Source organism: Bos indicus, chromosome 20, assembly GCF_029378745.1.
Source record: "Bos indicus isolate NIAB-ARS_2022 breed Sahiwal x Tharparkar chromosome 20, NIAB-ARS_B.indTharparkar_mat_pri_1.0, whole genome shotgun sequence".
Taxonomy (NCBI): Eukaryota; Metazoa; Chordata; class Mammalia; order Artiodactyla; family Bovidae; genus Bos; species Bos indicus.
Window position 1 is genome coordinate 33,520,440 of NC_091779.1, and position 67,247 is coordinate 33,587,686.

Genomic DNA, 67,247 nt, shown 5'->3' on the forward strand with positions numbered 1-67,247 from the left:
GACCCCATAGACGGCAGCCCACCAGGCTCCCACAGTCCCTGGGATTCTCCAGGCAAGAATACTGGAGTGGGTGCCATTTCCTTCTCCAATGCATGAAGGTGAAAAGTGAAAGTGGAGTCGCTCAGTCGTGTCCAACTCTGAGCAACCCCATGGACTGCAGCCTACCGGGCTCCTCGGTCCATAGGATTTTCCAGGCAAAGTACTGGAGTGGGGTGCCATTGCCTTAGGCTGAAAGAATCCAAGAATTCTTCCACTGAAAGACTTATGGATATTTCATCCTTACTTTCACCCTCATACTTATCTCACATCTGTTCTTAATCAATGGCCTCCTTATTTCATTGAAAAAAAAAAAAAAAACCATTTAAAAGGACTTCTACACACTCCCACTGTGCATCCACATACTTACCAGCATCCATGCCCAAATAGTCTCGAGATCCTTTGTTACCACAGGTGAGCTCTGCAAGCTTCTAACCAAGCCACCTCCACCAACTGTCAACCACACTCCAACTTGTTCACTCGCAGCTAGAACCTGAGGAGCCAACCTTCATTAGTCTTAAAAACTCTGCTTAGAAAAAATCCTGCAATCCGTGAAAGCGCATCCCCACTCCCTCTACAATAAAGTGCTGCATAGTGGAGTGATTATGTGGCCCTTGTTCCAGCAGAGATATTTACATGGGCCCCAAACAAGTACATTTTCAGGACCCAGCAATGCTTTGCATTTGGGCCCATGGAAGGTGCTCAGAGAATTTTGCAGAATAAATAGCATTCATAGACACAACCCCAGATCCCAGGGTTCAGCTCCAACCAGAGAGTTTCTAACTCTCTCAGGAAAAGTTTTGCCTAGTGTTTGATTCATTATTGATGAATGACCCCAATAAAGTATAATAAAGTAGATTGATAAAGCCTATTTCAAGAAGAAAGCTTACTATCCTTTCTAATCCAAAAGTTCCCCACACCTCATGCTGGAGGAACTTTTTTTCAATCTCATAACAACTAAGCGCTCTGCTGAGTGATGTGCACTTTTGGTTAAAAAAAAAAAAAATGATGAACTCGACCCTCCATTTACCCTAAGTTTCTTCAGCAAGAGTATAGAAAATATGACGCTGCTCATAAATAAAATTGAATTTCTAAACCATTTTATATTCCATATGAGAGCATCTTTCAAAAATATATGGAAAAAAATGCCACTGATGACGTAAGCTCCCAGGCATTGAAAGGAGCTATTAAGCCTGATTCTTCAAAGATAGATTCAATGCATTAAAGCAGTGTTTTTGTGAATTAGTGGCAACAGCAGGTCACTGCCTAGACTTTTCCATGTGCCCCAGCCTCTGTCTTCTGCCTTTTTGTTTTTCACTTCTCTTTCAACAAAAAAAAATTCCCCCGTGTCAATTTTCAGGCATATTTTCCATATACCCTTAATCCCAATATTCATCTCTCATGATACCTGAAATTATGGCTTTAACAACCCATTCTTTGCTTCAAACCATCCACCCTTAATCTGGGCAATTTAAAAGTCCTACTTGAAAAGAATACTGACTATATGAAAGGCAAGAGAAAAGAAGGGAAAGAAAAAGATATGGAAAAGAAATGAAGCAGCATATTAGCCTTTCAGTTTGTGCCAGGATTGAGCCAGTGATACCAACAATCCTGTGTCTCAAAGCTCCCACTATGGCCTTACCTCCTCCTCCATCCCACCATGATGCCATGATTAAACAGGTCATTCACTATCTTCCTATAGTGACAGTTGGACAGATGGGAATTAAACTTGTCATGGTATTGGTTTTGAAATGTATAGAATATCAGATCACGTGCTGTACACCAGGAACTAACAAAGGTAAATTACACTTCAAGAACGAACAACAAGAGAACTCATAGAAAAAGAGATCAAATTTGTAGTTACCAGAGTTAGGGGATGGAGAAGGCAATGGCACCCCACTCCAGTACTCTTGCCTGGAAAATCCCATGGACAGAGGAGCCTGGTAGGCTGCAGTCCATGGGGTCGCTAGAGTCGGACACGACTGAGCGACTTCCCTTTCACTTTTCACTTTCATGCATTGGAGAAGGAAATGGCAACCCGCTCCAGTGTTCTTGCCTGGAGAATCCCAGGGACGGGGGAGCCTGGTGGGCTGCCGTCTATGGGGTCGCACAGAGTTGGACACGACTGAAGCGACTTAGCAGCAGTAGCAGCAGTATATTATATATGAAGGTTGTTAAAAGAGTAAATTTTAAGAGTTTTGGTTACAAGAAGAAAATGTTTTTTCTTATTATTTTATTTTGTATCTGTAGGAGATGATGGTGTTCACTATATTTTTTGTGATAATCATTTCATAATGGGTATAAGTCAAACAATTATGCTTCACATCTTAAATTTATACAGTAACTTATATCAATTATGTCTGAATAAAAACGGTTAAAAATTGGAACTTCCCTGGCAGTCCAGTGGTTAAGACTTCAAGCTTCCACTGCAGGGGGTGAGGGTTCAATCCCTGGTGGGGGAAATAAGATCATGCATGATGTGTGGTGTGGCAAAAAAAAAAAAAAAAAGATTAAGACTCCATGTTTCCAATGCAGGGGGCCTGGGTTGAATCCCTAGTCAGGGAACTAGACCTCACATGCTCAAAGATCCTGCATGCCCTAACAGAGATCTAAGATCCCACATGCTATTAACTAAGACCTGGTGCAGCCAAATAAATGAATAAATATTTTAAAACAAACAAACCAGGACTTTCTTGACTGCAGCATCACATCTGATCTTCAAGACTGCAGTGTGGTTCAATCAAGTGAATGAAGCTACAACACACGAGCAGACAGATTACTGCTGACTCCTTGTACAAAGGCAGAGGGGATTTTATATTCTATCTTCTCAAGGAGATACGTTCCTTCTGCAAGGACAGCATGACAAGTGTCAACAGATATTTCCATGCTTGAGCCCTTTACCTTGCCTAGGGATAACTGCAAGCAGGGGTTTTCTTAGCAGGAACACAAGTACACACAGCACCAGAGGCATTTTGCTAGCAAAGTGGTCCTTGGTGAAACAGCTGTAGCCACTTCACTCTTCATCCACTCATCAGGTTTTCCCAGAGCACACTGCAGCCCAATTGAGAATGCTGCTGCTGCTAAGTCACTTCAGTCGTGTCCGACTCTGTGCGACCCCATAGACAGCAGCCCACCAGGCTTCTCCGTCCCTGGGACTCTCCAGGCAAGAACACTGGAGTGGGTTGCCATTTCCTTCTCCAGTGCATGAAAGTGAAAAGTGAAAGTGAAGTCGCTTAGTCCTGTCTGACTCTTAGCGACCCTATGGACTATAGCCTACCAGGCTCCTCCATTCATGGGGTTCTCCAGGCAAGAGTTCTGGAGTGGGTTGCCTTTGCCGTCTCCGCCAACTGAGAATATTTGGACTCAATTCCTGATTTGACCAAGTGCTTAACTTAACTCACTTAACTTTCTTCACTCTGGATTTCATTAAATAGAAATATTATCTGTATACTGTCTTTCCAGAGTCATGAAGAAAATAAACTGACTTCTCACATGGTAACATTTAGGACACTTAGCACATAGAAGAGACTTGATAAATCCCAGTCATGAGTACTATGCTTAGAGAATATTTTATTATTAAATAATAAAGATAAGTAAAAAGACATTACCCTGTAAACTTAGCTTCACGGTATGGACTTCACAGAGCACTAAGTTTTCCTTTCTGTTGCTTTAAATTTTGGGGTAGAAACCACAAAAGTATAACTTACACTCAAATTATCTTTATCTTATTTATTGTACCCTAGATTATGAAACTAATATTGAGGACTTTATTGCTTCATGTTCCATTTTTAAAAAGGTGAGTGTATCACTCTTCTAGGGTCAGAAATCCAAACGTAATTTTTGGTTTGGTTTGCTACATAAACATCTGTTTAAAAAAAGAGTACTAAATTTGCATTGAATCTTCCAGTTCTAGGCCAAAATATTTTTTACAAGCCTCTTATAATATCAGTTATTATAACTGGTATATTTAGAACGACACCATTGTTTATTCTTTAGTTTTTGCTTTTTGGCCACACCACGCAGCACATGGGAACTTAGTTCTCCCATCAGGGATCAAACTCACATCCCCTGCATTGGCAACAAAGAGTCTTAATCACTGAACCACCAGGAAAGTCCTGCTACCCCATTATTTTTAAACACTTTCATAGAACCACACTGCCTAGGTGTAGTAGAATCATTTAAAGACTATTTTTTTTTAGTACTTTATAAACAAGATTTTATACATCTGATGTATACAGGGGCGGCGACGAGAGGAGTTACCCCGCGTCGGAGGTCAGGGGCGGCGGCTGGGAGGAGCTACCCCACGCCCCCACGCCCGAGGCCAGGGGCGGCGGCCGGGAGGAGCAACCCACGCCCCTAAGCCGGAGGCCCAGGGCGGCGGCGGGGAGGAGCAACCGCAGACCGAGGCCAGGGAGCCGTCCAAGGAGCCGTGGCCGAGCGGGCACAGGAGGGCCTTATATCCCACATTTAAGGTCAGGAAGGGCGGCGGTGAGGAGAGAACCCTCGTCCAAGGTAAGGAGCAATGGCTGCGCTTTGCTGGAGCAGCCCTGAAGAGATACTCCACACCCAAAGTAAGAGAAACCCAAGTAAGACGGTAGGTGTTGCAAGAGGGCAGCAGAGGGCAAACGCACTGAAACCATACTCACAGAAAACTAGTCAATCTAATCACACTAGGACCACAGCCTTGTCTAACTCAGTGAAACTAAGCCATGTCTGTGGGGCAACCCAAGACGGGCGGGTCATGGTGGAGAGATTTGACAGAATGTGGTCCACTGGAGAAGGGAATGGCAAACCACTTCAGTATTCTTGCCTTGAGAACCCCATGAACAGTATGAAAAGGCAAAATGATAGGATACTGAAAGAGAAACTCCCTAGGTCAGTAGGTGCCCAGAGATCAGTGGAGAAATAACTCCAGAAGGAATGAAGGGATGGAACCAAAGCAAAAAGAATACCCAGCTGTGGATGTGACTGGTGATAGAAGCAAGGTCCGATGCTGTAAAGAGCAATATTGCATAGGAACCTGGAATGTTGGATCCATGAATCAAGGCAAATTGGAAGTGGTCAAACAAGAGATGGCAGAGTGAATGTCGACATTCTAGGAATCAGTGAACTGAAATGGACTGGAATGGGTGAATTTAACTCAGATGACCATTATATCTACTACTGTGGGCAGGAATCCCTCAGAAGAAATGGAGTGGCCATCATGGTCAACAAAAGAATCCGAAATGCAGTACTTGGATGCAATCTCAAAAACGACAGAATGATCTCTGTTTGTTTCCAAGGCAAACCATTCAGTATCACAGTAATCCAAGTCTATGCCCCAACCAGTAACGCTGAAGAAGCTGAAGTTGAACGGTTCTATGAAGACCTACAAGACCTTTTAGAACTAACACCCAAAAAAGATGTCCTTTTCATTATAGGGGACTGGAATGCAAAAGTAGGAAGTCAAGAAACACCTGGAGTAACAGGCAAATTTGGCCTTGGAATACGGAATGAAGCAGGGCAAAGACTAATAGAGTTTTGCCAAGAAAATGCACTGGTCATAACACACACCCTCTTCCCACAACACAAGAGAAGACTCTATACATGGACATCACCAGATGGTCAACACCAAAATCAGATTGATTATATTCTTTGCAGCCAAAGATGGAGAAGCTCTATACAGTCAGCAAAAACAAGACCAGGAGCTGACTGTGGCTCAGACCATGAACTCCTTATTGCCAAATTCAGACTTAAATTGAAGAAAGTAGGGAAAACCACTAGACCATTCGGGTATGACCTAAATCAAATCCCTTATGATTATACAGTGGAAGTGAGAAATAGATTTAAGGGCCTAGATCTGATAGATAGAGTGCCTGATGAACTATGGAATGAGGTTCGTGACATTGTACAGGAGACAGGGATCAAGACCATTCCCATGGAAAAGAAATGCAAAAAAGCAAAATGGCTGTCTGGGGAGGCCTTACAAATAGCTGTGAAAAGAAGAGAAGCGAAAAGCAAAGGAGAAAAGGAAAGATATAAACATCTGAATGCAGAGTTCCAAAGAATAGCAAGAAGAGATAAGAAAGCTTTCTTCAGCGATCAATGCAAAGAAATAGAGGAAAACAAGAAAATGGGAAAGACTAGGGATCTCTTCGAGAAAATGAGAGATACCAAAGGAACATTTCATGCAAAGATGAGCTCGATAAAGGACAGAAATGGTATGGACCTAACAGAAGCAGAAGATATTAAGAAGAGATGGCAAGAATACACAGAAGAACTGTACAAAAAAGATCTTCATGACCCAGATAATCACAATGGTGTGATCACTGACCTAGAGCCAGACATCCTGGAATGTGAAGTCAAGTGGGCCTTAGAAAGCATCACTAACAAAGCTAGTGGAGGTGATGGAATTCCAGTTGAGCTATTCCAAATCCTGAAAGATGATGCTGTTAAAGTGCTGCACTCAATATGCCAGCAAATTTGGAAAACTCAGCAGTGGCCACAAGACTGGAAAAGATCAGTTTTCATTCCAATCCCAAAGAAAGGCAATGCCAAAGAATGCTCAAACTACCGCACAATTGTACTCATCTCACACGCTAGTAAAGTAATGCTCAAAATTCTCCAAGCCAGGCTTCAGCAATATGTGAACCGTGAACTTCCTGATGTTCAAGCTGGTTTTAGAAAAGGCAGAGGAACCAGAGATCAAATTGCCAACATCCGCTGGATCATGGAAAAAGCAAGAGAGTTCCAGAAAAACATCTATTTCTGTTTTATTGACTATGCCAAAGCCTTTGACTGTGTGGATCACAAGAAACTGTGGAAAATTCTGAAAGAGATGGGAATACCAGACCACCTGACCTGCCTTTTGAGAAATCTGTATGCAGGTCAGGAAGCAACAGTTAGAACTGGACATGGAACAACAGACTGGTTCCAAATAGGAAAAGGAGTTTGTCAAGGCTGTATATTGTCACCCTGTTTATTTAACTTATATTCAGAGTACATCATGAGAAATGCTGGACTGGAAGAAACACAAGCTGGAATCAAGATTGCCGGGAGAAATATCAATAACCTCAGATATGCAGATGACACCACCCTTATGGCAGAAAGTGAAGAGGAACTCAAAAGCCTCTTGATGAAAGTGAAGGTGGAGAGTGAAAAAGTTGGCTTAAAGCTCAACATTCAGAAAACGAAGATCATGGCATCTGGTCCCATCACTTCATGGGAAATAGATGGGGAAACAGTGGAAACAGTGGCAGACTTTATTTTTCTGGGCTCCAAAATCACTACAGATGGTGACTGCAGCCATAAAATTAAAAGACACTTACTCCTTGGAAGGAAAGTTATGTCCAACCTAGATAGCATATTCAAAAGCAGAGACATTACTTTGCCAACAAAGGTTCGTCTAGTCAAGGCTATGGTTTTTCCTGTGGTCATGTATGGATGTGAGAGTTGGACTGTGAAGAAGGCTGCGGGCCAAAGAATTGATGCTTTTGAACTGTGGTGTTGGAGAAGACTCTTGAGAGTCCCTTGGACTGCAAGGAGATCCAACCAGTCCATTCTGAAGATCAGCCCTCGGATTTCTTTGGAAGGAATGATGCTAAAGCTGAAACTCCAGTACTTTGGCCACCTCATGCGAAGAGTTGACTCATTGGAAAAGACTCTGATGCTGGGAGGGATTGGGGGCAAGAGGAGAAGGGGACGACAGAGGATGAGATGGCTGGATGGCATCACTGACTCGATGGATGTGAGTCTGAGTGAACTCCAGGAGTTGGTGATGGACAGGGAGGCCTGGTGTGCTGCAATTCATGGGGTCACAAAGAGTTGGACACGACTGAGCGACTGATCTGATCTGATCTGATCTGATGTATACATCTTTGCATATATTAACAAGAATATGCTTTAGGATGAATTCCCAAAGTAAATTTACTGGTTCAAAAGTTACAGATAGAGGGAGGTGGGAGAGATGTTCAAGTGGGAGGGGACATGGGTAAACCTATGGCTGATTCATGTTAATGTTTGGTAGAAACCCACACAGTACTGTAAAGCAAGTATCCTTCAATTAAAATAAATTTAATGTTGATATTTGGCATAGAACGATAAAATTCCGTAAAGAAATTATCCTTCAATTAAAAAATAAATAAAATCAAAGTCAAAGTAAATGAACAAATTTTTTTTTAAGTTATGGACATTTTTACCTATGCAATCAAATTGCCTTCCCGAAAGACTGATAATTTATACTGTCACCAGCAACAGAGTTGCTTTTCTATCCAATACCTCTATTAATGTTAATTTTAAAAACTGTTATTGGAAAAGGTTGAAATTAATGCCCAAAGGTGGAGGTCGAGTAACTTGTAAATTTTAACTATGTACTTTTGCCTCCATCCTCTACAAGCAAAAATAACTTACTTCTACTACACCTGCTTTTTAGCTTCTATATTCACTATGTATTAAGTTTTTTAAAAAAGTTTCCAATTAGCTAAAGAAATAATTTTAATAATATAAAGTTTAATACGTCAGCCCTAGAATACAAAGAGTTGGGCAGACCTGGTTTTAAGTATCTGTATTGTCGTAGATGTGTTAGCATTCAAAAGATCCAGAAGATGGCAGTATAATGATGTTTTTCTTAAATTCCAGAGAAAAATTTAAGCTGGTAAAATCTGAAGCTGCAGGTTGTTCGCATTTCTGTTTTCTTTTTTCTTAAAATGGTGCAAGATCATGAGATGTAAGGCAATAAGGAATCAGTAGAGGGGCCCTCACTCTTAGGAAAGAGAAGTTGTGGTGGATGGACAGGGAATTTGAGAACTCTTGCTTCAGATTTCAGCCCTTTGGGCCAGTATACTCTAAATCTACATTTATCTGTAGGTGAAATCATGAATAATGCCGTCCCTGCAAGACTGTTATGAAGATTAAATAAAATAAAATGTATAAATGTGTGCAGCCCTGAGAATATCATGAACATACTGGTTTTAGTTTTTAAAATCCTCCTCTGTTAGAGATATCTACTGAAATATGCATGCCTGAAATAATGTGGCATCTTAAATTTACTTTTAAATGCTTCATTTAAAAAAGAAAAACTGAGGTAGAGAGATAGATAAAGCCAAATTGACAAGTTATTGATAATTCTTGGAGTTGCTGTAAGATTAAGGGGGTTGGTGATGCTACTCTGTGCATATGTTTTAAATTGCCATGTATATACACACATGCATCACTCTGGATGAAATGCAGAGACTGGGTTGCAGGGCAGCAGCAGTAGAAGCAGAGAGGGCAGGCAGAATGATACTGCAGTAGTCCACATAGAGGTGATGGTGGCTTAGATAGGACTGGTGGGAGTGGCGATCTTAGAAAACTGGATGGGCTCAGAATACTATGGTGATGATTTGAGAGGGGAGGGGTGATTTGGGGTGGAGGGAAGATGAAGTACCACAAGTTCTAGGTTTTGGCATTATTACAATTGGGCGATGGGACTGTGGGGGCTGCAAATTTGGAAAGAGTTCTAAGTTTGAGATTTCTATCAGGCATGTTATAGAAATGTTGAATAAACAACTGGATGTAGTTCACAATATAGGTTAGGACTAGAAAGGTGGTGGGGTGTGCAGACAGAGTTGTTAGATATCATCTACTGTCAGGGGACTAAGTGATGTCAACAAAGGAGTGAAGAAATAGAGAGGTAACCTCAGGATAGATGTATAGAGACTGAACAAAGGAGAAGCCAGCAGAGTAGTGTTGGGCCCTCTGTAGAACAGGACTGGCATCAGTTTAGTTCCGTTGCTCCGTCGTGTCCGACTCTTTGCGACCCCATGAATCGCAGCACGCCAGGCCTCCCTGTCCATCACCAACTCCCGGAGTTCACTCAGACTCACGTCCATCGAGTCAGTGATGCCATCCAGCCATCTCATCCTCTGTCGTCCCCTTCTCCTCCTGCCCCCAATCCCTCCCAGCATCAGGGTCTTTTCCAATAAGTCAACTCTTCACATGAGGTGGCCAAAGTATTGGAGTTTCAGCTTTAGCATCAGTCCTTCCAAAGAACACCCAGGACTGATCTTCTTTAGAATGGACTGGTTGGATCTCCTTGCAGTCCAAGGGACTCTCAAGAGTCTTCTCCAACACCACAGTTCAAAAGCAGTAAATCTTTGGTGCTCAGCTTTCTTCACAGTTCAACTTTCACATCCATACATGACCACTGGAAAAACCAGACTTGACTAGATGGACCTTTGTTAGCAAAGTAATGTCTCTGCTTTTGAATATGCTATCTAGGTTGGTCATAACTTTCCTTCCAAGGAGTAAATGTCTTTTAATTTCATGGCTGCAATCACCATCTGCAGTGATTTTGGAGCCCAGAAAAATAAAGTCTGACACTGTTTCCCCATCTGTTTCCCATGAAGTGATGGGACGAGATGCCTGGACACGGAACAACAGGACTGGCATAGGGCAGGCTAAATATGCTTTGGTATGTAAACCACTTAGCAACTAAACCACAACAACCCCTTGTGGCACATAGCAGGGCTTCAACAGTCGTTATCCCTTTTTGCCCCATTTGTTTCTCACAGATGGCCTCTCCTCTCACTTCCCTGGGGAAAGCAGAAACAAAGGCCTCAGGAGCCAACACGTAACAACTTCGTGCTTCCCTCCCAACTCAAACCTACCGCTGCCATCCACTCCCTCTTCCTTCCAGCATCCCAAGAAGACAAACTCCCTTTTCAAAGTTCATTGTTCACCCACAGCCTGCCAATTCTCTCTCTCTGCTTCTGGGACATTGCCCTACCAATTACGACATTTTGTCTTGCACCTTCTATTCCTCCCTTGCACAGATTCTTCCTCTCAGTCTGTAAGCATGAGTTCATACCACCTTTAAAAAAAAAAGTCTTCCTTTAGTGATCTTTCTCTAAAAAGTGCTGCTCAGTTTTTATTGTGCATATGAAAGACAAATAAATGTATTTACAGAACAGAAATAGATATGCAGGCATAGAAAACAAACTTATGGTTACCAAAGGGGAAAGGGGAGGAAGGGATAAATTAGGTTGGGATTAACACATGCACACACTGCTATATATAAAATAGATAAACAACAGGGACCTTCTTACAGTACAGGGAACTATACTCAATGTTCTGTAATAACTTATAATGGAAAAGAATATATATATATATACATATATATATATATACACACACACACACACACACACACATATATATATGAATCACTTTGCTGTATACCAGAAACTGACACAACATTGTAAATAAACTATACTTCAATTTTTAAAAATTAACTATATTGTTTACATTTGACATAATGTAAAAAAAAAAAATTGTGCATGTGAAATATAAAGGGATATTGCTAGCATGTAGATTAGCATTCAGTAGGTAGAGAGGCTGCAGAGCTGAGGTTCTCCTGAATGCTGAGGCTGATGCCACAAGTTCACAGACCACACTTGTAGCAGTGGTTCTCAACCTTGAGAGTGTTACCTAGAGAGCTTTAAAGAATGCTAGTATCTGGGTGCCACTCCCAGAAATCTCGGTACCCTTGACACAGAATATGGACTCAACATTGGGCTTCCCTGGTGGCTCAATTGGTAAAGAATCCCCCGGCAATGCATGGAAAGAGGAGCCTGGCGGGCTGTAATACATGGGATCACAAAGAGTCTGACTTGACTGAGCGACTAAGCGCACACATGTACATGGGCTCAGCATTAGAAGTTTTTAAAACCTCCCCTGGTGATTCTAATGTGCAGACAATATTAAGAACTCTTACTATCCAGGGGGTGGAATTACAAGGGACTTTCTACATCATACATTTCTACATGTTTGAACTTTTTGCCAAATATTACATCGTTGCTGTTGTTTAGTCACTAAGTCTTTTGCAACCCTATGGACTGTATGTAGCTTGCCAGGCTCCTCTGTTCATGGGATTTCCCAGGCAAGAATACTGGGGTGGCTGCCACTTCCTTCTCCAGGGGATCTTCCCGACCCAAGGATCAAACCCATGTCTCCTGCTTTGGCAGACAGGTTTATTTTAACACTGAGCCATCAGGGAAGCCCAAATATTATATTACCCTGGACTTAAAAAAAAAGTGAATTAGAAGAAGAATGAGGAGGAGAAGGGAAAAGAAGGGAGAAGAGAAGAAAGGGGGGAGGGGAGAAAGAATAGAGGAAGAAAACATTTTCTTGACCTTGTAGATGCCGCACTTTCCTTATCAATCAAATTTCTTGAAGAGTCCACTTCCTCGCTTTCCATTCACATCTGACCCTCCCCAGCCTGGCTTCTGTGCCTTTTTCTCCCTAAAGCTGTACTGACAATAACCACACGATGCAAGGGGCCATGTCTCAGTTCTTACCTTACTGATCTTTGACCGATGTTGCAAGAGGTCTTGGGAAACTAAAGCAATTTTCCAGCATGCAACATATCTTTAATTTTTTTTTTCTTCTTTCTTGTTGACTACAAAGGAGAATAGTAAATTATGAACCATTCTGTTTTGTCATCAAGCTAGGAAGAGTGCTTATTGACACCTCGCAACAGATGAAACATATATGCATGCAAAGTTCTTGTTTTAAAAAATCTCTCAAAAAATAAATATTTTAAAATCTCTCCATATCCAAAATTAATGTCCAGTAAAGTCCTAAAGGAGATAAAAGAGTCAAAACATTTTTCCCTTTTGAAGCAGACTCTCAAGCACTGTAGAGAAGTTTCCCTGGGTCTGCTCCCTCACAAAAGGAGAGGGGGGAAGGAGGGGTGTCCAAGAGAGCTTGAACATTGGGGGAAAAAAGGAAATATTTTTTTACAAATATTTCATAGCTTGTGTCAGTTCAGGTCCAGGAAGCAGATGCTAAGATGAAATTCAAGTCCATGAGAAGTCTGTGACACAGAAAGGGAGAAGGGATCAGGAAGGGGCGGGGAGAGCCTCACACTTCGAGGAAAGAGAGAAGGAAGGGGGACGGAGGAGGAAGAGCATCAGACGAGAGTGCAACTGGGAGAAAGTCTCAGCCAGGCCAATTGCAGGGCAGAGGCTCCCACACATGGGAAAGACTGGCCCAGCTCTGAACCCCTAACGTGCTGAGTCCCTGGCTCCAAGCAGCCTGCCCAGAATGGGGTTTCTGGACCACTACAGTGGGTCCCCACAGAGGGCTGCTGGCCCTTGACTTTACACATATTAACAAATGGTTCTGAATTTTGGCATTTGACTGAAAACAGACTTGTGCATTATACAATAATACCCTTCAACTATATTATATGTCCTGAATGTAGACTTTCTTAAGACATCTGGAAAACCAGTATTTCATGCTGTTTACATTGCCTGCCCCTAACACTGTGTTTGACTTTGCCACCTCAACCCTGGTGCAGACTCAAAAATGAAATAGAATGCTGCCTGTAAATACACAGACATAGGAAAAGTACATGAAAATATTATTAGTGAGTTAAAGGACTGTTCTAGTAGTTATTCTGAGTCATGAGGTTACAGGTTACTTTTATGTTCCTTTCTTCTTTGTTTTTGAAGTTTCAAAATCATGTATAATGAACTTACCGTTTCACAATAGGGAGGAAACACAGATGTATGGGATTTCACAACTATAGCAGAATTCTCATTCTGTTTTCTGTCTTCTCAGCTCTGAGTCCAATGACTCACAGATAATAGATTTTTGATAAATAAATAGAAGAATGTAAACAAGAGGAAAAAAGGAAGAATGCAATGAGAAAGGTATCTTTTGAGTACCTTCTATTTGCCCCTCTGTATGCCAAAGCCTTTGACTGTGTGGATCACAATAAACTGTGGAAAATTCTGAAAGACATGGGAATACCAGACCACCCGACCTGCCTTTTGAGAAATCTGTATGCAGGTCAGGAAGCAACAGTTAGAATTAGACATGGAACAACAGACTGGTTCCAAATAGGAAAAGGAGTTTGTCAAGGCTGTATATTGTCACCCAGTTTATTTAACTTATATTCAGAGTACATCATGAGAAATGCTGGACTGGAAGAAACACAAGCTGGAATCAAGATTGCCGGGAGAAATATCAATAACCTCAGATATGAAGATGACACCACCCTTATGGCAGAAAGTGAAGAGGAACTCAAAAGCCTCTTGATGAAAGTGAAGGTGGAGAGTGAAAAAGTTGGCTTAAAGCTCAACATTCAGAAAACGAAGATCATGGCATCCGGTCCCATCACTTCATGGGAAATAGATGGGGAAACAGTGGAAACAATGTCAGACTTTATTTTTCTGGGCTCCAAAATCACTACAGATGGTGACTGCAGCCATCAAATTAATAGACGCTTACTCCTTGGAAGGAAAGTTATGACCAACCTAGATAACATTTTCAAAAGCAGAGACATTACTTTGCCGACAAAGGTTCATCTAGTCAAGGCTATGGTTTTTCCTGTGGTCATGTATGGATGTGAGAGTTGGACTGTGAAGAAGGCTGAGTGCTGAAGAATTGATGCTTTTAAACTGTGGTGTTGGAGAAGACTCTTGAGAGTCCCTTGAACTGCAAGGAGATCCAACCAGTCCATTCTGAAGGAGATCATCCCTGGCATTTCTTTGGAGGGAATGATGCTAAAGCTGAAACTCCAGTACTTTGGCCACCTCATGCAAAGAGTTGACTCATTGGAAAAGACTCTGATGCTGGGAGGGATTGGAGGCAAGAGGAGAAGGGCACAGCAGAGGATGAGATGACTGGATGGCATCACTGACTCGATGGACGTGAGTCTGAGTGAACTCCGGGAGTTGTTGATGGACAGGGAGGCCTGGCGTGCTGCGATTCATGGGGTTGCAAAGAGTCGGACACGACTGAGCGACTGATCTGATCTGATCCATCCTCCACCCTGCTCTGAACCCTAAAAGACTGACCTATATGAATAGCCTAGGTGAGCTCCTTGTTCTGTTTTTTGGTTAGGCCAGTCAAGGGGGAGAACACTGGCACATCGGAAGTAGGAATAGATACTCATCACCTGAGACACCTCCCCATGGATCACTGCAACCACCCAGACCCAAGACCCTTCCCACACAGCTCTTCTGCTGGGGAAAGCACACCCTCCCATTTCCCTTCAGACCTTGGAGTAATGACGCGTCTTGCTTTTACTAGATCCAGTCCTTTGCGCTGTTTTTACATCTGGCCTAACCCTTTATAAATAGTCCCTTTATTAAACTCTCCTCAGATTGTCCAGTTTGAATGTACCCTATACGTATCATTAACCCCAGATAGATACAGTCTGTTGGTGACAATTACCCAACAAGTTGTATTCTACAGGAATTAATCTTGAAGGATATGGAGAAAAGCTTTTAAAAACAGTACTTTTCTGCTCATTTTAGATGTTTAAACAACAAAAAATTTATTTTCAGTGAGAAACTTCACTTTTACACCAAATATTTTGTAGTTATGAACTAGTTACGCTTTTTTGCCTGCCAAAATTCATATGCACTGTCCTCTATTTCTTTCTTCACCTTTGCAGAAATCTTGAGAGAGGTTGAACACACTCTAAATGCTCCATGTTGATTATTTAATACATGTGCAAACAAATGAAGGATGCCTATTGCAGTATGAGAATGTTCTCAGGGATTATTTCTTTCAAAAGATCATTTCTCACCTGTTTGTTAGTGGGATTTCTTTGTAGGTGTCTTTGAAGACAATTTTGGGGTTTTTTTCCCCAGAAAAGACAAGAGGCTATTTTAATACTTACAACCAATATTAATTTTATAAAAGTTACAAATTCAAAAATCAGGGCTCTTAATTCAACTTATAAAACTCATTATTTTATTTCTAAGTTTAATTAAGTAGATTTAAAAATAATTTATATTTAAGTAGATTTAAAATTAAATTAAATTTAAATTAAGTTAAATTAAATTTAAAATTAAATTAAATTAAAATTAAATCAAATCCCTTATGATTATACAGTGGAAGTGAGAAATAGATTTAAGGGCCTAGATCTGATAGATAGAGTGCCTGATGAACTATGGAATGAGGTTTGTGACATTGTACAGGAGACAGGGATCAAGACCATCCCCATGGAAAAGAAATGCAAAAAAGCAAAGTGGCTGTCTGAGGAGGCCTCACAACTAGCTGTGAAAAGAAGAGAAGCGAAAAGCAAAGGAGAAAAGGAAAGATATAAGCATCTGAATGCAGAGTTCCAAAGAATAGCAAAAAGAGATAAGAAAGCTTTCTTCAGCGACCAATGCAAAGAAATAGAGGAAAACAACAGAATGGGAAAGACTAGAGATCTCTTCAAGAAAATTAGAGATACCAAGGGAACATTTCATGCAAAGATGGGCTCGATAAAGGACAGAAATGGTATGGACCTAACAGAAGCAGAAGATATCCAGAAGAGGTGGCAAGAATACACAGAAAAACTGTACAAAAAAGATCTTCACGACCCAGATAATCACAATGGTGTGATCACTGACCTAGAGCCAGACATCCTGGAATGTGAAGTCAAGTGGGCCTTAGAAAGCATCACTACGAACAAAGCTAGTGGAGGTGATGGAATTCCAGTTGAGCTATTCCAAATCCTGAAAGATAATGCTGTGAAAGTGCTGCACTCAATATGCCAGCAAATTTGGAAAACTCAGCAGTGGCCACAAGACTGGAAAAGGTCAGTTTTCATTCCAATCCCAAAGAAAGGCAATGCCAAAGAATGCTCAAACTACCACACAATTGTACTCATCTCACACGCTAGTAAAGTAATGCTCAAAATTCTCCAAGCCAGGCTTCAGCAATATATGAACCGTGAACTTCCAGATGTTCAAGCTGGATTTAGAAAAGGCAGAGGAACCAGAGATCAAATTGCCAACATCCACTGGATCGGAAAAAGCAAGAGAGTTCCAGAAAAACATCTATTTCTGTTTTATTGACTATGCCAAAGCCTTTGACTATGTGGATCACAATAAACTATGGGAAATTCTGAAAGAGATGGGAATACCAGACCACCTGACCTGCCTTTTGAGAAATCTGTATGCAGGTCAGGAAGCAACAGTTAGAACTGGACATGGAACAACAGACTGGTTCCAAATAGGAAAAGGAGTTCGTCAAGGCTGTATATTGCCACCCTGTTTATTTAACTTATATGCAGAGTACATCATGAGAAAAGCTGGACTGGAAGAAACACAAGCTGGAATCAAGATTGCCGGGAGAAATATCAATAACCTCAGATATGAAGATGACACCACCCTTATGGCAGAAAGTGAAGAGGTTAAAAAGCCTCTTGATGAAAGTGAAAGTGGAGAGTGAAAAAGTTGGCTTAAAGCTCAACATTCAGAAAATGAAGATCATGGCATCCGGTCCCACCACTTCATGGGAAATAGATGGGGAAACAGTGGAAACAGTGGCAGACTTTATTTTTCTGGGCTCCAAAATCACTACAGATGGTGACTGCAGCCATGAAATTAAAAGACGCTTACTCCTTGGAAGGAAAGTTATGTCCAACCTAGATAGCATATTGAAAAGCAGAGACATTACTTTGCTGACAAAGGTCCATCTAGTCAAGGCTATGGTTTTTCCAGTGGTCATGTATGGATGTGAGAATTGGACTGTGAAGAAGGCTGAGCACCGAAGAATTGATGCTTTTGAACTGTGGTGTTGGAGAAGACTCTTGACAGTCCCTTGGACTGCAGGAGATCCAACCAGTCCATTCTGAAGATCAGCCCTGGGATTTCTTTGGAAGGAATGATGCTAAAGCTGAAACTCCAGTACTTTGGCCACCTCATGTGAAGAGTTGACTTGTTGGAAAAGACTCTGATGCTGGGAAGGATTGGGGGCAGAAGGAGAAGGGCACAGCAGAGGATGAGATGACTGGATGGCATCACTGACTCGATGGACGTGAGTCTGGGTGAACTCCGGGAGTTGGTGATGGACAGGGAGGCCTGGCGTGCTGCGATTCATGGGGTCGCAAAGAGTCGGACACGACTGAGCGACTGAACTGAACTGAACTGAAGATTTAAAATTAATTTCCTGAATTTCAATATTTTCCTTTAACGTGGCATTTTATTAATATTTAGGGTCACTCATAAAGTTAATTAAACTTCGCTTAGATTTTATTTTTAATTAGGATATAGTTAATCCACAGTGCTGTGTTAGTTTCAGGCATGCAGCAAAGTGGATCAGTTACACATATACATATATTCACTTATTTTAGATTATTTTCCCATATAGACTATTACAGCGTATTGAGAGTTCCTTGTACTATACAACAGGTTCTTGTTAGTTATTTATTTTACACATAGTAATATGTATATGTCAATCCCAATTTCCCAATTTATTCCCCCCTCATCCCCTGATAACTAACTTTGTTTTCTACATCTGTGACTCTTACTGTTTTGTAACTAAGTTCATTTGTACTCTTTTTTTAGATTTCACATATAACAGGAATCATATATTTGTCTTTCTGTGCCCTTACTTCACTCAGTATGACAATCTCTAGGTCAATCCATGGCACTGCAATTAAATATTTTAAATTTAATATTCCTTCTACTTAATGCTTCTAACTAGTAGAACTTAACCTAATGTTTAGGTTAAGACAATGTTTAATGTTTAGACAATGATGAATCTAATAAATTAAAGTTGAAAATTCTGCAACTCTTAAGTTCTCTTATACATTTCAGTGCTTTTTACAGACTTTGTAAACCTATCTTAAGCTTTTCAATTTAATAAAATCACAACTCTAAAATTAAAAATTCAGTTTTACATTTTAAGTTGGAGTCATGAGGCTAATATATCAGATCCTCAAATTAGTCAAATTATCTTAACTATGACAGATATTAAATATTTAAAATATGAAACATACACAATCACTCCAAAAGTTTAGGCAAAATAATTAACTTTATTGGTTGTCAGTTCGTTATTTCTATACATAAGGGGCAAATAAGCTTTATCATCCAAGCAATCTGGGGCTATTACTGCAAGCAAGTTGATTTAAAAATTCCAAACAAACAGGGTTATCTGCTTAGTGACTGATATCAAACATAAAATTTTTGACCAAAACATCCCTAGAGCAGCCAACATCCAGGAAAATTTTTCCTGCAACACTGAGGCTATTTGAGCCCTATTTTATGATCACCTTGAAATTAAAGTCTTCATCCTTACTTGTGAAAACAAGTGAAATAGTTTTATAGCCTCTATGCCCTAGGTTAAGTTGTGCGTGCTTAATCGCTTAGTCATGTCTGACTCTGCAACCCCATGGACTGTAGTCTGCCAGGCTCCTCTGTCCATGGGGATTCTCCAGGCAGGAATACTGGAGTGGGTTGCCATGCTGTCCTCGAGGGGGTCTTCCCAACCCAGGGATTGAACACAGGTCTCCTGCATTGTAGGCAGATTCTTTACCGTCTAAGCCACCAGGGAAGCCCAAGAATACTAGAGTAGGTACCTATCCCTTCTCCAGGGGCTCTTCCTGACCCAGAAATTGAACCAGGGTCTGAATTCTTTACCAGCTAAGCTACCAGGGGTTCAAGTTATATATTACCAAATATTCAAGATTGTATTCAATTTATTATTTACTGCTTGATTCTATTTTTTATTCTTTTCATATTTTTCCCTTTTCTGTAGGGCCATAATTCTCACAGATATTTTTATAATATCCAGTTGTGCTGTGTATATCTTGTTTCCTGTGTCATGCTAATGATAGTACATTTTTACCATCACTGCCACTCTCCTCCAGGCTACCCTATATACAATAGGAAAGGCCTGGGCAAAGGATACATTGCATAGGTCCCTAGTGTAAACATTTTAATGCTTCCCTCCCCTCTTGGGCCCTGGTCTTGGGCAATATGCCTTAGCCTGTGAAGGACCAGTATGAGATGACTTGGGTTGAGTGGGTTTGGGCTGAAAGGGTTTAGATTGGGAGGACTGGGGCTGGCATGGCTTGGGCTGAGTGGATTTGGATGGCGAACTTTCAGCTCGGGGGGCCTGGTGCTGAGTGGGCTTGGTTTGAGTGGGTTTGGGTTGGAAGGGCACAGGTTGGGAGGGTTTGTGCTGGGACTGTTTGACCTGGGGTGACTTGTGCTGATTAGGTCTGAATTGAGAGCTGGGCAAATACATGCTGTAGGACATAGGATGGAATCCCATTTGGAAAGATGGATTTGAAGGCCCACCTTGTGTCTTCAGCTTAGCTCCTTGCTGAGGGGCAGTCCTTCTTGGTTTTTGTGTGGCTCCTGCTGCTTGAAAGGCTTGATGATGAGGATTTTCAATATGGGGTTTTGTTCTCATGGATGTTCTCACTGTCTCTGTTGGCTTTGTTCCCCTGGCACTGACTTGCCCAGGCTTCCCAACTGCTCCTCCTGGCCATGAACCCAGGGAATGGAGGTGACCTACCTGGGAGTCCTCTTTCCCAGACCTTTCAAGGGTTCCTATTGTCTGTGGTCTCTGAGGCCAGGCCGGTATATGCTGAGACATGGGTCTTGGTGGTCTCCCAAAAGTTCTACCCATGTGATGTCTCCAAGGAGTTCCTGAAAATCTCATAAATGTTTCACCTGAATAAAATCTCTGGGGCTGGAAATATTGAATTCCAAAACGTTTGCCTGGACTATGTGCCCTTGTATTCTGAAAGGGCAAAGGATGGAACCTCTTAGGCCTCTGCTGTAACCAGAAGCGGGAGCCCATAGCCCAAGGGGCTTTCAAAGAAACATGGTTAAAGTTACCTCCAATTCTGGCTGGTAAAGGATGGAAGTTTCTCAGAGGAGGCATGAATACTGGGGTGAGATGGAAATTCTGACGATTTTGGTTGATCTGACAACTAGTCTCAGACATCTTAGCAGGGCTTTCAGATGAGTTTTTTCGCTGACTGTGTCTTTGTGATCCCTCATCTTCAGCTGCTCCAGCCAAGTTTTCACTAGGGGAAACTTGAATCCCCTGAATGTTCTCAAAGTCTTGGTCTACCTGTATCCCTAACTCTCTGGCCAGGGGGGCCATGTCTTCCACAGACACACATTTGAGTGAAGAGGACATCACTTCTTGGAGGGCAGCTTGAAGACCCTCCATGTTCCCTCCTCTCTGCCCTACTTCCTCCTCCTCCCAAAACAGTAGTTGTGATGGCTTCAACTTCAGGACCCTCTGGAAAACCTGAGCCTCTTCACTCTCCCTGGCCTGGGGACTGAGCACAAAGTAGCATCTTTCAATGGCAGCTTCTCCTAAAAACATTAGCAAGTCCCATTCCTTCTCACCTAGGCAGTCAGTTAAAAAAAACACAGCTGAGGAAACCTCCATTAAGAAACCAAACTGTGTCCAAAAACTTTCTAGATCTCCACGAAGGTTGGCCACAGCAACAGGCTTCTGGGGGAAACTGGGGCTTTCACTTAAACTGCTGCTATCAGGAAAACACCATGTTATCTCAACCAGGCCATCAGAGATCTGCCGGGGAAGCACCTGAACAGGCAAGTCCTGATGAAGAAAGATTTTGTGTGACTTCAGATGGGCAGGGCTGAGCAGGGCATTGAGGATTCTGGACTTGGAAAAGCTACAGTATCCTAGACGCACAAAAGAGATGACAGGCATCTTCATGAGAGTCAGAAACTTTTCTGTATCCCCTGTAGGCCCTCCTGAAGACTGTGTTGACTGCTCCTTCACAATGTCCTTCATGGCCCCTAGCATTAAAATGCTTCTGTTGTTTTCTGCATCTGGCAGTAGCAGGGGAAGAGCAAACCGGCAATGATACATGTTTGACATGACTTCACGTTGCAAAGAGCTGTCTGAAGACAGCAAAGAGGCGCAAAGGACATCCAGGGGATTAATGGTTTCTGTTTCTTTAATTTCCAAGTTCTCTACTCCAGTCAGCAATTCCCCTTTGCTCTCTTCACCCAGAACCTTGGGTCTGAGGACTGAATCTCTGGCTGTCACATCCAGTGCTTGAACTTTCATCAGGAAGTTCCAAGCCAAGTCACTTGGCGTCTCAGGCACCCACGTACATCCTCGGTCTAAGGAGAATTGTTTCACAAAGTCTGGCAGAATCTTTCTGCTTGTGTCCAGGTTCAAACAGGACAGGACATCTTTAAACACATTTTTTCTTTCTGTAGGAAGAAAAGATATAGTCAGTGAATGTCATGCTCAGCATCTAAGCTTCCTTCACTGACTTTTAAAATTAAGTAATTGATATTTTCTTTGGAAAAAAGAAAAGATGGTCCACCATCTTTCTGTTCTTTTTGTGGTTGAGTAATATGCAAAGTACATCATGAGAAACGCTGGGCTGGAGGAAGCACAAGCTGGAATCAAGATTGCCAGGAGAAATATCAATAACCTCAAATATGAAGATGACACTACTCTAATGCCAGAAAGTGAAGAACTAAAGAGCCTCTTGATGAAAGTGAAAGAGGAGAGTGAAAAAGTTGGCTTAAAGCTCAACATTCAGAAAACTAAGATCATGGCATCTGGTCCCATCACTTCATGGGAAATAGATGGGGAAACAGTGGAAACAGTGTCAGACTTTATTTTGGGGGGCTCCAAAATCACTGCAGATGGTGATTGCAGCCATGAAATTAAAAGACGCTTACTCCTTGGAAGGAAAGTTATGACCAACCTAGATAGCATATTCAAAAGCAGAGACATTACTTTGCCAACAAAGGTCTGTCTAGTCAAGTCTGTGGTCTTTCCAATGGTCATGTGTGGATGTGAGAGTTGGACTGTGAAGAAAGCTGAGCACCAAAGAATTGATGCTTTTAAACTGTGGTGTTGGAGAAGACTCTTGAGAGTCCCTAGGACTGCAAAGAGATCTAACCAGTCCATCCTAAAGGAGATCCGTCCTGGGTGTTCATTGGAAGGACTGATGCTGAAGCTGAAACTCCAATATTTTGGCAACCTCATGCAAAGAGTTGACTCATTGGAAAAGACCCTGATGCTGGGAGTGATTGGGGGCAGGAGGAGAAGGGGATGACAGAGGATGAGATGGCTGGATGGCATCACCGACTCAATGGACATGAGTTTGGGTAAACTCCGGGAGTTGGTGATGGACAGGGAGGCCTGGCATGCTGCGATTCATGGGGTTGCAAAGAGTCAGACATGACTGAGTGACTGAACTGAACTAAACTGAATATTCCATTATATATATGTTCCACAACTTCTTTATTCATTAATCTGTTGATGGAGGAGGGATGGAATGGTGTGGGAGATGGAAGGGTGGTTCAAAAGGGAGGGGACATATGTACATGTATGGCTCATTCCTGTAGATGTATGGTAGAAACCAACACAATATGGTAAAGCAATTATCCTCCAACTTGAATTTTTTAAAAAGATGAAACAAGTAAAGTGAAAGTACTGTTTCATCACCCTGCCAAGTCTACTTTCCAAGAGATATGTCTATATGGTGTGGTATGTTTCCTTCTCTTCCTTTTTCAATACATATGCAGAAGTACATATGTAGACGTACATATGTATATGTACTTGCATATGTAGAAGTACACAGTTTGGTATAATGGATGCTATTTTATTCTATAAATGATCTTATACCAAATGATTTTTCAACTTCTTTTCACTCAGTGGTATTCCTTGCAAATTCTTCCAAGTAAGTATATACAGAGAACTACTTAATTCATTTTATGAATCCATTGTACTTAATGGTTTGGAAGAACCACTATTTATTTAACCATTGTCTACTGATGATCATTCAGGTTTTCGAATTTTTGGGCTATGTTCATATGCAGTAATGAAAAAACCTGTTAATTCTTCTTTATACATATGTATAAGGAACTCTCCAGGTAGATACTGATTTATTTATTAAATGTTAACTTTTGCTAAACTTTGGAGAAATGGAAGATTTTGTCTTCTCAGAATTTACATGTTCTATATAATTTTTCCTGATGTCCTTTTCCAATTTATATTCTAGCCGCTTATTGAGAGGACAGAGATAGTGCTAAGTAGAGAAAGAAAATCAGAGAGCATTTTCTGCTCCTGATGGATAGTAACATAGCATAAGCTTCTTGGATCCCTTGTAAAAGTAGCCTAGAAGAAACAGTAGACATGAGAGAAAGTGTAGGTTTCAAGAATTAACAAAAGGAACTCTAAGAAATCCTTCAACAGTCTGAAAGTTGCTTGAACTGGTGCATCTGATGGGTAAGAAGGTAAGGGAGGAGTTGAGGCCAGCATGAAGGATCCCCAGAGGAGGCAGAGAGAAGTAAGAAGAGGGATTGCAGAAAACATATAAGTTCTGCTCTTGCCTCTCCCCTGCCTACCCCCTGCTTTTCCTTAGGACAACCATCCTCTGTTTCTTCAGCACAGAAATTGGTACCCACACAGCCCAAGCCAGATGCCAAATGTTGACAAGGTAATATCAGGCTACTGTGGAATAGTACAGTGACATGTCTAACAAGCACAGAGATGAATGAAAAATTAAGAAGCAATAATTTCTAGAAGCCAGTACCATTTTTGCAAATTAAAAATTCATGAAAATAGCCCAGGTAAGGCAAAAAGAAATGATTGGAGATTTTAGCTGCCACCCACTGAAACGAGACAGAGTTTTTCATTTCAATCCCACAGTTGATCAATGGAGACCCACTCCAAGATGACCCAAATATTGGACATAGAAAATAAGAATTTTAAAAGTAGCTATCTTAACTATTTTCAAGAATTTACAATAATATAAACCCATAATGAATAATTTAGTAGAAATTACCAGGAAAAAAGAAGAAAGCATTTAAAAATTTAAATTCTTGAACTAAAAAGCGTAATATCTGAATTTTTTCAAAAATAAGTATATGGACTTTTAAAAAGACTGGAAATGACAGAAGAAAAATTCAGTGTACTTAGAGATATAGTAATAGAAATGATCCAATCTAAAGAATAAGGATAAAAAATACTTTTTAAAAAATGAACAGAGCCTCAGGGACCTTGGAAAAAACATCAGAAACTCTAACATACATGTACTTGGAATCTCAAAAAGAGAAGGGGAACAAGTGGGACAAAAAATATTTGGATAAATAACAGCTTAAAATTTTCCAAATTTGGGGGAGGGGAAATTCCAAATTTAGAGATTCATAAATCCTACATAAGATGAAAACAAAGAGAATCGCACCTAGACACATCAGAGTTAATCACAGAAAACATTTTAAGGAAAACGTCTTGAAATCAACCAGAAGAAAAATAGCACAACGCAAGAGGGAACAATGATAAAATGACAACAATTGCACTCATCTCACATGCTAGTAAAGTAATGCTCAAAATTCTCCAAGCCAGGCTTCAACAATATATGAACCATGAACTTCCAGATGTTCAAGCTGGTTTTAGAAAAGGCAGAGGAACCAGAGATCAAATTGCCAACATCCGCTGGATCATCGAAAAAGCAAGAGAGTTCCAGAAAAACATCTATTTCTGCTTTACTGACTATGCCAAAGCCTTTGACTGCATGCATCACAATAAACTATGGGAAATTCTGAAAGAGATGGGAATACCAGACCACCTGATCTGCCTCTTGATAAACCTGTATACAGGTCAGGAAGCAACAGAACTGGACATGGAACAACAGACTGGTTCCAAATAGGAAAAGGAGTACGTCAAGGCTGTATTTTGTCACCCTGCTTATTTAACTTATATGCAGAGTACATCATGAGAAATGCTGGGCTGGAGGAAGCACAAGCTGGAATCAAGATTGCCAGGAGAAATATCAATAACCTCAGATATGAAGATGACACTACCCTAATGGCAGAAAGTGAAGAACTAAAGAGCCTCTTGATGAAAGTGAAAGAAGAGAGTGAAAAAGTTGGCTTAAAGTTCAACGTTCAGAAAATGAAGATCATGGCATCTGGTCCCATCACTTCATGGGAAATAGATAGGGAAACAGTGGAAACAGTGTCAGACTTTATTTTTGGGAGCTCCAAAATCACTGCGGATGGTGATTGCAGCCATGAAATTAAAAGACATTTGCTCCTTGGAAGGAATGTTATGACCAATCTAGACAGCATATTAAAAAGCAGAGACATTACTTTGCCAACAAAAGTCCGTCTACTCAAGGCTATGGTTTTCCCAGTGGTCATGTACGGATGTGACAGTTGGACTATAAAGAAAGCTGAGTGCAGAATAATTGATGCTTTTGAACCGTGGTGTTGGAGAAGACTCTTGAGAGTCCCTTGGACTGCAAGGAGATCCAACCAGTCCATCCTAAAGGAGATCAGTCCTGGGTGTTCATTGGAGGGACTGATGTTGAAGCCAAAAGTCCGATACTTTGGCCACCTAATGTGGAGAGCTGACTCATTTGAAAAGACCCTGAGAAAGATTGAGGGCAGGAGGAGAAGGGGACAACAGAGGATGAGATGGTTGGATGGCATCACCAACACGATGGACATGGGTTTGGGTGGACTCCGGGAGTTGGTGACGGACAGGGAAGCCTGGCGTACTGCGGTTCATTGGGTCACAAAGATTCAGACACAACTGAGCGACTGAATTGAAGGAAACTGAGCATCAGAAAGAATGGAAGCCAAATGACAGAAATGATAATCGATCATTTCTGAAGGCAAAAAGGCACCAGTCTAAAATTCCTTACAGGAAAAATATTCTTCTGGATTGAAGGCAAAATGAAGACATGTTTCAATAAACAAAAAATAAATAAAATTCTTCAGGCTAACAGGGAATAACAGCAAACAAAAACTTGAATCTTCAGGAAGAAGAAAGAGCAGAGAAAATGATAAATTTATGGGTTCCTGGACTTCCCCTGGTGGTGCTAGTGATAAAGCACCCACCTGCCAATGCAGGAGACATAAGAGACCTGGGTTTGATCATTGACTGATCCCAAATAGTATAAACTAGAAGGGAAAGTGAAAGTGCAGTTGCTCAGTCGTGTCTGACTCTTTGCGACCCCATGGACTGTAGCCTACCAGGAAAAGAGTTGATTATATAACCTATATCCGAATTGACTCTATACATTGCAGAGTACACAGGCATTGCCTTAAGTCTTCCTAAGACTTCAATTTGAGATGCAGTGATGGGGTGGGGAGGGGTGGGAAGAAAGTGGCCTAAAATTTAACATGACAAAAAACATTACTATCCTTCTCTTTTGAATCAGATGTATTTGATTTCCACCACCCCACCCCTCCCCCACCCCGTCCAGTTCTCAGCTGCATAGACAAATGTTACAGAGGAAAGAGAGCATAGCCATAAATTTTTATTAAAAATTTTTTTTTATCCTGCAGTCAACTAGAGTGGATTGGAAACCGTTAGAATTATATACAGTCATAACTGCATTATTATTGAAACTTTTCTTGACCTGTTTTCCTAAGGCTATGTCAAATACAAATTGGCACTTGCCAAGGGCATTTTCCATCTGCCTCTTTGGAGACTGAGTCCTGTGCTGCTGCAGCTATTGACCTTCAACATGCCCTGAAGGGGGTTCAGGGTGGAGAATGTGGCATTTTGTTGCTGCAGGAAAACTGGTGGAACAGGCCTTGAGATGGTTAGATATTTTCAGGAACTGATTTCATGATCCCAATCCTAACACTTTCTCATATCCAGAAAAGCACTCAGTCCCTTCATGGTGACATCAGCTCCTGGTGGCTAGCAGAAAACCTTTTGTAAAATAAATGCTTGATTGTGTGATATCCTCCTTCACCAAAAATCATATATATTGACCTTCCCCCACTACTCCTTTGGAGCAGTTTCTCAGAGCTATCTGAAGTGCTGTCTACCCTACTGCAGTCCTCATTTTAACTCAAATAAAACTTAATTTGCAACTCTCATGTTGCACATCTTTCTTTAGTCAACAAGTGTTAGATTGGTTGCAAAACTAGCCCCAAGTAATGGCTTTCCTGGGTTTCCCTGGTGGCTCAGATGGTAAAGAATCTGCCTGCAAAGCAGGAAAACCAGGTTTGATCCCTGGGTCAGGAATACCCCCTGGAGGAGGGCACGGTAATCCAGTCCAGTATTCTTGCCTGGAGAATTCTATGGACAGAGGAGCCTGGCAGGCTACAGTCCATGGGGTTGCAACGAGTCGGACACGACTGAGCGACTAAGACACAATGACTTTCTGGTATCCACACCTTTTGTAATATTACTTTGCAAGAGATGCAGCCTATTCTTCCCCAACCCTTAAAGCTTTGAGACTTGCTTTTGCCAACAGAATGTGGCAGAAGTCAAACAGTGTTATGGATTGAATTGTATCCCCTACAAAAAGATGCTAATCCTCCCAGTACTTCAGAATGTGGCCTTACTTGTGAATAGGGTCATTACAGAGGTCATCAACTTAAAATGAGGTTATTAAGGTGGGCCCTAATGCAATTTGATCAGTGTCCTAATTAAAAGAAGAAATTTGAAAACACACACATGCACCAAAGGAAATGACTTGAAGACACCAGAGAGAAGATAGTCTTCAAGGCAGAGAATTCCAGAGGCTACTGGAAGCTGGGAGAGAGAACTGGAACAGGTCCTTCCCTAATGTCTTCAAAAAGAGTATAACCCTGCCAACACCTTGGTTTCAGTCTCCACCTCCATGTCTGTAAAACAATATATTTCCCATTGTTCTAAGCCACCTTTTTGTATTATCTTACTGTGGCGGCCCTAGGAAATCTATCATACAGATGGCATGATAGTTCTGAGTCTAAGCCTCAAAATGCCTTCAGGACTCTGTCTCTGTCTCTCTGACTCCTCTGCTCTCACTATAAGAATATGCCTGACATAGTCTGAGAGTTAGCTCAGACTAGCTTGTTAGAGGGCATGGCAATCCACTCCAATATTCTTGCCTGGAGAACCCCATGGGTAGAGGAGCCTGGTGGTCTACAGTCCATGGGGTTGCAGAAAGTCAACTGAATCAACTGACCATGCATGCACAGCTTGCTAGAAGATGAGAAATGAGCCAATAGCTTGCTGACCACCGATACAGAAGTAAACCCAGAGAAGACCAGAAGAATGCCTGCCAACTATAGACATATAAAAATTATACACTCTTACTGATTTAAGTGACCCTAATTTTGAAGTGCCTATTAATTTATTATGGCAAATAAATAATACAGAAAAAAATATGCAAAACAAAAAACAAAACAGTATCATGCAAGAAACATATAATATTGGAATGTTACCTATGGAAGAAGGTGCATAAGGAATAGAGAAAAAAGTCAAATAGATTAAAAAAAGGAGGCGGTTGCAGAATAATGCTGATGGTATGCAATGAAAAAGTAATTCAACCCTATGTAACTATTGTAATATATTTAAAAAATTAAGAATGAGGTCTAAAAGCAACTATGAATCGGGAAGGTATAGGGAGTAGGACAAGAGTTGTGTTATAGGTTGAATTATATACCCCTCAAATTCATAGGTTGAAATTCTAAGACCCAGTATCTCAGAATGTAGTGGTATTTAGAAATGGAGTCATTGTAGATATATAGTTGGTTAAGATGAGGTCATTACAGGGAGCCCTGGTCCTGTGACTGTTACCCTTATAAAATAAGAAAATTTGGGAATTCCTTGGTGTTCCAGTGGTTGGGATTCTGAGCTTCTCCTGCAGGGGGCTTGGGTTCCATCCCTGGTCAGTTCAGTTCAGTTCAGTCATTCAGTCATGTCCAACTCTTTGCGACCCCATGGACTGCAGCACAGGGAACTATTAATAGGACCCGGCAAACTGCATGCTGCGGCCAAAAAACAAAAGAAAAAGGGGAAATGTGAACACAGAGACATGAACCCAGTAAGACAACCACGTGAAGATAAAGGCAGATTGTAGGGGATGGGAGGTAGAGTGCTTCCACAAGCCAGAGAATTCTAAAGATTTCCAGCAAACTACCAGAAGCTAGGAACAGATTCTTTCTACAGCCTTCGGAAGGAACCAACACTATATACACCTCCAGACTTCCAGCCTGCAAACTGTGAGACAACATATTTCTATTGTTTTTTTTTTCTTGCAGCCATGAAATTAAAAGATGCTTGCTCCTTGGAAGAAAAGTTATGACCAACCTAGACAGCATATTAAAAAGCAGAGACATTACTTTGCCAAAAAAGGTCCATCTAGTCAAGGCTATGGTTTTTCCAGTAGTCATGTATGGATGTGACAGTTGGACCATAAAGAAAGCTGAGAGCTGAAGAACTGATGCTTTTAAACTGTGGTGTTGGAGAAGACTCTTGAGAGTCCCTTGGACTGCAAGGAAATAACAACCAGTCAATCCAAAAGGAAATCAGTCCTGAATATTCATTGGAAGGACTGATGCTGAAGCTGAAGCTCCAATACTTTGGCTACCTGATGTGAAGAACTGACTCACTGGAAAAGACCCTGATGCTGGCAAAGATTAAAGGCAGGAGGAGGAAGGGACAACAGAGGATGAGATGGTTGGATGGCATCATGGACATGAGTTTGAGCAAGCTCTGGGAGTTGGTGATGGACAGGGAAGCCTGATAGGAAGCAGTACATGGGGTTGCAAAGAGTCAGACACGACTGAATGACTGAACTGAACTGATTGTTTAAGCTACCAAGTTTGTGGTGCCACTCTGTTACAGCATCCTAGTAACCAGGTCAAGGTGTGCAGAGGAGGAAATTACTCTTTTCTGACCCATAATTGGATTATGGATTTGGGCTGAATGTGAGTTGGTAGTTACCTTCCCCTTCTATATTCAGAACTTGGTGGTGTTTATTTTCCCAGACAATATCTCTCTGAATTAAGCATTTCTCCTATTTTTAATTTTCATTAAGAAATATTCAAATTCAAGGTACTGGTATAATCTTCCTCATTGAAATGGCAATATTTGGATAGCTCAAGACAAGCATTATTTTGGGACCTTATCCATTTACCACAAATTCCTCTCCTGTTTCTGCTTTAATATTTAGGTCTATAATCCCCATATTCTATTGGTCACAAAGGTTCTAAAATAATTTAACAGACTTAATCTGAGGTACAGAAGGCAACAGCTAAAATTAGTGGTTAGCAACTTGTTATATGTGTGATGGAGGTGACTGCAGAAGCCTAAAAGTTCATAGTCAATACTTACTTTATCTATACTGTCCACTTGGAGAAGGGCATGGCAACCCACTCCAGTACTCTTACCTGGAGAATCCCCATGGATAGAGGAGCCTGGCAGGCTACAGTCCATGGGGTTGCAAAGAGCTGGACACGATTGAAGGAACTTCACACATATGCACATACTGTCCACTATTTCTAGGTCCTGGGTTTTCCTCCCTGTCAACACCCACCTCTGAGGAAACTCCAAGTTAGAGAAGTCCAAGGAATTTCTGAGGAGCTGCTTTTCTGCTTTCATGTGGTGCCCTTCCTCAGTCCCCTCCTTGTTATGATACTGCAATCAAGATTTAAGTTTTTGCCTAAGTAACTCTACACACACGATTCCCATACCTTCCATACTTTTCTCCTCTTCCTCCTCCAATGACATGCCAGTTTCTGGATCCTCATAATGCTGTTCTTCATCAGAGAACTCCGTGGTTTCAAGGTACACAGAATCCTCTCTGTCATCATAGAGGCCTCCTGGGTCACTGTAAGCCTCCTCTTCCAAGGTGATGTTTGCCTCTTCAGAGTACCCCACAGATTCTAGATAGTCCTCTTGTTCTAAGTATAAAGAATCGTCTGGATCCTCATATCTCTGTCCATCCTGTAAATACTCAATTGTTGCTGGAAATTCGTACTCAACGATCTCAACTGACTGTGGCGATGTGAATTTTGATGTGTTATCTTCCTTCTCATTTTCCTTTGAGGACCAAGCAGTTTCCTGATAACTAGTTTTCTTGTCTGTGAAAGACTCAGAGGTTTCTAAATCCATGCATTCTTTCTCTTTGAAGGACGTGGTGATCTCAGGGTTCTCAGGCTGTTTCTCTCCAGAAAGGAAAACATCTTCTTTGCTTGCGCCTATCGGTAGAGGTGGCTCTATATACTCATGTTTCAAAACTTCTGGAAAGAATAAGAAAGTTTGAGAGATATTTATTTTCTCTCTCGAAATTAACAGATGTTATATTAGGGAGTTTCCATGACCTCAAAGCATCATCTCTCTATTTCATTAGATGATAGGAATACATACATAAATGGCAATAAGTCAGCTCAGAACTTTCTTTCTCCCACTGAAAAATATCAGATCACACTCCTGCCCAGCTCAAAAGTTTGAGTCTTTCACAGCAAACTCAAAGGGTAAGTGGATGAAATAGAAAACCTGAATCCTTTGTTTACTTGTGGATTTACTGTAATCCAAAATCAGGCTTCCCTGGTAGCTCAAATGGTAAAGAATCTGCCTGCAATGCAGGAGATTTGAGCTCGAGCCTGGGTTAGAAGGTTCCTTTAGAGAAGGAAACAGCAATCCACTCCAGTATTCCTGCCTGGAAAGTCCCATGGACAGAGGAGTCTGGTGTGCTGCAGTCCATGAGGTTGCAAAGAGTTGGAAATGACTGAGTGAATAACACTTTCAACACCAGCTCAGACTTTCTAGGGTCATTGCTAATGAAATTTGACCCTAATAATTTCTAATGAAGAAGTGAGTAGCTCCTATTTAGAATAAATCCTGGAAATGCTAAGACCTATATCTCTAAGCATATGGGTCCTGTACTACATTAAAAACCATTAGCATTGATATTTTTATCTTAGCCTCTGCCTCTCTGTGCTGTGCTTAGTTGCTCAGTTGTGTCTGACTTTTTGCAACCACATGGACTGTAGCCCACCAGGCTCCTCTGTCCATGGAGGTCCTCCAGGTAAGAATACTGGAGTGGGTTGCCATACCGTCCTCCAGGGAATCTTTGCAACCCAGGGATGGAACCCAGGTCTCCTGCTCTGCAGGCAGATTCTTTATCATCTGAGTCACCAGGGAAACCCAAGAATACTGGAGTGGGTAGCCTATCCATTCTCCAGGGGATCTTTCCAACCCAGGAATCAACCAGGGTCTCCTGCATTGCAGGCGGATTCTTTACCAGCTGAGCTACCACGGAAGCCCTAAATGCTCCCTATTTGCCACTAATTATCATTGAACATTGAAAAATTAGCATTTGACTTGCTCCAGAAATTGAGGATTCTGCTGACATTCTTCTTACAGAGAAAATGAAATTGCTAATACACCACATATGTGTGTCAAAAATTATTTTCCCTCTATTTTCAAAATGGCCATACTAAGTGAAAGATGCAGCTTTTGGTCTTAAGGTTGTTAATACCTATGAATTCACTTACTTGATAAAGAAGTCCCAATGTATCACTAACAGTAGTCTCTTTCCAATTATAAGTATTTCTGGATGTCACTGTCAGAACAGTAAGACATTTATACCAGCAAGAAAACAACTGCTGGTTTTGGATTGTATTTGAACAAAAAAGTTATAAATCCTCCAGAACAATAAAATACATCATTCCCTGCTTTTTAAATCTTGGACACTTTTCCCTTTTATCATATTTCACTGAAAATTATCTCCAGGAGAATGACAAATGAAAATAAAGGGTAGTCATTTTCTTTTTTTTCAGGAAAACTGCCTCCTCCCTCTCAGCCCAAAAAGTGTAGAAATTTAACCTACCTTGATTTAAGTTGCAAATGGTAGCTGACTGGGAAAAAGTATTAAACAAACAGTTGAGGAAAAGCTGACAGCTCACTTCTCCTTTTTTCTGTACCAAAATCAACAGCTTCCGACTTTTCTTCAGGGGATCTGTAATATTCTCCAGAATCTCATACTCTTCCTCAGAAATCAGCTTCCGAGAGGTTAACGTATCTAAGATACAATCAGGATCCTGTTGTAGGATTTCTAATAACTTTTTTCTTTCTTTTTCTATGATCTGGGACGGAACACTCCCAGCAGCCATTGTTCCTGTTTTCTGCAGACCAGGAAATGAACTATGAAACTGTTTCAATGCAGAAACACAAGTTTGGTTTTGCTTTTTTTTTTTTTTAAAGGCAGAGTAATGCGTTTTGGCAAAGATTAACCGTGTCAGTGACCCTTAGTGTTGGAGAGAGTGGATAAAAACAAGCCAAACAGTTTGGGGGAATCCAGCCATGAGCCCCCACAGATCCTTATAGATTATTTACCTGTTTTTTTTTTTTTTTTGATGACTTGTCTCAGTTTCATATGGTTTAGCCTCCAAGAACTCTTTCTCTGAGAAGAGCCTCTTGAACTTCAGATTCCTTGCTCTGAACTCTATCTGCAATATCAAGATTATGAATTGATTAACCCTTTTGGAGAGAAATCTGTCAATATGCAGCAATAAATAAATAAATGTGACAGATAAAAATAAAAATTAAACCATTCAATGCAGCAATTCCACTTCTAGGAAATTATCTTAAAAAATAATGAGACAAATGACCAAAGATGGATGTGCAAGAATCTGCACTTTCATATTTTTATAATAGCATAAAAATGAAAGTAACTCAAATTTCCACAAATTAGGATTTATGGAACAGATTTGATACATCAACAATGGTGTTACCAAGTAAGGTCTGGCTGCTTATCACTCAGTGAAAGTCACTCAGTCATGTCTGACTCTTTGCGACTCCATGGACTATACAGTTCATGGAATTTTCCAGGCCAGAACACTGGAGTGGGTAGCCGTTCCCTTCTCCAGGGTATCTTCTCAACCCAGGGATTGAACCCAGGTCTCCAGCATTGAAGGAGGATTCTGTACCAGCTGAGCCACCAGGGGAGCAATGGAGAGACAAATGTTGGAGAGACAAATATTGATAGAAAGGAAAGTTGTTTTAATCAGAATGCCAGCAATCTGGGGAGATGGTGGACTCAGTGTCCTCCCAAAAACAGCTCAGAGGATTCTGGTTGGCCACAAAACTTTTATAAGGAAAAAGGGAAGTAATCTCAGTTAACCATTGAAATAGGGCGTCAGAGTTGTAGCCATCTCCCTCTGTGTGCAGACGTGTGGGCAGACCAGTCAACTTCTTAGATTTTTCTCTAGAGGCTATCTTGTTCACACAGTGTATTTGCAAGGTTATACTAAAGAGGAAGCTAGCGAAGAGATCTGGTCATCTGTTAACTACTTATTCTTCATTTCAACATCTTTGATGAATGGAAAGAACCAATAGATTAGGCAAGGTATGGGGTGATCAGGATTTGAAAGGCATGCTAGGGCCAGAGACATGTAGAGCATGGGGTGCCAGGTTTAAGGCTAGTGACAAGGCAAAAGGGGTCTCCTGCAGAGAGCTCTTTCCTAAAAAGAGCCCTTTCCTGTCAAAAGGTGCTTACACATCTCCACTTGTCAGAACATCATTCTGAAACTGTTTGGTACCATTTTGGAGGGCTCCGACGAGCTCCGGTACTGGAGTCCTTCGTGTCCCAGCAGAGAAAGAATTCAGAGAGAACCAAAGTGATAGGTAACAAGTGACTTATTAGGTAAGGATGCCTGTGAGGCTTACAAGTGGAAAGGACAGCGGTTGCATGCTCTGAGGACTTAGTGGGCTATAGTTTTATTTATTTGTTTATCTTTGGGTCTCTGTTGCTGCATTCGGGTTTTCTCTAGTTGCAGGAACAAGGGGCAACTCCCTAGTTGTTGTGCATGGGCTTCTCATTATGGTGGCTTCTCTTGTTGCAGAGCACAGGCTCTAAGCACACTAGTTTAGTAGCTGCGGCTCACAGGCTCTAGAGTGGGGACTCAGTAGCTGTGGCATATGGACTTAGTTGCTCCAAGGTATGTGGAATCTTTCCAGACAAGGGATTGAACCCATGTCCCCTGCATTGGTAGGTGGATTCTTATCCACTATACCACCAGGGAAATCCTATAGTTTTATAATCAAAGGAAAAGTGGGGAAGGGGAAAAGACCAATTTCCTCCTCATTTTTGAGTAGACATCATGCTTCCATCATCAACTCCTCTAGGTTGGGCAGTTTTCTTGTCCCTACATGGTCAAACCAGAACTGTCATGACACTATGGAAATATTATTTTGGGTCTCAGTACAATGAGGGTCTTTACTTTGAAATGTCACCTTTTCATAAATTATTGTTCTTCATGCAAGTAGAGAATATGCCGTCACTGGGCAGAACAGCATTGTTTTATTGTTTTAGGGCATGACCCATGCTTCTGCATGATTTTGTTGCTAAGCAATCCACTTGGGTTTGTGGTTAAGCTGACCTGTTTTCTTAACTGATCATTAACTTATGGAGGTCTCCCATACTTCTTTCTTTACATACAGTCCTCTAGTGGGATTAACTCTGTCCCTATCAATTCTGTTTCTATGGGATTATGGGCCAAAGGCTGTCTTTTGTAACTTCTTGATACTGACAGAGGGTGCTGTATTTTTAGAGTGGAAGATGTCAGATGGGTTAGTAGCATCTCTTTGCCTACAGTTTTAGTTGCCCACTTACATATGCAGACAGAACAAGCTACAATTATTTTTCTTTTAAATAAAATGTATATCTACATATACATATTACATACATACACTATACATATTAACATTTTAAACAAAACTGGGATCTATAACTTGCTGTTTTCCATAATAATATATCATGGATATCACTACTCGTCAATATGTATAGATTTACTTCATCCTACAATTATTTCATGTCCACCAAGATATAGATTATTATTGAAACGGGGAACCGAATTCTGTTCACAGAGACAAACAGTGGAATTCACAAACTGGCAAACACTCATGCAGGCAAAGTTTATTTTAAAGGACAGAGATACAAAGCCTTCAGCATAGACACTGAGAAGGGGTGAAGAGACCCCAAAGACAGGAATAACAGCAGTTTTTATATCTTTATTAGAATTGATCTGTTTGTTTTTGGTTGGCTCTGGGCCAAAAGCATGTAATTTCTGACCAATCAGTTTAAATGTTACAGTGTCCAATTTGCCATTTTTATGGTTTTTTTTTTTTTTTTTGGTTTCCAGTTTCTCTAGACATTGTGACACCATCTCTTGACCCTTTCTCAAGACCCCAGACCATTACTTAGAGACCAGATGTATGTTTAGGAGCTAATGGTCCACCTGCAGTTTTTCTCCTTGATAAACTGGACAGCAGTTAACGATTGTCTTGTCCTGGGTCTGAATGTTTTATGACCCTCCGGATGAGGGAGGCATTCCTTGGAATGCCTAGAAACTGGAGCAGTAAATATAGCTTTGGGCTAACAGAGAAAAATGCTTATGTGAGAGAATTAAAACTGAAATTTTAAAAAGAACCAAGGCTCTGACTCTATACTGACTGCCTAACAATTTCTACCTCATTATGAGCCATAGAGTTAATCCCATTCTCTTAAGGCCAGTTCTTGGAATTGTACTGGCCATAGGTTCAGTATTGCTCAAGATGGAACAGTTTATGTTATGGCTACAGTCAGCTCATCATGCAGATGGCTTTTTCCTACTGGTGGCAGTTATAGTATCTGTAAAACAACTCAGGAATGTGCATCAGACACTGAGTCTGTGACTCTGCTGTCCTAATCATTAATGGCTTGAGTTTGCTCCTTTGCGACTCAGGGAAGCCTGGAAGACTTCAGTTTTCCTATAAACAAGAGGCAGGAGACATGGAGGGGCCTTGGTGATTGGGATGGGATGGGCCAAGCTGAGTTTTGCTCAGTTCCAATGGAATATCAAAATGAAGTTAAAAAGGATGAAGTAAATCTACACATATTGACAAGTAGTGATAGAAATGATATATTATGAAGGAAAATAGCAAGTTATAGATCCCCTTTTTGTTTAAAAAGTTAATATGTATAGTGTATGTATACTATTTTGTATATATAGATACACATTATATTTAAGACAGCCGGGAAAGAGATAACACAAATGTACCTCTGTTATTTCTGGTTGATCTCAGAGAGGCAGCAGTGAGTGGTGGTATAAAATGAGATTGTAATTCCCCGCCCAGGAATTGAACCTGGGTAGCCTGGATGAAAATCAGGATTCCTAGCCACCAGACCAGCAAGGACTAGAGGCTAGAAGCTATTTTTCCCTGGCTTTTGCCCCAGTGAAAAAGCATTTCTCATGCAGGCAAAAACTATAAATGCAGGTACAAAGTTTATTATTAGAGACATACATAGCACAACAACATATGGGAGAGCACACAGATAAACAGTTTGTTAAGACAGAAGCAAGGAAGAGATATACCTGGAGAGAAAGGTTGTGAGCTTCCCCACTAGTGAGGAGGAGCTCATAAAGATGCAGTTAAGTCATTTATGTAGGCCATTTCTTCCAGGTCTTTTTTTCACCCTTGGCCAATTGTTCTTTTTCTTTTTCCACCCCTGACCCACCCTTGGACCCTCTCAGACATGCATGTGCAACTTGTTTCCAAGATGGATTCCAGTCCAGAGGCCTATGGGATCATGTTTGCATCACATATTATGGGCTGGCATCCCCTCCTTTTTGACCCCCAAGGAGCCTTTCTGGCCACATGAAATGTCTCCCTTGCCCCAAGGATGGGAAATATATGACTTCCTGATTCTTTGCTTAAGCAAGGTTTAGCCCTTCTCTGTCGCTGCCATGATTGTTGTCTTAAGGTGTCCACTGGACACAAAGCCTGACTGCTTGCCCTGAATCTGTTGTTACTTTCATTTTTGGAGGGCACACAGGAGGATGGCTGTAAGTAACTAACCTTCCTGTTTCAGGAAATGCAAACAGGAGGCTAGCTGCAAGTGTCTAGCCTGAAGCCCACTTTTTTCCTACCCAGAGATATGTAAACAGGAGGCCAGTTGTAAATGCCTAGCCTGGGGCCTATCTGTCTCCTGCCTCCTGGTGATATAACAGCAGTATTCAAACTTCTACTTTAAACATTTCTATTTAACACTTTTTTGTTATCAACAGAATTTAATTTTCTAAAAAGTTATCTGGTTGGTTTTTATTTTCGGTTATAGTTCACAAGAACCTTAAAACAGTATAAATATCAACAGAATACTAGATGAGCAAACTGTAGTATTTCACGTAATGTAAAAGACAGCATTCAAAAAGAATGAATTTCAGTGACCCACAGTATAGGTAAATAATAATAGCATTAAGGGGAAATTTTAAGTCCCCAAATATTATATGCAGCATAGCACTCTCCTAAAAGGCTCAAAATAATGGAAATACAGACACACAGAGATTTTAGGAATACACATGGCATCAATGGGAACAGTGAGAGACTTTATTTTCTTGGGCTCCAAAATCACTGCAGATGGTGACTGCAGCCTTGAAATTAAAAGACACTTGCTCCTTGGAGATCAAGATCAGTGGGAGAAATATCAATAACCTCAGATATGCAAATGACACCACCCTTATGGCAGAAAGTGAAGAACTAAAAAGCCTCTTGATGAAAGTGAAAGAGCAGAGTGAAAAAGTTGGCTTAAAACTCAATATTCAGAAAACTAAGATCATGGCATTCGGTCCCATCACTTCATGGCAAATAGATGGGGAAACAAGGGCAACAGTGACAGACTTTATTTGGGGGGGCTCCAAAATCACTGCACCCCAAACCAGTACTCTTGCCTGGAAAGTCTCATGGACAGAGGAGCCTGGTGGGTTGCAGTCTATGGGGTTGCTAAGAGTCTGACACGACTGAGCAACTTCACTTTCACTTTTCACTTTCATGCATTGGAGACGGAAATGGCAATCCATTCCAGTGTTCTTGCCTGGAGAATCCCAGGGATGGGGGAGCCTGGTGGGCTGCTGTCTATGGGGTCGCACAGAGTCGGACACGACTGAAGCGACTTAGCAGCAGCAGCAGCAAAATCACTGCAGATGGTGACTGCAGCCATGAAATTAAAAGACGCTTGCTCCTTGGAAGAAAAGCTATGACCAACCTAGAGAGCATATTAAAAAGAAGAGACGTTAGTTTGACAACAAAGGTCCGTCTAGTCAAAACTATGGTTTTTCCAGTAGTCATGTGTGGATGTGAGAGTTGGACCATAAAGAAAGCTGAGCACAGAAGAATTTGATGCTTTTGAACTGTGGTATATGAGAAGACTCTTGAGAGTCCCTTGGACTGCAAGGAGATCCAACCAGTCCATCCTAAAGGAAATCAGTCTTGAATATTCATTGGAAAGACTGATGCTGAAGCTGAAACTCCAATACTTTGGCCATCTGATGCAAAGTACTGACTCATTTGAAAAGACCCTGATGCTGGGAAAGATTGAAGGCATGAGGAGAAGGGAATGAGAGAGGATGAGATGGTTGGATGGCATCACCAACTCAATCGACATGGGTTTGAGTAAGCTCCAGGAGTTGGTGATGGACAGGGAAGCCCAGTGTGCTGCAGTCCATGGGGTCACAAAGAGTTGGACATGACTGAGCAACTGAACTGACCTGGAATCGATATAATTACAAGAAATGAGAAGGAAATGAAATTCAGAAGGATGGCTACCTTAGTTGGGGGCGGCTGGGTGGGGATGGGATGGGATTGAGGGACAGGGAAATTATGGAGTTAGATATATGGTATCATCTGGGGATGAGTGTATAGGTGTTTATTATATTATTAAAGATAAATAGTTAAACATATAACTGAAAGTATACCATGTTTGTGTTACTGAGTCCAAGCTTGCTCTGCTCGCCACATGACAGGCCAATGAATCTGAGAGACGAAGTGTTGAGGCAAGGAACACAACTTTATTTGGAAAGCCAGCTGACAGAGAAGATGGCAGACTAATGTCTCAAAATAACGATCTTGTTGGAGTCTGGATGCCAGGTTCTTTTATAGACCAGAGACGGTTAGGAGTTGAGGAAGTAAAAAATCCTTTATCTTGAATTCTCTTGAATGGCCAACCTCAGGGAGGGGATCTGTTCATCTCTTCATTCTTGCAGCCATTCACAGGTAAGCAGGGTCAGATTATCTCCCTGTGAGCTGAACAAGGGGCAGGGTTCCCTGAGGCAGACCATTATGTATAGTTATAATAACAAGCCAGTCAATCCTAGAGGAAGTCAACCCTGAATATTTATTGTAAGGACTGATGCTGAAGCTGAAGCTCCAATACTTTGGCCGTCTGATGCAAAGAACTGACTCACTGGAAAAGACCCCGATGCTGGGAAAGATTGAAGGTATGGAGAAGGGGATGACAGAGGATGAGATGGTTGGATGGCATCACTGAATCAATAGACATGAGTTTGAGCAAACTCCGGGAGATGGTGAAGGACAGGGAGGCCTGGTGTGCTGTAGTCCATAGGGTCACAAAGAGTTGGACACGATTGAGTGACTGAACAATAATAACAAAAGCAACAAAAAGACAAAGGTTAAAATCAAAGAAACAGATCTATCATGGAGTCAGAACTGGCTCTTCCTTCCAAACACTTGGACTAATGCTGAGCATGTAGTTTTACTGAAAGTGCCACCTCTCTGGACACCAGTGCCAACTCAAATCCCTCAAATCCCCAAGACAAAGTTTTGGGTGAATTACTTTGCCAGGCAAAGGAGGACTTCTGCATCAAAAAACTGTGTGTCTCTACCCAAGAGAACTTGATGAGGGGTTTTTATAAGAGAGGGTTTCAAAGGTGGGGTCTCTGACAAGAGTAGGGTGTAAGTAGGGTTTACACCACTTTAATTTCATCTCAGATGGTCAGTCTCCTAATCTTGATGAGCTTCTCTGGTCCCTTTAATCTTGCTTGCTGTGGTTTCTTGGCTGCCTCTCCTTTGATTGTGGAGGTTTAGTAGCTAAGTTGTGTTCTACTCCTTTCGAACCCATGGACTGTAGCCCAGCAGGCTCCTCTGTCCATCTGATTTTCCAGGCAAGCAAGTGGGAGTGGCTTGCCATTTCCTTCTCCAGGGGATCTTTCCAACTCAGGGATTGAACCCAGGTCTCCTGCATTGTAGGCAGATTCTTTACCAACTGAGACACCAGAGAAGCCCTTGATTAGAATTGTTCAAATCTGCCCTTTGGAACTCAGGGAAAATAATGGCTGGAGTCTTGCCTACAAGAAACAGGGGATAGAAAGATCCCATGCTTGGAAGTCCCACAGAGCTCCACTCGGTTTCAATATTAGAAACCAAGGATAATGAATCATTAAATTTTAGGGACCCTAAGGTTGAAAAAGAATAAGAAAAGCCTTATATGACATTAAAAATTAACTTTAGGTTAAGAGTTTTACAATGTGTCACAAAAGTATAGGTTTCGAGAGATGTACCCTACTAAATATTAACAATCTGATTGTCCATTTTAGTAAATTTGTCACCTTTTCTTTTTTATTCAAGTTGGTTGGTAAGGTATTCTAATAACCAGCTTCTCAAACTGGATCTCCTCTTCACTCGTCCCCCAATACCATCCTCTCCCACAATAACCTGCTCCAGTTCTCAAAGATGATGGGAAAAAAAGTGTTTCTTTGAAGTTGGATATTTCACAGTAAAATTTATTTAAGGAAGGCAGTTTAAATTCAGTTCCTTGGTAACAGGAAATGTGCACTGCACAAGCTTAGAATGAGAACGGAAGTGAGTTGGGGGAAGGGTATGTATTTGACGTATTTGAAAATACATTCATCAAATTAAATACAATGAAACAGGAGTAAAATTTTTGTTTGCAGCTAGAAGTTTAAGTTATGTGATTTTTTTTGAAGATGAAGTTAGTTGCTCAGTTGTGTCTGCCTCTTTGCAACCCCATGGACTGTAGCCCACCTGGCTCCTCTGTCCATGGAATTCTCCAGGCAAGAATACTAGAGTGGGTTGCGATTTCCTTCTCCAGGGGATCTTCCCGACCCAGGGATTGAACCTAGGTCTCCTGCTTTGCAGGCAGATTCTTTACCTTCTGAGCCATCAAAGAACTCTTAAAGATAAAAGTCAAAAGTAATTTCACCTATTGTAGGGGGAAAAAGCAGGTCAAATTAAGAGAATTGAATTGTATCAGAACAACAGATGCAAGACTTCTGATGTCTCTATCACTCTCTACTAAAAGGCAAAATGCCGTAGGGCAAATACCCAGGTAACAGCAGAGGTCATCTGTTTCAGAAGTCAGTCTACTCCTGACCTGAACTTGGCATCTGGATAAAAATCTGGGGGTACTAAATTGGCTTGATAGACCTCTATAGGGCCAAGGGCCTACCTGACCAGGGTTAGAATGGTGTGATTTCAAGCATACCAAAAAGGGAGAGGAGAAATTTTTCACCCTGACAATTTGGGGAATGTCTGGGGTAAAAGAGACCGTCACCTAGTGCCTGCTGCGCGGTTCGACTCCTCCCTGGTTGCTACCTGTCCCATTTCTGAAACTGAGTAGGACCCTGTAGGGCCCCCCGGGGAACAAAAGCCTATCCACGTCCCTCTTGTTTTTAAGAAAAAGGTTTCAGCCTTCAAGATCTTTCTTGTGTTCCAAAGGGCAGACAATTGAAACAGTTAGCTGTTCAAACTGTTACTTGTTAAGGAAGTGAGGGAAGGCATAAACACAAGAAAGGCAGTAAAGGGACTTCCCTGGTGGCTCAGTGGTAAAGAATCCGCCTGCCAGTGCAGAAGACACAGATCTCCCCTGGTCCTGGAAGATCCGACATGCCAAGGAGCAACTAAGCCCATGCTCCACAACTATTGAGCCTGTTCTCTAGAGCCCAAGAGCTGCAACTACTGAAGTCTATGTGCCGTGCTCTGCAACGAGAAGCCACTGCAATAAGAAGCCTGCACACAGCAACCAGTGAGTAGTCTCTGCGAGCCAAAACTGGAGAAGAGCCCGCACAGCAATGAAGACCCAGCATAGCCAAAAATAATTAAAAAAAAAAATTTTAAAAGAAAAGAAGTTAGGAAACAACAGTACAGCAATAAAGGAACTCTCCAGTTCCTCCCCAATGGGTATACATAATAATCTGATACAAATCTTTGAGTTTGGTTATCAAAAAAGCAAGAGAGTTCCAGAAAAAACATCTATTTCTGCTTTATTGACTATGCCAAAGCCTTTGTGTGGATCACAAGAAACTGGAAAATTCTGAAAGAAATGGGAATACCAGACCACCTGATCTGCCTCTTCAGAAACCTATATGCAGGTCAGGAAGCAACAATTAGAACTGGACATGGAACAGACTGGTTCCAAATAGGAAAAGGAGGACGTCAAGGCTGTATATTGTCACCCTGTTTATTTAACTTGTATGCTGAGTACATCATGAGAAACGCTGGGCTGGAAGAAGCACAAGCTGGAATCAAGATTGCCAGGAGAAATATCAATAACCTCAGATATGCAGATGACACCACCCTTATGGCAGAAAGTGAAGAGGAACTAAAGAGCCTCTTGATGAAAGTAAAAGAGGAGAGTGAAAAAGTTGGCTTAAAGCTCAACATTCAGAAAACGAAGATCATGGCATCTGGTCCCATCACTTCATGGGAAATAGATGGGGAAACAGTGGAAACAGTGTCAGACTTTATTTTTTTGGGCTCCAAAATCACTGCAGACGGTGATTGCAGCCATGAAATTAAGAGACGCTTACTACTTGGAAGGAAAGTTATGACCAAGCTAGACAGCATATTAAAAAGCAGAGATATTACTTTGCCAACAAAGGTCAGTCTAGTCAAGGCTATGGCTTTTCCAGTGGTCATGTATGGATGTAAGTTGGACTGTGAAGAAAGCTGAGTGCCGAAGAATTGATGCTTTTGAACTGTGGTATTGGAGAAGACTCTTGAGAGTCCCTTGGACTGCAAGGAGATCCAACCAGTCCATCCTAAAGGAGATCAGTCCTGGGTGTTCATTGGAAGGACTGATGCTGAAGCTGAAACTCCAACACTTTGGCCACCTCGTGTGAAGAGCTGACTCACTGGAAAAGACCCTGATGCTGGGAGGGATTGGGGGCAGGAGAAGGGGATGACAGAGGATGAGATGGCTGGATGGCATCACTGACTCGATGGACATCAGTTTGGGTGAACTCCGGGAGTCGGTGATGGATAGGGAGGCTTGGCGTGCTGCGATTCATGGGGTTGGAAAGAGTCGGACACGACTGAATGACTGAACTGAACTTAACTGATAGGAACTAAGCTCCTTCCCTGCCACCCCAACCCCCACCTCCACTCAGGTGGAGGATGGCTGAGCACAAGTTTCTTGGAACATCACCCTTTTACCTTACCACCAACTAGAATGAAGTCACATGCCCCCACAGCCCTTACTTGGTTTTTAAAGACTTCCCTAAAGGAATTCCTCGAGGGTCCAGTGGCTGGGACTCTGTCCTTGCACTGGTGAAGGCCCAGGTTCAATTCAATCCTGGTCCAAAAACTAAGATCCTACAAGCCCCATGGAACAGCCAAAAAATTAATTAAAAACCAAAACATAACAAAACATAACAAAACCTCTTCCCTGAAAACCATCGGACAGTTCAGTTTTCTGAGCAGGAGCTATGCTGACCTCCTTGGTTGGTGTTTGCAAAACCTTTGTCTGCTCTAAACTCCAGTTTCAGTTCCTTTGGCCTCACTATGCCTCTGGCACACTAACTTGGGCTCAACAATGTGTCTCAACTGATCTCATTTAATACCTGTGCTAAGGAAAATAATGCTCTCCCCGAAAGATGACTATGTTCTAATCTCCACAACCTGTGAAAATACTAGTTTACACCAAAGGACAACTAAGGTTGCAAATCAGCTGACCTTGAGATGAGAATATGGGTGGAGCCAAAGCACTCACAAGGGATTATTAAAAGATAAACAGGCACCCAAAACTTAAGTTTGAGCAAAAATCTACCCAAAAAGGGCAGCACCAAACTGGAAGTGGTTAGTAGCATTCTAGGAGCCAGGGGACTTTATAAAGTGTGGAAGCAAAGAAAGAAATTACTTGATTGGCTGTAGGTTAAAGACTAATTTGTGGTTTGATTGTTGTCCTTCAGTATGAAGTGAAGTGAAGTCGCTCAGTCGTGTCCGACTCTTTGCAACCCTGTGGACTGTAGCCCACCAGGTTCCTTGGTCCATGGGATTTTCCAGGCATGAATACTGGAATGGGTTGCCATTTCCTTCTCCAGGGGATCTTCCCGACCCAGGGATCGAACCCAGGTCTCCCGCATTGTAGGCAGATGCTTTATATAATATTGTACTGATGTCTTCCATGTTGCATAACTGAAACTTTATACTAGCTGGTTAAATGTTTTGTCTTAAACCATTAAGTTTGTAGTAAATTGTTAGAATGGCAACAGGGAACTAATACAGTACCTCAAACAGTTAAGTCTAACCTGAACTGCAGTTTGTTTCAAAAACTCAAATGTTGGTCTTCTCACTCTCTCCCTGCTGGAGGGATCTCCCCCTGAACGCCCCTTTCCCCACCTACCACTTCCATAAAAACAGTGACTCTCCTCTTCCCAGTTCCTAGAAGAGCTTAGTGCTTACTACGAACTTATCAACTGTTAACCTGTCAAAAATTTAACCTTCTAACTCCTAGACCTCATCTTGTTCTTTTAACTGTGTGAAAGATGCTCAGTCGTGCCCCACTCTTTGCGACTGCATTGACTGTAGCCCGCCAGGCTTCTTCCTTCGTACGTGGGAATTCTCCAGGCAAGAATACTGGAGTCCCTCCTCCAGCGGATCTTTCCAACCCAGGGAAAGAACCCAGGTCTCCCGCATTGGGGGGTAGATTCTTTGCCCTCTGAGCCACCAGGGAAGCCCAAGAATACTTGAGAGGGTAGCCTATCCCTTCTCCAGCGGATCTTCCCAACCCAGGAATCCAACCAGGGTCTCCTGCACTGCAGGATTGTTTACCAGTTGGGCTATCAGGGAAGCCTAGAAGTTAATTACTTTTGCCAATATTTCACAAGTGTTAGGTCACTAATTGCTTCCTTTAGACAGCACGCATTTAGGATTGTTTTTCCCTACTAACTCTTAAATGTTTGGGTATTTTACCCTTTTGCAAGGGTGGGGGCTTTCCTCGGAAGAAGGTTGCAATTGAATTAACTGTTTGTATCAACAAGATCTGGGAACCACCAATAGTAACACTTTAAAGTGTTTTGGACTACACATATCCAGGCCCCACCCAAAGCTGTCAAAGCATATGTCCTCACGTTAGAGTTTAGGAAACTTGTTAACAAGTTCCACGTCTGATTCCTTGGCATAGTAAAATGGGAGATCAAGCCATATGCCTATTATTACAGTTTAAAAAGGCATTTCCTGCCTTTCTCTTCATATTCTGAGCCCAGCTATGTCCTCCTAGCAAGTGAGGACTGTGCTCAGTAGCTTAGTCGCAACCGACTCTTTGCGATCCAATGGACTAGCCCACCAGGCTGCTCTGTCCTTCGGATTTTCTGGGAGCGGGTTGCCACTTCATTCTCCAGGAGAGCTTCACCACCCAGGGACGGAACCCGCGTCTCCTGCACTGGTAGGCAGATTCTTTACCGCAGAGCCTGTGAGGATCAGTCAGTCAAAAGCTTCAGGCCGGAGTACAGAGGAACGTGGAGAAGTACACCAGCCCAACCCCCAACCCTACACAGACGCCGGGAGAGCTGAGCTAGCGCCTGCACCCCAAGCAGGGGAGCCTCTCTACCCACATTTCCCATCTCCTAGGAAACCGGAATCTGCAATGTGGCCTTAGCGCTGACAGAACACTCGTAAAGACCGGAGGGAAACAACAGGAGGGTAGGTAGTCGAGTTCCGGTCTAGAAGTTTGAGGCAGGGAAAGGCGGATCCGGGAGGTATACGCCCAATCCCTTCCCCAGAAAGTTGTGGGTTCCGCTCCGCTGAACTCTCTATTGGCCCTAACTAGCTCTGCGATCCTCCTCTCGAACCCACCCACACTGCGGTGACGGACGTATGAGAGCGGTGCACTGCGCCCCGCCGGAAGTGCTTTCCTGGGTGGAAGCTTCAGAGCGAAATATAGCGGAAGTGCTTTCTCTTCCGGCCTCTTTGGACTCGGCGGCAGAAGCAAGATGGTGAGTGTTTTCCAGGGGCTCTCGTCATCGGCTTTCATCCTCACCCCCTGAACTGCGCCCCATGCAATCCGTGGGGGCCCTGGAAGCTTTCGGATAAGAGGAGCCGGTGGGTAGGGAAGGCAGCTTTCGAGAGGCACGAGAATGGCTCATAATTCTGATGTGGGGATGCTGAGCCTGCCGTCGTGGAGCTGCAGCTGCTCCAGGCCCCTTTTTTCTGACTTTTGGGAAGCCCGCACAGCCTTGCCCACCAGTGGGAACTAATGGAAGGAGCATGGATTGCGGGTATTTGGCTCTGTAAGCAAAAGAATAGTTGGCGACGGTCCCTGGGCAGGAGCTCTTAGATTTTGCAGTAAGAGTAGGTAGGAAAACCACGTTACCTCCTCTTTTGCCTTTTACGTTTTTCATTGTCCTTTTTAATAATGTAGCAAGTTTCAAAACATGGCAGATCTTGCCGGGGCTTTAGATGACGTGAAATCTAATAGTGGTCACTGATTTAGCACAGTGTCAGCCTTTGTGATTGTCATTAGTTTATATCAGTAGTTACTTTAACTGAAAATGTTTGCATGTGTATGGAAATGACTAGACTTAAACATTTATCCCCTTAACTTGCAGACGAAGGGAACGTCATCGTTTGGAAAGCGTCGGAATAAGACGCACACGCTGTGCCGCCGTTGTGGCTCTAAGGCCTACCACCTTCAGAAGTCGACCTGTGGCAAGTGTGGCTACCCTGCCAAGCGAAAGAGAAAGTGTAAGTTAATGTTTATAAACGTACTTTGAGAATAGTCTCGTTTCATATGTACCTCGGTGGGGCATGACTTTGAATGTTGTTTCCTAGCAAAATTGTACATCTGTATACCACTATGTTGATTAGTTGCTAAGTTGTGTCCCACTCTTGCATAAGTTGTGTCCCACTCTTGCAACCCCATAATCTTTAGCTTAGTAGGCGTCTCTGTCCAATGGCTGTCCCAGGCAAAAATACTGTAGTGGGTTTCCATTTCTTCTTCCATGTATGGTCTTCCCTTGTGGCTCAACTGGTATGCTGAGCTTGCAGTGCAGACCTGGGTTCGATCCTTGGGTTGGGAAGAATCCTTGGAGAAGAGAAAGGCTACACATTCCAGTATTCTGACCTGGAGAATTCCATGGACAGTATAAGTATACCGATAAAATGAGTTTAAAGCCAAGGCAGGCATTTTTAATTAAATTGACAGACAATGTGTCCTGGGTATGTAGGGACAACAATTTGGATCTTAACCTGAATTTTTTTTTTTTCCCAGATAATTGGAGTGCTAAAGCTAAAAGACGAAATACCACCGGGACTGGTAGAATGAGGCACCTAAAAATTGTATACCGCAGATTCAGGTACAGTTTTATGTTTCAGTTATAGGTGGGTGTATGGGCTTATGTAACAGTCGTCTCAACTCCTCTGATTCGTGGGATGAGGTGTTGCTAGGATCCTTTTTCTTTTGCCACCATAACCTTCACATCAGTCTCGAACTTAGGAATCAGTGAACAGTAGTAGGCACTGAATAGGCTGGAGTGTAGTTTGAGGTAGACTCCAGAAAATAATGGCATTTATTCGCATACCTCCATTTCATTTTCCTGCCAGAGTTTGTCAAGATGATAGTATGTAATTGAGGCCTTCAGTTTTGTGGCTTTGGGCAAGTCTGCTTGCTGTAGAACACTGTTGTACTTAAAGAGAGGCCTTAGAGTTTTAATTTCAGCCCCAACATAGTCTTATAGAGAAACTGCATTTTTAGTGGTAGCAGTTGAGGGGTGTAAGGCCTCCACTGAAGTGATTATTTGTTGGGGACTGGGGTTGTCCTGTGCATTGTAGGATATTTAGCAGAATTTGTGACCTTCACTCAATTCAAGATCTTCAAGACCGCAAGACAGTTTGGGGGGTGTAAACACAACACACTTAGATGTATTTGTGTGTTGGAGTGACCGTTGCACTTAAGGCCAGTATATAGTAGTATGGGATAGGGTTCAGTGGTCTGCTAGTTTGAGTTAAGAGCATGAATTGAAGCCAATTTTAACCTGTGTGTTCCTCAAAAGACATTTCAAATAGATGTTAAGTGAGTTAAGACATTAACCGTAGTTAAGCAGTTGAGAAAATGTCTATCATTAATCACGTTTTTCCTTAGCTAAAGGAAGGTAGGATCTCTGACCCATATTTTAAGAATCCGTTTTCACAAAACCTTGGGAATCATAAGTGGTGGGGAAATACTGATGACTGCAACCAAATATGTTGCCTTGGCTATTTTGAAGCAGAGGGAAATAAATACCACAGCTTATCGGTGATGTTCTAAAAAATAAATGTCTGAACTTATGAATTCAATATTGATTTCATCATCTAACTGAGATAAGCTCATGAAAATATATTTTAACAAAGATTGAAATGTATGCGTTGACATTGCTGAAGTAACCATTCTTGTTTTTAACACAATGCAGGCATGGATTCCGTGAAGGAACAACACCTAAACCCAAGCGAGCGGCTGTTGCAGCATCCAGTTCATCTTAAGGATTTCAACGATTAGTCGCACAATAAATGTTCTGGCTTTTAAAATTATCTGGTGTGCTAAGGTATTTTTAATAGGCTTGTATCAGTGATTTACATAGGTTTGTGAATATGACAACTAAAAATCAGGTTTATTTGTTAAGTGGCTGTTTTGGAACACTACCTTTTAAACTGGGTTGTGATACTGCTTAATAGGATTGGGCCTTTACAAGCAGAATTCTAAGATTCCTTAAAGATGACATTAAGAAGTAACATCTGTGCTACTGTGAGAACTGTGTTACCTCTGTGGTCTTTGTGGAGTGGTTGTCGTCCTGTATGATAGGCTTTGGATTTCTGGTGAGAACACAAAGGACAGGAATTGAAGGAATTCCATTTTGGAAAGGTGGTTTTGTGGGGTTTTTGTATTTGATTTACAATGTTGCGTTAGTTTTTTACAGCAAAGTGATTCAGCTATACGTTTTTCTTTTTAAGATTCTCAGGTGATATTAACTCTTGGCGCCCAGCTCATAGGCTGTGTGTGCTTTTTAAGGTGGTCAGCTAAGTGAACAACTAGGTATGAGTCAATAAGAACATTTGTAGGGCCATGTGCAAATGCAGTGTATTGAGTAGAATGCAAAGGAAGGCCAAGTATAAACTCACTTGTAGGCTAGTAGAATTTTTTTAATCCTCACCTAGGTGATCATTGACTTTTCAGGGCTCTGAATTTTTCTGCCTTGCTTTCTGGTGTTTCTGCCAGTTTTTTGAAGTGAAGACAATACCAACTTTGTTGGACTGGTGAGAGAATAGAACATTAATTATACATCACAAGTGTTGGAGTAACTAGCATAAAATAGCAATGTGGCCAAGCTGTGCTGTCCCAACTTGTAGCTTCCCATTTTTTAAAGAATTTAACAACTTTAATCTGACCTTGAAGGAGTTTTCATGATCATCACTGCCTCCTCAACCTTACCTTTAAAAACTGCCCTAGAATGCATTCCAAGATTAGTTAATTGCTCCCTTGCTTTTTTCCTTAGCTCCTAACTCTTTCAGGTCTCAGCTTGCTTCTACAGGAGCCCCAGCTGATCTGAATCTATATTGGGTTTCGTCCCAATATGTGTTATGTAATATAATGACTCTGTTCTACTTTTGCTGCTGTTCGCTGTTGAGTTGCTAAGTGTGCCTGACTCTGCAACGCCATGGACTGTATCCCACCAGGCTCCTCAGTCCATGAGATTTCCCAGGCAACCCACTGGAGTGGGTTGCCACTTCCTGTGTCTCCTTTGGCAGGCAGGTTCTTTACCACTGAACCACCCCAGAGGCCCTCTTCTACTTTGTTGTTGTTAGTACTAAGTCTAGTCCTACTCTTTGTGACCCCAAGGACTGCAGCACCCTGGGCTTCTCTGGCCTTCACTATCTCAATGGAATTTGCACTCTTACGTTAATTGAGTGGGTGATGCTATCCAGCCATACTCAGGGATGCATAATAAGTTCTGTATCCAGTTGACATTTGATCATGTGATTTTTACTGGTGTACCTGTGCTTATTTATTTGTAAGGTGGAAGTCTAACTAACTATGGGCTTTCAAAGTGAAGGTGCTTCTACAGTGGCTGTAGCCTAGTTACTGTAGTGGGTTCAAATATTTGAAATTGCTTTTGACCTATAAAAATAGTAATTTTATTTTGGCTTGAGTACTGAATAATCTGACATGGTATTAAGATCTTTCTGAAATCTTGCAGTGTTACTAAAGGTTGATTCCTGGGTGCTGGAGAGGCCCATTAAGATAGGTAATACCCAGGGCAGAATAAATATTAGGCCTTGAGGTAAGTAGGTGCTGACCTGAAGACAAGAAATTTCTAAATCCTGGGTCAGAAAACAGTTGGCACAAGGCGGGGTTGCATGAGAGGTAGACAGTGATGCCTTAAAAAAGGCCTCTGTGTTTATTGAGTATAAAGTGACTTAGTCCTTATTTGCCAGTGCCTGTGGCCTTGACTGTTTGAGTTTCAGTGGGAAATTTCTCTGATAACATGGAAATCATAAGACCCAGGGAGAAGCAGTGGGCTAGAGATGGAGCTGGTTAACACGTTCAGTACAGATAGGTGGGTTCAGTTCATTCAATGCTAGTTTGCAGACAGTTCATACCTGACATATCTCATGATGTCCTCAGGATCAAAGTTGGTTTGGACAGTGGATCTCTGTCTAACAGAAGATGCCTGAGGCCAGTGCCACAACTAAGGGATTTATGTTTCTTTGGCAGGGGAACACAGGAGCCGTTGAGTGTTACCATAGGGTATCTGAAGTAATACCCAGGAATGTATCATTATTTATGTATGCATTTGACCTTTCAGTCACAGCTACTGTGGTTTTGTCAGTTGGAGAAAATATCAGAGGTAGGGTCTTGGATTTTCTGGACTAGGGGGCAAGGATTTGGTGCATTCACTGAGGAATATAAGATGGAAGCAACAGGAAGAAATTGTTAGGTGGTGTTGATGCCTGTGGGATACTAGAAGTATCTTGGAAGAACTCAGTAAAGCTAGTGGCAGCTGAAGTGGAAAGCCGAAAGCCCAGGCTGGAGATTTGCATTTGGAAATAATGAACATAGAGTTGAGAATGGGAATTGATTTAGGGATTAGAAGGAAATGGTGAAACCTGGGAGGCATTTAAAAATGATGGGAGATGGAAGGAAAGGATTGTTTATTTTTCTCTCTTTAAAAATTCAGATTCTTGACTCAGTAATGGTTGAAACCATTTGAAAAAGAGAAGACAGTGTAGAGAGGCTCAAGGAAAGGTTTGGGGAGATGTCCTTAGGAGATGAGGAATGAGAGTGGTTCATTAATTTGTTCAGCATACACGTGATGAGTGGGAACAAAAACCAACATGGTTGAAGTTGACTCCAGTCATTGCAGAAATGAGTCCTACAAACTAAGTGTCCTGTGGGACTAAGGCCAAGGAGGAAAAGATTTTTAAATTAAAAAAATTTAATGACTTCAGGGTTTGGAAAATTTAGGTTAGTGTTTATTTTCCACCAACCTTGTTTCTGTAGAGCATCAGGAATAAAGCCAGAGGTTCAGGGGTGATTGGGCAATAAAGAATTTAGTTTAAAATGAGAAGAGTTTAGTTTAAAAAGCACTTTTGGAAGGTTACCTAGTTATTCTGTAGTTGCCTTTCACTTCTATTTATGATACTGTGCCCCTTATGAACCAAATCTAGTGACCTCTGTGTGCCAGAAGCAGTTCTGGGCCCAGGAGATACAGTGGAGAATAAGACAGACTCCTTTGGCAGAGATTTCAGTAGAGCATGTGACAGCCTGCTCTTGGTGTGTATGTGGTGTGTTGGGGTTGAGATACCTAGAACAGATAAGTAATTTCAGGTAGTGTTAAGACCTATGAAGACAAAAATACAGAAAGTGTGACAGGATGGAGGTAGAGGACCCCTTAGAAAAGTGGTTAAGATAAATATGGGAATTCCCTGGTGGTTCAGTGGTTAGGACTGCAAAGGGCCCCAGTTCAGTTGCTGGTCAGGGAACTAAGATCCCAACCCTAACTTTTGTCAAGTTAAATGTTTTTCTCAAAACGAAAGGTAGTTCATAATCTAAGAGAAGCATATGTCAGAGACTATCAAACTGAGAAACTAAGAATGAAATCTGGAGCAAAAACTTCTGTCTATGGTAAGGTAAAGGGATGTCTTGTCAAATAACCAATGAAAAAATGGTTCTCATCTATGCGAGTGGTCTGTAGATTACCACAGGCATGGTATGTGGATTGAGATTTTATTTTTGTGTGCTCATCTCTATGCAATGGAGATATGCCCCAGGATGAAGACTTTGTTCTTTTTTTTTTTTTTTTAAGATTACTCAAAGATAAGAAAAAATATCCTCCAGTCATGATTAGTTGTAAAAATAGTTTTTATTTCTCAAGAAATTTTTGGTTCTATGTTATAGTCAGAATTCAAAGTTGACTTAAGCTTATCTTTCAGCTTGGGCCTCTTGGGCTGAAGCCGTTGGAGAAGGGGGCATGATCCCTCTGATTTCAGCTTTTCTCCTTGAGATGAGGGGCTTGTGAGCTGCAGTTTCACTCAGTGGGGTTTAAAGAGTAGACAAGACGGGGGAGTGGTGTTTCCTTTTCCTGAGGTTTCCTCTACTTCTGAGGGCCCTACAGACAAGATCCCATGCTTTCCCTCACTCCTGAGTGGCTCACATCTGGTCCACAGGAAGAATTCGCACATTCCTGGCCTCAACAACCTGAAGTTTCCTAGGTTTAGAACTGCTGCCGCTGCTAAGTCACTTCAGTCGTGTTCGACTCTGTGCGACCCCATAGACGACAGCCCACCAGGCTCCCCCGTCCCTGGGATTCTCCAGGCAAGAACACTGGAGTGGGTTGCCATTTCCTTCTCCAATGCATGAAAGTGAAAAGTGAAAGTGAAGTCGCTCAGTAGTGTCCAACTCTTAGCGACCCCATAAGACTGCAGCCTACCAGGCTCCTCTGACCGTGGGATTTTCCAGGCAAGAGTACTGGAGTGAGGTGCCATTGCCTTCTCCGAGGTTTAGAACTAGAAAGTAGTAAAACTATTCTAAGAAGGTTGGATTGAATACTTCCAACTCAAATTTCTTTACAAAATTTTTCCATTAAACTCTTATATCTTTGATTTGGCTGAGGATTCTAAAAGCTGTGACCAGATGTGAGCCACTCAGGAGAGAGGGAGAATGGAAAAACAAGATCCTACTGGATAGGATGGGGACCTGTACTCAATATCCTCCAATAAACCGTAATGGAAAAGAATATAAAAGGTACATATGTATAATTGAGTCACTTTGCTGTACAGCAGAAATTAACATTGTAGGACAGCTATAGTGTTGGTCGCTCAGTCGTGTTTGACTCTGAGATCCCATGGACTATAGCCCACCAGGCTGTTCTGTCCATGGATATTCCAGGCAAGAATACCAGAGTGGATTGCCATTTCCTCCTCCAACTACAATTTAAAAAGCTGTGACCTGGTTCTTGGATACATTGTGTGTGTGTGTGTGTGTGCGCACCTCCATGCTTAGTTACTTCATTGTGTCTGACTCTTTGCAACACATTGGACTATAACCCTCCAGGTTCCTCTGTCCATGGGATTCTCCAGGCTAGAATACTGAAGTGGGTGGTCGTTTCCTACTCTAGGGCATCTTCCCAACCCTGGGATCGAACCTAGGTTACCTGTGACTCCTGCATTGTAGGCAGATTCTTTACCTGCTGAGTGTGTCTGTTGTTGAGTCACTAAGTCCTGTACAACTTTGCCCCATGGGTTGCAGCACACCAGGCTTTCCCTGTCCTTAACTATCTCCCAGAGTTTGCTCAAATTCATGCCCATTGAGTGGATGATGTCATCCAATCATCTCATCCTCTATCACCTCCTCCTGCCCTCAATCTTGCCCATCATCGGGGTCTTTTCCAGTGAGTTGGCTCTTAGCATCAGGGGGCCAAAGTATTTGAGCTTCAGCATCAGCCCTGCCAATCAATATACAGGGTTGATTTCCTTTAGGATTGACTGGTTTGATCTTGCAGTCCAAAGTCCAGGAGGCTTTTCTAGCACCACAATTCAAAAGCATCAGTTCTAAAGCGCTCAGCCTTCTTAATGGTCCAACTCACATCCATACATGGTGGTGGTGCAGTTGCTAAGTCATATCTGACTCTTATAACCCTGTAGACTACAACCTGTGAGGCTCCTCTCGTCCATGGGATTTTCCAGGCAAGAATACTGGGGTGGGTTGCCAGTTCCTTCTCCAGGGGATCTTCCCAACCAAGGGTTTGGACCTGAGTCTCCTGCTTTGCAGACAGATTCTCTACTGACTACGCTACGAGGGAAGGGCATCCATAGATACTACTGGAAGAACCATAGCTTTTGACTCTGCAGACCTTTGTTAGCAAACTGATGTGTTTGCTTTTTAATATGCTGTCTAGGTTTGTTGTAGCTTTCTTTCCAAGAAGCAAGCATCTTCTCTGTGTCTGATTTGATACTTTCCAGCCCACTGAGAGCCCTAACAATTGGACTGCCAGGGTATTTACAGCCCTAATCTTAAATGTTACATTTGTATAGTTCTGGAAAAGACATCTATCTAGCACATGCAGAAGGTGTGTGATTTGCTCTCAGAAAATGTTTAAAATGATCTGAACTCTATTATATATAGTTACTATGTGGAGATAATTAAGTCCTTTAGGGGAAAGATCTTTAAAAAAAAACAAAAAAAAAACACCGAGGACTCTCCTGGTGATGGAGTGAATAGGCATTCGCTTGCCCATGCAGAGGACATGGGTTTGATTCCTAGTCTGGGGAGATTATGCATGCTGCAGGCAACGAAAGCCCGTGAGCCCTAGAGCCTCTGCTCTACGAGAAAAGCTACTGCAATGAGAAGCCTGTGCACCGCAACAAAGACACCCAGTGTGACCAAAAAAAAATTTTTTTTAACTGTTAAGGTGTTGAAGAAAGGTCTAGCTCCTTTAAGGTAGAGCAGGTGGAAGAGGTGACCAAGGAGGAAGCAAATGGATACCAGGTGATAAATGGTACTGTTTTAGAAACATCACCATCTTGGGCAAATGGGAGGAGGGAAGGCTTGTCAGTAAATGGTTCATCCAGCTCAGAGTGGAAAGGGCAGAGAGCAGAAACTTCATGGTCCCTGTGTTGCAGGGCAGCAGCCCTAAGAGAAGTAGCTCCCCAGGGCAGGAGAGACAGGAAGCCTCAGAGGGAAGTACTGTCCAATTAGGGATGACTCTGGAGAGAAGCCTCTGGGAACATGCGCCTCTGAGGGAGCAAAGCATGGTGCTCTGCGTTTCGAGTTGCAAGAGGCTTGAGATGGTGTAATTAAATTTCCTTATTTTAGAGAGGAACAAACTAAGGCACAGATTTATTGTAGATAAATAAATATATATATATATATATATATATTTCTTTGCTAATAAGGATTCTGACAACAAGAGTATTGGAATGCACTGCTTTAAATATTACATTGTACAATGTAAGGTTCCTTTTGTAGAAATTTGTCTTTATTAAATAGAACCCTAATTCATCTATAGCCTAGATGTGGAAACAGTGCTAATCATACATCATATAGTACAAAGATCTAAGATACCATTCACATTCATGACTTTAGCACTGGATTCTCTAAAGATAATAGCAAGCCATTTTCTGGTCATCTTAGAGCAAATCTGCCCTTTTCTGATTCCTCCTCTCCTCCCAAGAAAGTCCTTTGAGGATATACTATGGAGTAAAATCCTTAATAGTTTAAAATTTTTGAACAGTTTTAAATTTTGAGTAAATTTCGTATTCAGATACAGCTCTTCAAACCTGCATAGGTGAACTCTAGGCAGATTTTATCACACTGTGCCTTCTGGTATTTTTCAATTACTTGGCATTTAGATCAATTATAAAATTTAGTTGTAGATGCAAGCACCAGATCAGATCAGATCAGTTGCTCAGTCGTGACTGACTCTGCGACCCCATGAATCGCAGCACGCCAGGCCTCCCTGTCCATCACCAACTCCCAGAGTCACTCAGACTCAAGTCCATTGAGTCAGTGATGCCATCCAGCCATCTCATCCTCTGTCGTCCCCTTCTCTTGCCCCCAATCCCTCCCAGCATCAGAGTCTTTTCCAATAAGTCAACTCTTGGCATGAGGTGGCCAAAGTACTGGAGTTTCAGCTTTAGCATCATTCCTTCCAAAGAAATCCCAGGGCTGATCTCCTTCAGGATGGACTGGTTGGATCTCCTTGCAGTCCAAGGGACTCTCAAGAGTCTTCTCCAACACCACAGTTCAAAGGCATCCATTCTTTGGCCCGCAGCCTTCTTCACAGTCCAACTCTCACATCCATACATGACCACTGGAAAAACCATAGCCTTGACTAGACAAACCTTTGTTGGCAAAGTAATGTCTCTGCTTTTGAATATGCTATCTAGGTTGGTCATAACTTTCCTTCCAAGGAGTAAGCGTCTTTTAATTTCATGGCTGCAGTCACCATTTGTAGTGATTTTGGAGCCCCCCCAAAATAAAGTCTGCCACTGTTTCCACTGTTTCCCCATCTATTCCCATGAAGTGATGGGACCGGATGCCATGATCTTCGTTTTCTGAATGTTGAGCTTTAAGCCAACTTGATGCAAGCATAGACAGGAATTTAGTATTTGCAAAATAAAAACCAGCTACTGCTCAAAACATAGTAATTATGTATAAATACCAGAAATAACAGGAATACAAGCATCCAGTTAAAATAGCTGGTATATCAGTGATGGCTCAATGAAGAGACAGAAATCACACGGTAAACTTGAACAGGAAAAGATTAAGGGATTAAGGTAATACGGGACTGGTAAGGAAAAACTGAAGTGAACCCTATAGGAAGAACAGAAAGAAGCAGCAGTCACTTCCCCTGGAGCTGAGATAAAGCACCCAAGGAAGAGGCGGCCTCAACCCCCGCAGTTGAGAGCCAGATGTTGGAAAAGGTACAGCATAGTTCACTGGATATTGAAATGTCTTGTTTCTGGGACTTGACGGGAAGCCACCAGAGGCATGACGCTGGGGAAGTCATTCCTGAGGATGTGCCTTGCCTAACAATGTTTTGAAGCTGCCTGAAGGGAAAGCTTCTGGAAAGCCTTTTGTAAAAGTCAACTATAATGTACATAATCCAATAAGTCACTTAGAGCATTCTCCATATTAAAACTTCAGAGTCAGGTAATCTAGAAGCATTTCAATGAAAACAAAATATACTAGAGTTAGGGCTTCTCTGATGGCTCAGATGGTAAAGAATCTGCCTGCAATGCAGGAGACCTGGGTTCAATCCCTGGTTCAGGAAGATCCCCTGGAGAAGGGAAAGGCTACCCACTCCAGTATTCTTGTCTGGAGAATTCCATGGACAGCGGAGCCTGGCAGACTACAGTCCATGGAGTTACTAGAGTTAGAACAAATTCCTCATATAAAAAACTCCCAATGCCAAATAAAATCAACATAATTTTTTAAGTTAAACACTATACATTTCCTGATGTACTTTAATTTAATTGTATTTCATTTTACATAAGAAATAATAGATATAAATAATATGAGAATCAGTAATTTCACATAATCACATGTAAGAAATAATATTCCTTACTAAAAAATAATCAAGTCTTTAACTCTTATGTAATTCATTAGTTATTAAAGAATCCACCAAAGCATATAACAGCTCAGTTCTTTAGAGTATATCCTCAATACATTTAACGTAACTTAGTAAATTCTACCATATTATGGTTCTTTTAGAAAGTATAAAATATCTCAAAATATTTGGGGACTTCCCTGGTGGTCCAGTGGTTAAGAATCTGCCTTCCAATGCAGGGGACGAAGGACTGATTCCTGGTCTGGGAACTAAGATCCCACATGCCTTGGAGCAACTAAGCCCCCCGGACACAACTAGAGAGAAATCAAGGGCTGCAAAGACAGATCATGTGTGTCACAACTAAGACCTTGATGCAGCCAAATTAAGTATTTTAAAAGTATCTCGAAATATTTGAAGAAAAATATTTTAAGATGGAGACCAATATACTTTACATTTTAAAAATGGTTTATATTTTCCTGTTTCAAAAGCATTTAAGGGTGACAAAAAAGAAAGAGATGAACGTTAGTGGAAATTGCTAAGGGAAAGAGCCAATTTGAAAATACTACATGCTGTATGAGTCCAATTACATGATATTCTGAAACAGACAAAATTATAGAGACAGGAAAAAGTATGGTTGAATATGTGAGGCAACAGGACAATTTTTAGGGTACTGAAACTATCTGTATGATATGGTAATAGTGGATACAAAAAAAATAGTGGATACATGATACTCTTAAAACCCACAAAAATTTATAGCACAGAGTGAATCTTTTCTTAAAAAAATATTTATGGACTACACTGGTCTTCCTTGCTCACAACTTTCTCCAGTTGCAGAAAGCAGGGCTACTCTTCACTGAGATGCACAGGCTTCTCATTCTGGCACTTCTCTCGTTGCAGAGCATGGGCTCTAGGGTGTGCAGGCTTAGTTGTCCTGCTGCATGTGCGATCTTCCCAGAGCAGGGATCAAACCCGTGTCCCCTGCATTGGCAGGCAGACTCTTTTTCGGCTGTGCTAGGTCTTCGCTGCTGCACAGGCTTTCTCTAGTTGCAGAGAGCGGGGGCCACTCTGTCTGCAGTGCATGAGCTGCTGCTTATGGTGGCTTCTCCTGTTGCAGAACACAGGCTGTAGGGCACACGAGCTTCAGTACTTGCAGCGCAAAGGCTTAGGAGTTGCAGCTCCCAGGCTCTGGAGCACGGGCTCAATAGTCGTGGCACCTGGGCTTAGTTGCCCTGCAGCATGTGAGATCTTCCCAGTTCAAGGATGGAACGTGTGTCTCCTCCCTTGGCAGGCAGATTCTTAACCACTGGACCACCCGGGAGGTCTCAGAGTGAATCCTAATGTATGCAAATTTATTTGGGAAGTTGTAGTATATGGCCTAATATTAAGGCTCAATATTATGTGTTGCCTTAATAGTCATGTTTATTACCTGGTAAAACTGGGAGGGCCTAGAATAGCTTAACTGTATGTCCTTCTCCTCAGTCTTCCCTTAAATTAGTTCCTCTAGCTAAATCTCTAGCTTTCCTTATTGAAGGGACCAGGCACAGTCAGTGCTAGTCCCTGAGAAGTGGGTTTCAGTTCCCTGCCAACTTGTGGAACTATTCTTAACATTCTTAACATTCAAATCAAATAATCATATTCTTCACAGGAACCGGGGGCACTGTGCCCTCTTGGTACTACAAATCTGTCTTCCATAGCCTCTGGTTGTTTCTTCTCTTCTTCAGTGTGACTTCCCTGTGGCCCTGAGTGGTATTGTTGTCCATGGCTACAAGTATTTGTGACCACAGACTGATGTTGATATCATCTGTCCTGTGTCAGGAGTTGCTTGCCTACTCCTATAGCCCTAGGGAGGGAACTCCTCTCTCACCAACAGGGTGAATAGGAGGCAATTAATAGGGGGACCTGAGGATGGACTGCAGATTGTGACAACATAATCTATGTGTATTATACACATATGAAATCACCTCACTGAAGAGGGTGGAAGAAATAGGTGATTATCTAAGGAAATGGTAAAGAGCAAAATTACCATCTGGAAGGGACTTCCCTGGTGCTCCAGGGGCTAAGACTTGAAAATGAGTGAAGCCTATAAAACTAAAGACAAAAGGAACTGCACACAAGCACTGGATTCACATTGATAAAATTGTTATCCACAGGGGTAAGGTTAATAATTCTGATACTTCCATAAATGTAAACTCAAACTGAGCAATTAGGTAAATGGATATTAGAAAATGAAAGCTAGGTTTCTCAGTGTTGGAGCAGGAGTTTGCAGATAAGCAAAGGGAAAGGCTAGGATAATCTATGCAGCAACAAATTAAGAGTTGTTTGTATGGATCAGTATGAAGTCATGTTTAGCTTAATATAGATAGGGGTGATTCTACCCAGAGAAATAGAGATATGGGTATATTTATTAGTTAGAATACACACATATATTTATTTGCTCTGTCAGCTGAGAGAGTCTCAGTTCAGTCACTCAGTCATGTCCGACTCTGCTACCCCATGGACTGTAGCACGCCAGGCCTCCCTGTCCATCACCTACTCCGGGAATTTACCCAAACTATAGAAGCAATTATACTCCAAACAGCAAATTTTGGTTTCTAATATCACTCTCCAATAAAAGTAACAAGGACACCTTCGAGAAATGACTGATCCTAGGACCAGGACAGGACAAGTTGAGTAGCCTGTAGTGTCAGAAAGTGACAAAAAAAGAATAAAAACTACACTGATGGAGGCATATCAAAGGGATACAGGAGCCAACTGAAAGGGCACCCAATGACCAAAGCTGGAACAATCTGAGCAATGAAATCAAGGTGTATCAGATTATAACTTGGTGTATAAAAAACAAATATTCATGAGTCCATACTGCTATAAGCAAATGAAACATCCTCCCCACCCCCACAAAATGCATGCTTAGCTGGCCTGTGAGCTGCTGCCAAAAAGCTAGGGTCTGGTAACCACAGGGTCCTTGTTTCCTGGGACGTCACTCCAGCTGTCCTCTTTCTCTGCCTTTCCACTTAAATTCTGAATCAATTTTTCAAGAATAATGTTTTGAAGGAGACCAAATTACTAGTACAAATAGCCCAATTATTACCCTATTCAAGGCATCCACATGTCATCAACCCCTTTTATTACCAAACTTCATAAAAACAAATCTTAACAGTGACCAGAAACAGTCCAATGATTTCTCTCTCTGATAGTCTCAGCTGATCCAAAGGCACAGTTTAGATGACCAGCCTACTCTTCATGCAATGATCCAAGGCCATTATTTCCCTTAACTGATAAGAACAGGGCAACAAACAGTTTGGAGTTACATTGTTTTGGTGAATGACTACTCTTTGTGCCACTGATCATGGACAGATCCACATGCCTGATACTCAGTAAATCAACTGAGCGGTGGGGAGGGTTGACATCTTCTTATTAAAAGTAAGGAACCCATCCAGGACTAAGCAAGCACAGTTACCTAGAGATAGACCGAGGGGGTCCTTGTGAACAGTGCTGATTTTCTCTAGAAAACAGCTCTGGGCCTATTTCAGCACGGGTGATTGAATGTTAAAAATCATCATCATGAGGGGGTTGCAAACATTTTAACCTAAAAATATTTCAAACCAGGATTGGGAATCATCTACCCTAGATAAACAGGGGGACAATTATCCACAAACAAATTTTAATCACTGTAATTTCCTGGAGAACGTCTAACTTTATGACTATTTTTTCCCTATTTCTTTCATAGGCTCATATTGCTTCTGGGTCTTATTAAGTATTCATGTTTTCTAAGTAAATGTCCTGTCCTTGGGTCCCTTAACTCCACAATTTGGGGAGATTGCACCCAAATTCCCTGCCCTACTATGCCATTTGTTTGATGAGGACACCCAATCTGTATCTCTAGACTGACCTTTCTTTGGGCTAGTGGACCTGTATTACCAGTATATTTCTGGATACCTTTTGTGACTGTCTCTCAGATGCCTTGATGTTACAGACAGAATTTATTATTTCTGTTGAACCTCCATTCCCCACCCTCCTACAAACCTCTCCAGAAACCTGGGAGGTTAGTGTGGACTCTCTGTATCTTGCTAATTTCATATCTAAATAGGTCTTGAGTTTTTCCTTTACATATATGGTGCCTGTGTCATCATTTCTTCACTAGATGATTGCAAGTCTCTTGTTTTACCACACTTTCGTCTCACTCTTCTGCAATCTATCCTCTGTACTAATGGCAGAGTCAAAAACATTTTTTTTCTAACAGTTGATTTTTTTTCTGACTCTAATAACATGCTTGAGGTTTAAATCCAAAACATTATACAAGAGTACTAGGGCAGAGTTTACACTTTGCACCAGACTCTAAGTCACCCAGTTTGCCTTCCCAAAGGCACCCAAAGCTATCAATTCCTTTGGTAAAGAATGTATTTATTTCTCAAATGCATCTACTTTGAGACTTCCTGGTGGTCCAGTGGTTGGGACTTAGCACTTTCATTGCAGGCGGCAGGAGAACTAAGATCCTGAATGGCACGCTGTGCAGCCAAAAATAAATAAAATGTATCTACGTCACATCTTCCCTTGGCTCACCATTGTCTGTAAGAAAATTGTGACATTGAGAAGCACAATCCCTCAGGATTTTGTCCTATTTCTCATTCCTTTTAGCCATTCCCTCTATCAATCTAAATTTTGTCCCCTGTAAACATTTTTCTTCTCTAAAAAGTCTAAGGCTTCCTTCCCTCTGTGATTTTGCATATCCTCTTTCTCCCACCAGGGTTGCCTTCTCCAAGTTCTTTCATCCCTATGCCATCCTTTTTTTTTTTTGAGTACAGAGTACCACCTCTTAATACTTCTCTAAATATATTCAAGTTCAAAAGACTGAACCTCCACAGATAAAGGTTATACCCTCCTCTCATGAAGCCCTTTTAGGACCATATATATGTGTGTGTATATATATATGTGTATATATATATATATATATATAATTATAGCACCTATCACACTGCTTGGCCATGTTAAAAGCAGTACTGTAGGTTCCTTTGTTTTCTGAGTCCTCAGAGTCAATTTGCATAATACCTAGTTGTTGTTTAACAGATAATGAATATTAGTTACAATGTAACTGCAACTAAGGAAATATTAGGCTGCATTACTAGCACAGTACTTAAAATTTTTAGTTCTGGCCACCATGTATACAGATAGACACTAAGGAAGAGTACTATCTCTCTAACAGTATAGTGTAAAATGTATTAAGAAGAGGTGGAAAGAATACACAGAAGAACTATCCAAAAAAGATCTTCATGACCCAGATAACCATGACTGTGTGATCACTCACCTAGAGCCAGACATCCTGGAATGAGAAGTCAAGTGGGCCTTGCCTTAGGAAGCATCACTATGAACAAAGCTAGTGGAGGTGATGGAATTCCAGTTGAGCTATTTCAAATCCTAAAAGATAATGCAGTGAAAGTGCTGCACTCAATATGCCAGCAAATTTGGAAAACTCAGCAGTGGCCACAGGACTGGAAAAGGTCAGTTTTCATTCCAATCCCAAAGAAAGGCAATGCCAAAGAATGTTCAAACTACCGCACAATTGCACTCATCTCACATGCTAGCAAAGTAATGCTCAAAATTCTCCAAGTCAGGCTTCAACTGTATGTGAACCATGAACTTCCAGATGTTCAAGCTGGTTTTAGAAAAGGCAAAAGAACCATAGATAAAATTGCCAACATCCGCTGGATCATCGAAAAAGCAAAAGAGTTCCAGAAAAACATCTACTTTTGCTTTACTGACTATGCCAAAGCCTTTGCATGGATCACAACAAACTGTGGAAAATTCTTTAAGAGATGGGAATATCAGACCATCTTACCTGCCTCCTGAGTAATCTGTATGCAGGTCAAGAAGCAACAGTTAGAACTGGACATGGAACAACCGACTGGTTCCAAATCAGGAAAGGAGTATGTCAAGGCTGTATATTGTCACCCTGCTTATTTAACTTATATGCAGAGTACATCATGCTAAATACCAGGCTGAATGAAGCACAGCTGGAATAAGATTGCTGGGAGAAATATCAATAACCTCAGATATGCAGATGACACCACCCTTATGGCAGAAAGCGAAGAAGTAAAGAGCCTCTTGATGAAAGTGAAAAAGGAGAATGAAAAATTTGGCTTAAAACTCAACATTCAGAAAACGAAGATCATGGCATTTGGTCCCATCACTTCATGGCAAATAGAATGGGTAAACAATGGAAACAGTGACAGACTTTATTTTTGGGGGGCTCCAAAATCACTGCAGATGGTGACTGTAGTCATGAAATTAAAAGATGCTTGCTCCTTGGAAGAAAAGCTATGACAAACCTAGAGAGCATATTAAAAAGCAGAGACATCAATTTGCCAACAAAGGTCTGTCTAGTCAAAGCTATGGTTTTCCAGTAGTCATGTATGGATGTGAGAGTTGGACTATAAAGAAAGCTGAGCAGCAAAGAATTGATGCTTTTGAACTGTGGTGATGGAGAAGACTCTTGAGAGTCCCCTGGACTGCAAGGAGATCCAGCCAGTCCATCCTAAAGGAAATGAGTCCTGAATATTCATTGGAAGGACTGATGCTAAAGGTGAAACTCCAGTACTTTGGCCACCTGACATTAAGAACCAACTCATCTGAAAAGACTCTGATGCTGGTAAAGATGAAAGGTAGGAGGAGAAGGGGACGACAGAGGATGAGATGGTTGGATGGCATCATCAACGCGATGGACATGAGTTTGAGTAGGCTCCAGGACTTTGGTGATGGACGGGGAAGCCTGGCATGCTGCAGTCAATGGGGTGGCAAAGAGTCAGATATGACTGAATGACTGAACTGAACTGAACACTGTAATGGCCTTAAGAAGAAAAGACTAGGAGGATACAGAGCTCCCTTAGAATCTGAAGGACTAAAGAGGAAGCATCTGACAACTAACTGGTGAGTTTTCCCATGAGACCCAAGATTCTCCACCACAGTTCTTCACCATAGTTCACCTTCATCATTGCTGAAATGTATTGTAACTTATTTGCATTAATAGAAGTGGAAGAACTGAAGTTTGAAAACAATTTACTTCCCCCCTCTTCTTAAACTAGGCTGGATTCTAGGTTACTTCTACAAAGTCACTCCTGCCCACTTATATTCCAATATACTTTGTTGAGATAGGGGTACAACTGATGGGTCTGGAAGCTGGGCATAAGTCCCAGTTTACCTTATCTTCACTTCCACCCTGGAAGAAAGATGAGCTTGTGAATATTATTTATTGTGAGGTTGGGAGGATACAGAGAACTGCCCTCCTAGACTATAAGCTAGTCCAGAGTAGGGACCATGACTTTTCATTTTGTGTCTACCCAGTGTCTAGGTGGAAGGAAATGTGACAAAAACTTTTAAAAAGGACTGAAGGAAACAGAAAAACCAAGGGAATAAAGGAAGTTTATTATTTGCTTTCTTAGAAACTGCTGACTTAATTTGGTTAACTCAGATAAGGGGGGAAAATAAAACATCAAGAAAAGCTGTTTAAAGACTGTGGGAGAGTGGATGAGTTCTAAGTTCCTATTCAATTCTTTGATCTATGATTATCAGTTTTATTTACCTAACAATACCTTTAAGTGATTAATGGCTTTAATGAATATGTATTAAATAGAATCATAATCTAAAATAACACCATGGCAGAAATGAACTGATGTTTCTGCTAAAAACTGAACTGATAGTTTTATGAAGACACTGGTAACAGGTTTGCAAAATGCAGCTTCAAGACTGCTGCCTTGCTGGATGCTCTGTGGCTTAACTGGCCTGGTACAAGTACCTTGCAGTTTTTTTCCTTTCAGAGCAAAAGAAATCACAGAACCTTGCTGGGCTAACTTCTAGACAAGACTCAAATTTAAAGTAATTTATTGGGGGTGGATTAAAGGGTTTTTTGTTTTTTTTTTTTCGTTATTTTGTTTTAGTTTTTTCCTAAGAGAATCCAGAGAGCTATTTCTGTTTTGTAGAGACCACAAAAGCCAGAGCTGCAGAAACTCAAAATTCAAACAGATAAAGGTGAAGAAAGGAGAGAGGAAACATTACAACAACAACCTATGCTTGCCTCCCAGTATGTCAGTAATGAAAGATTTCTTAACTTTTTGGCTCTTCAAA

General features: G+C 41.7%; 2 protein-coding genes and 1 non-coding gene across 4 annotated transcripts; 2 read left to right on the plus strand and 1 right to left on the minus strand.

Annotated features, from left to right (window-relative positions):
* Nucleotides 1-18,800: 18,800 nt before the first annotated feature.
* CARD6 (caspase recruitment domain family member 6) lies at nucleotides 18,801-33,696 on the minus strand. 2 transcript variants are annotated; one of them, XM_070774721.1, is made up of 3 exons: nucleotides 33,374-33,696; nucleotides 31,233-31,778; nucleotides 18,801-21,998 (listed from the first exon to the last, which is right to left on the minus strand). In XM_070774721.1, the coding sequence occupies exons 1-3, from the start codon at nucleotides 33,654-33,656 to the stop codon at nucleotides 19,723-19,725; spliced, it is 3,105 nt and encodes a 1,034-aa protein (XP_070630822.1). In that variant the 5' UTR covers nucleotides 33,657-33,696; the 3' UTR covers nucleotides 18,801-19,722. The 2 variants fall into 2 exon arrangements, with proteins under 2 accessions (XP_070630822.1, XP_019838615.1); XM_019983056.2 differs by having other exon boundaries at nucleotides 31,233-31,781; nucleotides 33,374-33,695.
* A 13,702-nt stretch (nucleotides 33,697-47,398) lies between these two features.
* On the plus strand, nucleotides 47,399-50,118 carry RPL37 (ribosomal protein L37). The gene is made up of 4 exons (XM_019983086.2): nucleotides 47,399-47,549; nucleotides 48,162-48,297; nucleotides 48,824-48,908; nucleotides 50,001-50,118. The coding sequence occupies exons 1-4, from the start codon at nucleotides 47,547-47,549 to the stop codon at nucleotides 50,068-50,070; spliced, it is 294 nt and encodes a 97-aa protein (XP_019838645.1). The 5' UTR covers nucleotides 47,399-47,546; the 3' UTR covers nucleotides 50,071-50,118.
* Nucleotides 49,838-49,918, plus strand: LOC139178115 (small nucleolar RNA SNORD72). Its single transcript, XR_011562536.1, has one exon. It is a non-coding gene; the product is annotated as a small nucleolar RNA SNORD72 (small nucleolar RNA).
* Nucleotides 50,119-67,247: the final 17,129 nt, after the last annotated feature.

Excerpts from the sequence above, each read along its gene's own strand:
- CARD6 (XM_019983056.2), bottom strand. The coding sequence starts at position 33,656 with ATGGCTGCTGGGAGTGTTCCGTCCCAGATCATAGAAAAAGAAAGAAAA. Across the intron at positions 31,782-33,373 it reads CATTTGCAACTTAAATCAAG|AAGTTTTGAAACATGAGTAT; the intron begins GTAGGTTAAATT and ends TATTCTTTCCAG. Across the intron at positions 21,999-31,232 it reads AGAGGAGAAAAGTATGGAAG|AAAGAAAAAATGTGTTTAAA; the intron begins GTATGGGAATCG and ends TTCTTCCTACAG.
- RPL37 (XM_019983086.2), top strand. Across the intron at positions 48,298-48,823 it reads TGCCAAGCGAAAGAGAAAGT|ATAATTGGAGTGCTAAAGCT; the intron begins GTAAGTTAATGT and ends TTTTTTTCCCAG. Across the intron at positions 48,909-50,000 it reads ATTGTATACCGCAGATTCAG|GCATGGATTCCGTGAAGGAA; the intron begins GTACAGTTTTAT and ends AACACAATGCAG.